At 49.0% G+C, this 72089-nt stretch overlaps 1 protein-coding gene across 1 annotated transcript; it reads right to left on the bottom strand.

Moving 5' to 3' along the window:
- Window positions 1–38390: 38390 nt before the first annotated feature.
- Window positions 38391–71111, bottom strand: LOC147663708 (ATPase GET3). Its single transcript, XM_086950247.1, has 5 exons — window positions 70946–71111; window positions 69247–69397; window positions 67548–67655; window positions 64925–65122; window positions 38391–39940 (listed from the first exon to the last, which is right to left on the bottom strand). The coding sequence occupies exons 1-5, from the start codon at window positions 71107–71109 to the stop codon at window positions 39809–39811; spliced, it is 753 nt and encodes a 250-aa protein (XP_086806373.1). The 5' UTR covers window positions 71110–71111; the 3' UTR covers window positions 38391–39808.
- Window positions 71112–72089: the final 978 nt, after the last annotated feature.

Here is a 72089-nt window from a genome sequence, read left to right as displayed (position 1 = left end):
ATACTATTAGCGAGATTCTCCATCTGGGATGGGGCATCTCTGATCACTCCCCTGTGTGGCTCAGAATGGAATTAGGACACACGGGTGTGGGCAGAGTAGCCTAAATCAACCCATGCTACTTGAAAGACCTGACTACCTGTAAGGAGATTGTCAAGTCTACTGAAAATTACTTTCAGGAAAACGGGGAAACAGTCGATTCCACTCAGACCCTATGGGAGGCGTACAAAACAGTCATTAGGGGTGAAGCACTCTCCATGATTGCCGGGAAGAAGAGGGACAGACAGGCGGAGCTGACTAGGGCAGAGGAGGAGGTTTTGAAATCAAAGGAGGAAATAGCCCGGAGAGTGACCCCTGAAAACCTTCACCTTCAGAAGTTGAGGCAAGACAAATTCAATAGTATTGCCAAAGATAGAGCCAGGGCGCGGAGTAGGGAGGTCCAGGGCAGAGTGTATGAGCTGGGGGACAAGCAGGTAAGCTGATTGCATGGCTAGATAGAAGGGAGTGAGCATCGCAAATGTCCCAGAGATACAGGGAGAAGACTCCAATCCTATTACAGGCCCGCAGGTCATCGCAGATGCATTTGCAGAGCACTACCGCTCGGTATATAATACGACCGGCAGTTACACAGAAGAAGAAAATAGCGAGATGATCAGAGATATTAGGCTTCCCACACTCTCAGAGGAGAATAGGGCCTACCTATATTACCCGTTGACGGACGATGAGGTAGCGCAGGCAATCAGGGGTGTGAGCTCAGGGAAAACCACGGGGCCCAACGGTATTCCCGTTGTATTGTACAAGCTGAAACCCAATAAACTCACCCCCCACATCCGTGCAATGCTGGTCGAGAGCAGAGAACGTGGAATGCTCCCATATGACCAGCGTGTTGCCAATACAGTGGTCATATACAAAGAAGGCAGACCTAGAACGAGCTGCGATTCCTACAGGCCAATCTCGCTTCTCAACGTCGAGCCCAAAGTTCTCGCAAAATTGCTCGCTACGAGACTGATCAAAGTAATTACTACTTTGATCCACCTGGACCAGTCCGGCTTTATGCTACATTGCAATAAAACCCTCAACCTGTGCCGACCACACAGAGTACTGAGTAGAACACCTACCATACTAGAACCGGCGGCCCTGGTTTCATTAGACGCTACCATGGCGTTTACATGGTTGAGTGGTCCTATTTATGAGATAGTAGATTGACAGATATCTGTGCTGGTTGTTAGGAAACATAGATAAGAAAATCAAAAAACTATAGAGATTTATAGTTTGATTCACATTGGAGCATTCAGTTCCCGCTCATAGTTCAGCGCTACATAATATGCATTGCATTATAATATAGTACATACGACACTATTGCTCATTGTGGAAATATAGAAACATCAGAGAGCGTATCCAAACCCGCCCACTCCACCCCCATCTCCACATTCTCAAAAACAGTATTAACCAGACAGTTTCAGCAGTGATATGGCGGGACGCGCTAGGCAGCAACTCGGCATAAATGGCAGACTGCTCTTGGCAATAGACCATATCATTAAGCCAATCCTTAAATTTGGGTGCTCTCCCCCTGCCCCACTTACAGGCTATCTGTCTCTTGGCCATCAATAGTGCAAGGGCTATATATCGGCTGTTAGACGGACCGGGAGGGTCGGCCGAGGCTACGGGGAGAGGTCTCCGGGGAGAGCCGTCTCCAACGACTGTACAGACAAGTAACTTCCCCCCCACAGACGGACACCACACAAGGTTGAAGTTTAACGAGGCTTTATATGCAATTCTTAGGTTACGATGATATGATACAAGGAGGTCTGGACTCAGGGGTCCCCTCGGTTCTGGTCTCTGGATTAGGAAAAGGGGTAGCGGGACAGTCTTGTTACCAATGAGTGGAAAATAGCTCTCAATCCTCGAGCTCGGCGTTCTAGATGATCGGGCCGCGGCGGAGCCAGCCGGTCCCGAGATGGACGAAGGAAAAACGACGGTCCGCGGCGGAGCCTGCAGGTCCCGGTGAAGATGACGGTTACAACGGTCCGCGGCCACGCCAGCAGGTCCCGACGACGATGAAGGAGATGAAGGTTGCGAAGTCTTGTGGCAGCGCCAACAGGCAGGACGATGGTGCACAAGACAGAGCTACGGCAGCGCCAGTAGTCCGTCTAGGATGAGTTCCTCTTTACGTCTCTCGACTCCAAGATACAACTGCCTTCCTGCTCTGGAGCTGCCCCAGTTATAGGGCTGGTGTGCTTTGATGTCCGGACCCTCGCACTTGGAGGTCGGGAGGTCCGGGATGAGGGAGTCCAGACACCCAGCAGGGGGGTGGAGCCAGCGCTCGGGGAGGCGATGGGCGAGCGGCACTTGGTGGGGGAGAGCCATCGACACCTCCTTCTCCCATTGACTTGCCAAGTAGCCCGCTCACCTCCTGGGTGGATGGTGGTGCCGGGATGTCTGAGGCCTGGCCAGGCCCAGGGTTGAGGTCGGCCGGGGGCCAGGTGGCCACGTGGTGGAGTGTCCAAGATGGCGCCCCGGGATGGGCGCGTGGGCTGGCAGTGGATCGGACCCACGAGGTTGACATGCTCGGGGGCAGGGGTCCCTGAGGGGACGGAGGACGTGCAAGGGTGGTGTGTAGTACCTGCGTGACCGGGCTCAGGCCTGGTCGGGCCGGGGGAGAGCGGCCTTTCATGTGGCCTGTCCAACATGCGTCCCCCCCAGCTGAAGGCGGGGAGAGTTACCCATCCTCTTGGGGACTCTCCTCGTCGAGGCGGAAGAACCGGGACAGGCCATCCGCGTTGGCGTGATCTGGCCCAGGTCGGTGTTCGACTGTGAAGTCCATACCTTGTAGGGAGATGGACCAGCGTAGTAACTTTGGGTTTTCCCCCCGCATCTGCATCAGCCACTGCAGGGGTCGGTGGTCGGTCTGTACCCGAAAGTGTGTGCCAAACAGGTAGGGCCGGAGCTTTTTGAGGGCCCATACCACAGCGAAGGCCTCCCTCTCTATGGTGCTCCAGCGCTGTTCCCGTGGTAGGAGTCGCCGGCTAATGAAGGCCACCGGTTGATCAAGGCCGTCGGTGTTCACTTGAGACAGGACTGCCCCAATGCCATGGTCGGAGGCATCCGTCTGAACGACGAACTCCCGGCTGTAGTCGGGGGCCTGGAGCACAGGGGCGGAACACATGGCGGCTTTCAATTGTTCAAAGGCAGCTTGACACTCTGGGGTCCAGTTGACTTTCTTGGGCTGGTTTTTCGACGTGAGTTCTGTGAGGGGCCCCACTATAGTCCCATAGTCTTTCACGAACCTTCGGTAGTAGCCTGTGAGGCCCAGGAAGGCTCGCACCTCGGTCTGGGTGATGGGGGACTGCCAGGACTGGATGGCGGCAATTTTTAGCTGCAGAGGGGCCACCAGGCCGCTTCCCACCTGGTGCCCGAGGTAGGTTACAGACCCTTGCCCAATTTGACATTTGCTGGCCTTGATTGTGAGGCCAGCCCGCTGTAGGGCTTGCAGCACTGCTCGGAGGTGGTGGAGGTGCTCGGACCAATGGTGGCTGTACACAGCGATGTCGTCTAGGTAGGCGGCGCTGAATCCTTCGAGCCCCGCCAGGACCTGATTGACGAGCCGTTGGAACGTCGCTGGGGCGTTCTTCATGCCGAAGGGCATGACTGTGAAATGGTAATGGCCATCGGGTGTGGAAAAGGCAGAACGTTCTTGCGCCCGGGGTGTGAGGCCGATCTGCCAGTAGCCCGCCGTCAGGTCGAAGATACTGAGGTAGCGGGCAGCTCCCATGCGGTCGATCAGTTCATCTGCCCGGGGGATGGGATGTGCGTCCGTTCGGGTGACCGCATTCAAGCCCCGGTAGTCGACGCAGAACCGGAGTTCTGGTGTGGTGCCGGGGGCAGCTGCTTTGGGGACCAGTACTACAGGGCTGGCCCAGGGGCTGTCTGAGGCCTCGATGACCCCGAGTGTGAGCATCTTGGCTACTTCTTCCTGGATGCAGGCCCGTACCCGATCTGGCACGCGGTAGGCCCGGTGGCGGATAGGGGGGCTGTCCCCCGTGTCCACATCGTGCACACACCAGGAAGTGACACCTGGGGTGAGGGAGAACAGGCTGGCGAACTGTGATAGGAGGACTTGACATTCCTGGCGTTGCTCTCTGGTGAGGGCCTCCGAGAGTCGGACCCCCTCCACGGAGCCGTCTTGCTCCCGAGTCCGTAGGAGGTCAGGGAGGGGCTCGGAGTCTTCTTCAGCCCCAGTGTCTGTGGCCATCAGGAGGCTGAGTTCTGTACGCACAAAGTGAGGCTTTAGTCTGTTAGCGTGGAGGACCCGGAGTGGGTTCCGGGAGGATTCCATGTCGATGAGATAGGTGGCAGGACCCTTGCGCTCGATTACTTTGAAGGGCCCCGTCCATTTGTCTTGTAGGGCGCATGGTTCGGTGGGGGACATCACCCATACCTGTTGGCCAGGTTCAAATTCAATGGATGAGGCATTCCGGTCATACCACTTTTTCATGTCCTCTTGACTGGCCTCTAGGTTGGCTTTTGCCAGTTCCCGGAACCGCCGGGTCTGGTTGCGGAGGGTTAAGAGATACCGGAAGACATCTGGAGGGTTCTTTAACGGAGGCAGCTCCCAGCCTTCTTTGACTAGGCTGAGCGGCCCCCGCACTGGGTGTCCATATAGCAGTTCAAATGGGCTGAAGCCCAGGGATTTCTGGGGGACCTCTCGATAAGCGAAGAGGAGGCACGGCAGCAGCACATCCCACTGGCGACGGAGGGGCTCTTCCAACCCCCCGATCATCCCCTTTAGCGTGCGGTTGAACCGCTCAACGAGTCCGTTCCCTTGAGGGTGATAGGGGGTCGTGAATCGGTAGGTGACCCCGCACTGTTGCCAGAGGGATTTCATGTATTTAGAAATAAAGTTCGTGCCTCTGTCGCTGACGACTTCTCGGGGGAAGCCCACACGGGAGAAGATCCCCATCAGAGCCCGGCCGACTACCGGGGCTGTCACAGTCCGCAGAGGGACAGCCTCAGGGTAGCGGGTGGCGTGGTCCACTAGCACCAAGATGAATCGATGGCCTTGTTTTGTGCGCGGGTCCAGGGGCCCCACAATGTCTATTCCGACCCTCTCAAACGGGGTAGTGACCACAGGAAAAGGTTGCAGGGGAGCCTTTAGTTTGCGGCCGCTCTTTCCACTGGCTTGGCACGTGGGGCAAGACCGGCAATGCTGGTGCACATCGTTCCTCATTTTGGGCCAGAAGAAGTGGGTCACTAGGCGACTGTAGGTTTTATCTTGTCCCAGGTGTCCTGCCAGGGGGACATCGTGGGCCAGGTTTAGCAGAAAGTCTCTAAAACGGAGGGGCACCACTAATACTCGGTTGGCCCCCAGCTCGGCGATTCTTTGCTCGCTGTACAGCAGATCATTGTCCCAGTAGACCCAATGAGTTCCGGAGGTATCCCCTGCGCTTTGGGCGAGCGCTTGCTGGCGGAGTCCCTCGAGGGAGGGACAGGTCTTCTGTTCTTGGCGAAATTGTTCTTGCGTGGGCCCCCCCTCTTGAGGCCACTGGTCGAGGTTAGCGAGGTCGGAAGGTTGAGCTGGTTCCGGGGGAATGTCACGGTCGGTGGTTTCGGCTGGGGCGACTGGGGCCGGTGGTGCCGGCCATTCGGGTTCTTCGGGGCGGTGGTTGGCACGGGCGGCCATGGACCGGGTGGTGACGCACGCCCAGTCCGGGACGCCTAACATCCCCAGGTGTTCTCTTCGCTCCACGGCTGCCCACGGAGAGCTTTCAAGGTCATTTCCCAGGAGGCAGTCTACGGGGGCATCGTCTCGGACCGTTACTTTCAACATGCCGGAGACCCCTCCCCATTCGAAAGGGACGCAGGCCATCCGACACAGACTTTCCGAGTTATCGGCTGATCGTACAGGGCAGAGAATGTTCGGTAGATACTGTTCTGGGGTCACCAGGTGACAGCGGACTGCTGTTACACTGGCCCCGGTGTCACGAAGGGCTTCGGCCCGGCGTCCATTGATGCTCACCCATTGGCTGTACTTCTGGGTGTTAGCGGGTAGGGGGACCCGCGGGACCATGTCTTTCCCCCCTAAGCATGCTAGAGCCATGGCGGCTGGCTCCCACTCTTGATGCTCTTGTTCGTATTCTTCCTGCTCCTCGGAGATCTGTTCTTCCCCTAGGGCCGCAGCGGCCACTTGGCGGGGTCTTGGGCTCTGGTACTGCGGGCAATTTGGGTCGTTTGCATAGTGGCCGACCCGTTGGCATCGGTGACACGTGACATTGGCTCTGTACCCCGGTCGCGCCGGGGTGCTGCCCCGGTTGGCCGGGGGGGTGGTGCTGGTAGCGGGGGCGACCGGAGCGTTGTCTCTTCCTCGTCCTTGGCCCCCTCCTCCTCCTCTGGGTCGGTGCTGACCATTGTTGTTCCGGTTCTGTTCGTAGGACCCATTCCGGCCCACTCTGGTGATCTCCCACCGGTCAGCTTCGGCTGCGAGCTGCCGGGGATCCGTTAACTTGCTGTCGAGGAGGTGTTGGCGGAGTTCAATGAAGCAATTGTTCGACAGATGCTCCCATACCATCAGATTGAACAGTTGTTCATAGGTCGTGACATTGCTTCCTCTGATCCAGCCCTCGAAGGCTCGGCTAAAGTAGGTTACATAGTCCACCCAAGTTGTACCCGGGATGCGGGTGCAGTCTCGGAACCTCTGACGGTACATCTCGGGCGTGAGGCCATAGCGGGTGAGGAGTGCCGCTTTCATATGGTCATAGGAGGTCATCTGGTGGTCCGGGAGCTGTAGCAGGGTATCGCGGCCCTCATTGAGGAATCTCCCCCATAGACCGGCTCCCCAGTCGCTTCTATCGATCCGGTGTGCAGTCATAGCGATTTCATAGGCCTTAAACCATTGTTGGATGTTGTCCTCTCGGAAATATTCTCGGACAACATCCTTGGGGATGTGTACCTTTTTCTCTGTGGCCCCTGAGGTGTGGGGTCGCTCGGGCACCCCTACTTCTTTATTCTGTTTGCGTAGGTTAATCTCGGCTAGGTTCCGTTCGTGTTCGTACGCCAGTTTCTTTTCCTCGAGCTCCCTTTGTCTCTGTTTCTCCTCTCTTTCTTCTCGGAGACGCAGGTGCTCTAAGTTGATTTTTTGTTCGGCCAACTTAAGTTCAACGTCCATTTTGAGCCGGGCCATTTCTAGCTCGTGTAGTCGGGTTCTTTCTCTTTCCTGGATCTCGTCTTGCGAGAGACCCGTTCTTTGCCCTTCAGGGGTCGTGGTGGTTTTTTCTGCGGTGCTTTGATCGGGGGTTCCGGCAGCCCCGGTCTCTGCCCAAGATTCTAGGGCATGCTTAAAATCATCTTTGGTGCTTAGTCCGGTGGTAGCGATACCCAGTTCGATGCAGAATTGTTTTAGTTCACGATGGCTGTACTCCTCTAATTTCTCCATTTGGAACTTCTCGGTTGATCCGCTTTCTTTAGTTGTCATTGTGATTTCGTCGTGGGGTGAGCTACTCTCTGTACGTTATGCGGTGATTCGGATCGCGCCGCTGGCCACCAATGTTAGACGGACCGGGAGGGTCGGCCGAGGCTACGGGGAGAGGTCTCCGGGGAGAGCCGTCTCCAACGACTGTACAGACAAGTAACTTCCCCCCCACAGACGGACACCACACAAGGTTGAAGTTTAACGAGGCTTTATATGCAATTCTTAGGTTACGATGATATGATACAAGGAGGTCTGGACTCAGGGGTCCCCTCGGTTCTGGTCTCTGGATTAGGAAAAGGGGTAGCGGGACAGTCTTGTTACCAATGAGTGGAAAATAGCTCTCAATCCTCGAGCTCGGCGTTCTAGATGATCGGGCCGCGGCGGAGCCAGCCGGTCCCGAGATGGACGAAGGAAAAACGACGGTCCGCGGCGGAGCCTGCAGGTCCCGGTGAAGATGACGGTTACAACGGTCCGCGGCCACGCCAGCAGGTCCCGACGACGATGAAGGAGATGAAGGTTGCGAAGTCTTGTGGCAGCGCCAACAGGCAGGACGATGGTGCACAAGACAGAGCTACGGCAGCGCCAGTAGTCCGTCTAGGATGAGTTCCTCTTTACGTCTCTCGACTCCAAGATACAACTGCCTTCCTGCTCTGGAGCTGCCCCAGTTATAGGGCTGGTGTGCTTTGATGTCCGGACCCTCACACTTGGAGGTCGGGAGGTCCGGGATGAGGGAGTCCAGACACCCAGCAGGGGGGTGGAGCCAGCGCTCGGGGAGGCGATGGGCGAGCGGCACTTGGTGGGGGAGAGCCATCGACACCTCCTTCTCCCATTGACTTGCCAAGTAGCCCGCTCACCTCCTGGGTGGATGGTGGTGCCGGGATGTCTGAGGCCTGGCCAGGCCCAGGGTTGAGGTCGGCCGGGGGCCAGGTGGCCACGTGGTGGAGTGTCCAAGATGGCGCCCCGGGATGGGCGCGTGGGCTGGCAGTGGATCGGACCCACGAGGTTGACATGCTCGGGGGCAGGGGTCCCTGAGGGGACGGAGGACGTGCAAGGGTGGTGTGTAGTACCTGCGTGACCGGGCTCAGGCCTGGTCGGGCCGGGGGAGAGCGGCCTTTCATGTGGCCTGTCCAACATGGGCGATGTGCCAAGGGGTACATGTTTGACATAACTCAGCAAAGCCAGCAGTTGCGTGGCTTCTAGATGTGTGGTGGTCATCTGGTGCAAGGCTTCAAAGACGTGTCCCCAATATTCATGTACTCCTGGGCAATTCCAGGCCAGGTGCAAAAAATCAGCCTGTGGCGCATGACACCTATCACATCTATCTGTGTCACGGAGGTGGTGTCTATGCATGCTAACCGGTGTGTGGTATAGCCTGTGTAGATATTTGTAGTGTATAATTCGCAGCCTGCTGCTGGCCGATATTCGCTCAGTCTGCGAGCAGCAGTACTCCCATTGGTCCTCCATCAATTCAAATCCTAAGTCTTCCCCCATAGTGTGAGAGACGGCGGAGCCTCTACTTCTCGCTGTGTGTGGACTGCTCGATAAATCAAGGAAACTAGGTGCTTGGGCGTCGTTTGCTGTAGGAGCAACTGCAGTGGTGCAACCCCCTGTTTAAGGCATATGTACAGAAAGGTATCTAACGGAGTGCGCTGTACACCCTGGAAAACATTCTCAGAATCCCGGAATTGTCCATTCTCGTATAAGTCCCCCTAGGTTCTGAGAGACGTGCGTTCCTGCAATTTATGAAAAAGTGTTTCTTGCAGGAGGGGCATGTTTGGGTGATACGCCAGCGGTAGTAGTGGGGAATAAAGCATGGGGGCCGCCAGGAGGTGCTCAATGAGCCTCCATGCCGTAATCGCGGCATAAACAGTATTCTGTGTGCGCTCCCGGGCATTCAGAGCCGTATATAAGACTCCCTCTATCGGAATTGGATGCGAAAGCCAGTGTTCAGCTGCCAGATGTGGCATGTATTTGGGCTGCCGGATCCAAAAGTATAAATAATGGGCCTGAGCACTAATATAATAGAGCTCGAAGTCTGGAATACCAAACCCACCTGATAAGTAAGGCCTAGTTAGGACAGTCCACTTCAATCTGGCCCTCTTGCCCCCACCATACCAGTCTAATCAATTCCGTTCTGAGGGATTTTAAAAAATGCCAACCTGGATAGTACAGGATGTTTAAAAAAGCAATTGGGGCAGTATCACCATTTTGATCAGTGACGCTCGACCTGCCATCTGTTATGCGGGTCAGCGCCACCCCATAGTTGAGCCTCATGATTTCTTCCTTATTTCTAGTAATGCCACTACCCAAATACCCTAGCTCGTCCTCGCACCATTCCAACGGGTAGTCTAGAGGAAAGCGCACAACTGAGTCTGTCAATGGAAAGAGGCAGGATTTCCCCCAATTTATCTGGACACCCGATAGTAGACCAAATACAGTGAATTCCCGAAGGAGTGTATTAAAATTATTTTGGGGGTCTTTGACATACAAGGTAATATCATCGGCCTACATAGAAACCAATATTTGTCTCATGTTGCACAGCAAGGCCATGTCATTATGGGGCTGACGCAGCCGTGCTGCCAGTGGTCTGTCGCCAAGGCAAATAGCAATGGGGACAGAGGGTACCCATGCCAAGTGCCGATAGTAATCGAGAATCTTTGAGACATGTGCCCATTAATAAGCACCCTAGCTCCCGGTTGATGATACAATAAACGTATCCAAGATAGGAACAGTGGCGGGAACCCCATCCGGAGCATAATCCCAAAGATGTAATTCCATTCAATAGAGTCGAAAGCCTTACTGGCGTCCAGAAAAATCGCTGCTAAGGGCAATTCTGGGGAGACGTTATTCAAAATTGTAAAAAGAGTCCTCAGATTATGGGAATTGGCTCTTCCCGGGACAAACCCGGACTGGTCCGGGATGATCAAGTGCTCTAACAACAGACTTAGCCGAGTAGCAATGAGTTTTGCTAAAATCTTGGCATCACAATTGAGAAGGGAGAGCGGCCTATAAGATCCCCACAGGTGGGCTGGCTTGTCAGGTTTCAAAAGTGAAATAATGAGGGCTTCCCTCATAGATGGAGGTAGGGAAACAACTTCCAAAGGTTCCTCATAGACCTTGCGCAGTATTGGAGCCATTAGATCTACATAGCTCTTATAAAATTCTATCGGAATGCCATCCATTCCAGTGGCTTTCCCGGACTGCATGTCCATTATGGCATCCCGAACCTCGTCTAGTTCAAATGGAGCACAAATGATTTTACTGTGTTTGTCGCTCAGCCAGCCTAGAGTAACATCCCCAAGGTAGGTATCCAAGTCCAAGTCCCGCCCACCGGTAGTGGTATATAGAGTTGTGTAGTGACCAGTGAAATCTTCAAGTATGCTTGCAGTGTCCCAACATCGCGTTCCATCCAGCCTCTCCAATTCTACCACGTAGTTGGAGTAGTGCGGTTTCCTTATTGTGTCCGCTAAAGTTTTGCCCGGACGCTCCCCCTCCTCATACCGGTGGGCTTTCCAATGTTTACCCCTGAACCGCGTCTCTCTATGTGCCTCCTCCGTGTATTCAGTAAGTTTGGTCCTGAATTCCCTCTGTGTATCCCGGTCTGGTGCGAGCATCAATGTTGCCTCTAGTGCCTTGAGTTCCCGTTCCAGTCTGCTGAGTGTATTGGTACTATCTTTGAGCACGCCCATTTCTTTAGATATGCATAACCCTCTCAGTGTGACCTTTAATGCCTCCCAAATAGTCTCAATGCTCTGCACCGTTCCTTTGTTGCGTGTACAAAAATCCTGAATCTCTTCACGCAGCTCCTCATGAAAAAAAGAGCATACGTGTGTTAAGTCGCCAAGCAATGCGCGGGGGTTAAAATCTGCTGAGGAGAGCGTGAGTTTGATGGGTGCGTGGTCGGAATATGTCCTAGCCAAGTGCTGCACTGTATAGACCGCAGGCCCCAGTCCCCGGGGTATAATCCAATAATCTAGTCGCGCCCAGGATGTGGCATGCGCTGTGAAGTGTGTCCCCTCACGTTTTTGGGGATGAATGTGCCTCAACGCATCTAGCAAGTGGTTATCTACGATGATATCTTTTAGTATGATGCTAGCCTTAGTGCGATGATGTGGAGCAGGATGTGACCTATCTAGATTCAGAGCCTAAGTAACATTAAAGTCTCCACCCCATATGATGCGATTTGAGCCTATTTCTCTTATCGCTCCCCATAAGGAGGTAAAAAAATCTGGGGCATCTACATAGGGCCCATAACAACAAACCAAAGTGACGGATTCCAAACCAAGGCGCCCCCAAGCCAAGCAGTACCTCCCCTGATCATGGTTGGACGTCCCAGCCAGATGGAAGGGTACCTGTCTCTTAATTAATATGGCTGTACCTCTGACGTAGCTTGAATATGAGGAGAAAACTCTGTGCACAGCCCATCTAGATGCAAATGTGGCAGCCCTCTGGGGCGTAAAATGAGTTTCCTGCAACATTGCTATATGCGCTTGGTGTCTGTCCAGATAAGCTAATACTTGCCACTTCTTTCTCGGGTCTCCTAGCCCTCTGACGTTCCATGTGACGACATTCAGTTGGGACCCTACGTTGCTAGCCATATGCACACACTACAAAAAGGCAAGTCCACGCCCTGTAGCGCTTTTGTCCCAGACACCGTGTGGGAAACAATGTTGAGCGCGGTTTTGCCCATTGTTCCAATTACCTGCGCGTTTGCCATGTATGCAGCAATCTCTATGTCGTGTTCTTTAACTTCCCCTACAACATCCAACCCCCATTGGCCTCCCTCCCCCTCCTACCCCTCCCACTGAAGCAACCCAAACATGTCAGCATTATGCACCCACCCACCCCACCCACCCCACCCCCGCCCTTCTCTCAACAAGAAAAACAATACACCCCACCAAACATATGCGGCGAGTTAGCCTGGGGAAATTCCCTTTAGGGGCCATCTCTAGGTGGCTACACAGCAACCCTGCGCCCTCAGAGCAATTCGCAGCCGAATCTGCAGCCCTGTTGGGCAAAAGGGTGCCCGGCGAGCTGTTGTTAGACACCTCAGGGTACATACTCAGTGAATACATATATTTACAACTAGAACTGCCCCCCAGCGTTCATGAGACAACTCTCAGGTATAACAGTTCATTACCAGTTCCATGACATACAAGGGATCCATTACTGTGCTTCATCATCCGCTCCTCCATTGGGGATCGCCGGGGGTACTCCACTCCAGCCTCAGCTCTGCCCGATTTTCTAAGTTGCTTGAGGAAGTCTTCCACCTGCTGTGGCTTTCTGAAGAATCTTTGCTTGCCTTGATGCGTAACCCTCAACCGTGCCGGATACAGGAGGGCGTAGTCAATCTGGGCCTTTCGCAACTTGGTCTTGACATCAATAAATGTACGTATTTCCTCTTGGACCATAGGCGTGAAATCTGGATAAATAGAGAAGGAGTTGCCATTGTACGACAGGGTTTGTTTACTACGTGCTGCTCTCAACGCCACGTCTCGGTCTCTGTAATTTAGTAGTCTAGCAATTATGGGTCTCTGAGTATCTCCAGGCTTGGGCCTAAGGCCCTGCGATATGTGAGCGCGCTCAACGTTAAGTTGGTTAGAAAAGGCTTCCGATCCAATCGCTGTTAGTAGTAGTTTCTCCACATAGTCCTCCGTACGTCCAGTGTTGGTCGTTTCCGGTATGCCTAAAATGCGAATGTTATTGCATCTACTGCACGCTTCTAAGTCTTCGTTCTTTGCTGCAATGACCCTCAGCAAGTTGTCCATGCGAGAGAGTTGCGACGTGTGCCTGGCAGCCGTGTCTTCTGAGTCTGAGATACGTTGCTCTGTTTCCTTGAGCCTTTCGTCATGCCCATCCAATTTGTGAGCAATGGCATCAATTCACGACGACATCCTGTCGACCTTGTCCACTATTGTGGCAAACCCCTGGCGGATCTCGCGTAGGATGTCCTGTACCTCAGTGGATTGCCAGAAGTTTCTACCTGAGACCCACCGCTGATAGCCTGCTCCAGCCCTTCCTGCCCTGTGCGAGTGTTCCTCTTAACGGCCTCAAAAGGTAAGTTTCGGCTGTCTCGTGTCGGATTTCCCCATGTTGTCCCTGGGTCTGCAAGGAACGCTGCACCATGGGCTACTGGATTCACACTGAGACTTGTGATTCGGCCCCCCCTTCAGTGGGAACAATGGTACTACGAAACGGAACTGAACTATGGGGCTTCAACATCAACATACAAGCATTCCTCTCTGCAATGCTCTGATGGGACCCCCGGGTCAGCGCTTTGCCGCAGTTTTTAAGAGTGCTCACCTTGTCTCTCTCCACGTCCCAGGTCAGAAAGGAGGCCTTCCCGCAATCCAGATATCGCTGTTCAGGCTTTGTGTTTTGAGATATCAAGGGCTCCACGCAGATAGGGTCACAACTGCGTCAGATGCTTAGCATGGTCGACTAGCGATGTCCCAACAGCCACAATCCCACAGGGGCCTACACTTTTAGATAACTCTCGGATGCCACCCAGCCGACTGTGTTATTCCGCCAATGCCAGGGTGCCCCTGAGTTTGTTCTCCCGGGTACCGCCCAATATAGGACGTCTTGTTCTGCAGCTGCAATTTTCCAATCTGCCCAGGGCAGCATATATATCCCGCCAAGCAGCTTCTAAGTGCCAGTTGCCGTCAATATGTGCCCACCGGGGTGGAGGGGGGAGGAGTAGTAAGTGATTTGGGAACCCCCTTGTCTCTCCACAATGCCAAGGCAGCCTTTGCCTGTATTTAGGGCCGCTACGACTCCCCACTCATTGCTACCGTCCGGTGCTCCCTTTTACCTCCTCTTCAGCGCGGGAACGGAGGCCACAGACGTTGTGCTCCAAAAGGCACTTCCGGTCAATCTTCTGCAGCACTGCTCGGGCGCAGGACACAGCCGATCTGCACGAGTCTCACCCTGCAGCAACCGGAGGGGCAGTCACATCGATTGAGTGCCTTACATACCCCCAAGGAGGTCAATTATTAGGATAAATACAGAATAAAGGCCGCCGGGCGGCGAGAGCCTCACTCGCATGCGGCCATTCGCAAGTGCGCCACCTAGAGCCCCCCCTGAGTGGCCCTATTTATTTGCGGTCCTAAGTAGGTTCGGCCTTGGTCCAGAATTCGTGGGTTGGATCCGTCTCTTATATTCCGACCCAATGGCCCGAGTGGTGGTGAATAACCGAAAATCAGCAGACTTCTGGCTGAGCAGGGGCACTCGTCAGGGTCGCCCCCTGTCTCCGCTTCTCTTTGCATTAGCGCTAGAGCCGCTGGCAGCCTGGGTTAGGCAAGACCGATCTATCAGAGGAATGAGATGGACCCAGGACTGGGAGGGCAAGATATCCCTCTACGCTGACGATATCCTTCTTTACCTCACAGCTCCAAGAGCTTCCTTGATCTGTCTCTTAGATGTGCTAGCTATATTCGGAAGATACTCTGGCTTCTCTATCAATTGGTGCAAGTCGGTAGTCTATGTTCTTAAGGGTGACACACCAGTCATACCACTGAGGTGCCCTATACTGGTCGAGTTGGAGGATTTCCGATATCTCGGAATTTATGTGACGCTGGACCCGGGACGGCGCTTCGCCGGTAATCTAGATCTGCCCTTGCAGAGACTTAAAAGCGATGTCACATACTGGAGGTCCCTTCCTCTTTCCATGTTGGACGGGCAGTCCACTTTAAGATGATGGCCCTTCCTCATTTCTTGTATGTTCTCCAAAATACAATGGACTTGATCCCAACGTCCTACTTCAAGTAAATTGAGAGTCTCCAGAGGACACTTCTCAGGGATGGCAGGCCCCGCATAGCGTTTTTAAAGCTGACTCTCAGCTGGTATGATGGGGGCATCAGTCTTCCCGATCTTAAAAAGTATTATTGGGCATCCCAGCCGGCGGCTATTAATCACGGACATCTGGAAGCCCAGATGATCCCGGAAATGCCATGGATAGGTGGCTGCTCCAGGGGGGAGACTATACCAGGGCTTTGTACGGCAAACCCGGTAGGTTCCCGCTAACTGGTCCTACAGTAAATGCCGTCCAGATTTCGCATACTGTAGATAAATACCTGAAATGGGAAAATAAACTTACACTGGCCACACCGATGTGGAGCTCGGAGAAACTAGGGAGCCTCTGGAAATCCAAGGGTTTTGATAAGTGGGACCTTATAGGGATCTCACGAATCAAGGACGTTTGGGGGGAGGGCACGGTTCTGCAATTTGCATCACTTCAAACACCATACAGGTTGATGGATACTGAATATTACAGCTATCTACAAATCCGACATGCATTACTTACCCAGATCCCTGGCGACACAACGCTCCTAGAGGCCTCCCCCTTGGAGGATAGAGTACTAGAGGGACACATCCCAGAGAAGACCATTTCCCTCATTTATAGAAAACGAATTAATAACATGGACGACCCATTGCAGACTCTGAAGGGAAAATGGAATAGTGAAGGCCTAGAACTAGATGACGAGGACTGGCAAGAAGCAGTCTCATCCCCAAGGGTGGTGGCAGTCCAGGCCAGGTGGAGACTAGTGCAGCTTAAAATACTGCATAGGACCTATGTGACGGGACCCGGAGTGATTTGTATGGGACGTGCAGAAAGCAGAGAGTCTAGGCTGGGTGTGGAGATCTAGGAACATTCATGCACATATTGTGGAACTGTCGCTGGATAGAAGAGTATTGGAGAAATATCCACCACACAATGCGGGCAGTGCTAGGGATTGATATACAGCCAGAGGCACGGAGATGCTTACTAAACGTCTGGGAGCCTACAGATCTTAGCGCATATGCTAAGCAGTGTGCAACATTGGCGTTTATGGTTGCGAAAAGAAACATAGCACAGCTGTGGGGCGCTGGTCAACCGCCCATTTTGGGGAGGTGGAAGGAAGATCTAGACTGGTGCATGTATATGGAAAAGTCAGTTTTTATTGCTAGAGGATGCCCGGGAAGTGGAGGAAGGTATGGGGAGCCTGGAATCAATACAGAGGTGATATCTGTCCTCTACCTAGTCCGCAAGTTGATGATGAGGATCTTGATACATCTTAACCAAATAGTCATGATAATTGTAATGTATTTTGAAATGTATAAAAAGTTACAGAGGAAAGCTAAAGTCGCCTGCTTGTATTCAATGATGTGAATCCGTCAAAATTGTTTAATAAAAAGAAATATTAAAAAAAAGAATTTTCACACGTGGGTGTCATCATGCTCAAATTCTAGTGAGCATACTGTTATGTGGAGCCTATAAAAATATACACATGCGCACAAATTGTACTGTTGTACTAGTGCCCATGTTAACAGACATGTAGGAGAAACAGAAATGCGGGCTTACTAAAGGCAAAATTCTGCCTTGCCCCATGGAGACTGTGGGGGGGGGCGGGGGGGGGGGCGTTGGTTGTAGTCACACACTGTTGGCGTAAAACAAATAACATTGCAATCTGAGTCACGTACCTTCTTTCTGTGCGTGTTGAAAAAGCGGAGCCCACCCGGTTTCAAAATAATACTCACGTCATCAAACCATAGTGCCCGCCTTCCTACCTAGGGAGACGCCGCACGGAGACCCAAGGATCACTCGATGCGTGTACCGGCGGTTTTTAAACCCGACAGGATCTGGGGTACTTCCTGGAATGTGACATGTCACGTGAGGATGTCAGAGGGGCATGGCCACACAATGGTGGACTCGCAGATCGATTCGAAGTTGCACTCTTGAGTCAGGGTCGGATTGGGATCACAATTCGGCCCGGGCACTGACGAAAAAGTGGCCCACATTCAAGAGGCGTGGCCCATATTTAAGGGGCGTGGCCCACATTCAAGGGGCGTGCCCTTTCATGAAACACCATTTGCACAGACAAGGAATGAAAGTGGGAGGATACTGTTCTTGCACACAACACAGGGCCAAGGTGACAATGGCCTACATGCTGAGCAACTAAAAAAAATAGCAAGGCCCCTTTTTGTCACAAAATTATTCCAGCCCTCCAGCACAGGAGCACATGAAAAGCAGCAAAGCCCCTGCTATTACTAACCTACTCAGCCCTCCCCAGACCTTCAGCTCAGGAGCACATGAACAGAGGTAAGGCCCCTGCAGTTAGTAAATTAATCAACTCTCCAGGCCTTGGGAAAATGTCCTGGCAGGGGAGCACAAAACACAGCTTTCTGGGTCATCCAAGGTAGCTTGGGGGGAGGCTGAGGTGAAGCTGGTGCACGGGAAGTGCCTTCCCAGTGTGTTCTGGCAGTTTGAGTATTTACCATTTACTGTAGTATTGCCCTTGTACCTGTGTATGGTACCCTTTTGTAACTTGCACACGTCACTTTTCTCTTGTAACACACTGTTTGTTACCTCTCACTTTTGTTTGCTTTAGATACTTGCACAAGTGCCACCATTCACCATTGCCTACATAACGTTTGTTCTTGTGCTGGAGTGTCTGCCATTAATTGCAGTATTATACCTCTACTTGTATTTTGTACGCTTTTGTAACCTGCACACATATCTCTTTTTCCTCCTGTAATGTATCGTTTGCTCCTCTTGTATTTTGGTTGCTCACTATTGTCACTTTTGATTCATGTAACTTAACGTTTGCTTTTGTAATTTGTCCACTTGTAATTTTCTCCTCATGTATTATTGCTGTTCCTAGTGTGAAGGGCTCTGACACCTTCGGGTAAAGTCCGCGCTATATAAAATCGCATAAATAAATAAATAAAACAAAAAAATTCCAAACATCACCAGGCCCCCACAGCAAGACCCATTCTTCCTCGCCCACTATGCCCTGAATGTGAAGGGCTGTGGGCGAGGTGTTAAGACTAACACCATTTCTGGGCTGCATGGGCGCCAGGGGGCCGAGGTGCAAATGGCTCAAAGGCCTGAGAAACACCTGGCCCCCAGGGAGGCCGATTATTGCAAACAATCTCCCCTCCCCAGCCCAGCCTCAGCTTGATTGCTTGGCAGGGCAGGGGTGAAGGAGAGGCCACAGCTGACAATCGCTGTCCGGCCGCACAGCGAGGCTGCTTTCATTTTCTCAGTCTCTGTCTCCGTGCACTCTGTGGGCCGGTTTTTTTTCTCCCCTTTCCTAGTTCACTCTCTGTGGACTGGAACAGGGGAGAAAAAAACGGCCCACAGAGGGCACTGAGGCACCGGCCCTTCGGCCCATTCCCGAATGCCCGCCTTGCCAATCCGCCCCTGTCTTGAGTGTTTCGAGAATAACGCACTAGTGTTGTGTGAGATAAGATATTGGAATGGCATGGTATCTGTGTAATACCTGTATACATACCACGTTATAAGTTTGGAAATAAGACAAGGTTGAGAGGAATGAATTAGCCATTGCACAGGAATTACACGAGCTGTGTGTGATGTTTCTTGTTGTTTCCCAGATTGCATTACCTTTCACAGAAGGCTGAAAGGTGGGCATTCTGTAAGTACACGGCATGGTTCTTTTATGGCCCATAGACGGGTGCACCTTAGCGCGTGCATACCCCTCGGGTCTTTGCAGAGGTTCTGAAGAAAACCTAATATTATTCCCTAGAGTTTGAAACATGTAGACCACCACTTCACATTTTTGGATACTTTAGGTCATTTTAACCTGTATAGGTATCACAATCTTTTTTTAATCTTGTCTTATTACTCCGTATTAAAGTTTAGGGAGTAATAAAGACATTTTTAACTCACCATCTCACTAACTTGCACTAACGTTGCTCAAAAACACCTGCTCCGCTGTAATCAGGCATCGAAGCACACCCAAGTTGCATTCGGCTGTTCCGGTGGGACCCCATTGATGAAGCACGTCACCAACCAGGTTGGTGAGTGGTCTTCTTAAAAAGGAATCATTTTTCCTTTTTGTTCTGCTTTCCTTTTTATCTCGAGTTTTCTCTTCGGGGTGCGCTCCTTCATCTGTTTATTACACTTAATTAGGGGACTGGGAGTGTTACCTATTGTAAAAACCATTTCTCCTTGATTGTTGTGTAGAGTATTATAAACTCAGCAAGGAGGGACCAATTTTTTTTAAAAACGTTACGTATGTGTTGGCGTCCATTGCTATATGTAGTAACGAACCTGCTTATTTGTTTTGTCTTTCTTCTCTTTTCCCCCATGTAAGATTCAATCCCGGTTAAGTGTGGAATATTGGTTCTGGATCGCTATGAACTTACTTTCATGGTAACCACTTGACGCCATGCGTTTCGTGATTTCTTTAGCACTAACTTCATATTCACTAAGTTTGCTGTAATTTCTTCTCGCTCTTCTGTATTCTCCTGTTAGAATGTTCGACAGTGTGTCACGGGTGGCAAGCTGGACGCATGAAGTGGGAGTTTGCTGCGGGTTGTTTCCGGTGGATCTTGGTTTCCAGTGTATTTCCTGCCACGCAAAGAGTAAGGTAAAAAAATTCTATTGAATTTTGCAAGATAGTATGGGTTACTTGGATGCCCCATTTGTTAGGTGAGAGCCCTTCTTTAAGTTGTTGAAGGAGTGATTTGCTTCCTTGCCAGATCGGGAGAATGTCATCAATATATCTCCCCCAGAGCACGATGTGTTCGGTCAGATGTTCCTGGTTATTATTCCAAAGCCAGTATTTTTCCACCACCCCCATTAGGAGAAAGGCATATAGTGGAACAAATCGCGCTCCCTTCACGGTCCCTTGTAATTGTAGGAAATGGTCCCTTCTGAATAAGAAAAAGTTGTTCTTTAGGCAAATTTCCAACATTACTAACACCGTTTGATTGCTCTCAAAGTAGTATGCAGCTCTTGTTGCCAGTTACTTTTTAACAGCCTCTAGGCCATCTGAATGCTTGATTGACATATACAGACTCACTACGTCAATTGTTTCTAGTAGATAATCACTTCTTCGTTTAATGTCCTGTAGTTTGGCTAGGATATCCCAAGTGTCTCTAATGTATGTGGGCAATGCTTTCATGAAAGGTTAGAGTTCGTCATCAGTTAATTTATCTACGTCAGAACAGACTGAGTTGATACCAGCAATTATTGGTCTTCCCTTCGTGAATTCCCTGATTTATGGATTTTAAGAAGTAGGTAAATTGTAGGTGTGGTTGGTTGATCTTTCCAAAGAAACTGTTTATCTTGCCATATGATCAGACCATTATCATACTATTTCTGGATAAGAGTTTGTAATTGACTCTGTACTTCCTTCGTAGGATTTTTAGATAATCTTTTGTAGCAATCGGTGTCATTAAGTTGTCGATAAGCTTTGTGGAGGTGATCCTCCTTTTTTTGTATGACTACGTTGCCACCCATATCGGCTTCTTTGATGACCAGTTCTTTGTCATGTCTTAGTTCTTGTAATGCATGTTTTTGTGTGTATGTGATGTTTACAGGTAGGTATTTTTTCGTACATTGATATTTCACATGTTCCTTAGTTATGTCAATCATACCGATCAGCTGTTCAGTCATTATCACACCGGGGGACTGCACATGACTTTCTGCTCCTTCTATTGCATCTAAAGTCACTGTGATGATGATGTGGAGACTCAAATACATCAAACTTTCCCAGATGTCCTCCACAGATAGCAACAACTCCAAGGATATCTGTTGCAAAGTCAGGCTGTGACAAAGGCACCCCCATTTTTTGCTGACTGGTATTGGTGGTGACTGACTCTGACTGTCCCTGGGCTCTGCCTAACCAGTGTGTTTTTTAGAATGTTTTATGACAAATGTCCAAATAAACCTGTTTTATACCTACCTAACCAGGCTTAGGGGCAGTGTTATGGTGCAAACACACACATACATGAGGGTTCACTATATATTTGGGTACACTTATAATTGGTGTGGCAGAGGAGTAAAACTAACTTAAGTCCCTAGTATATAATAGAGCATGGCAGTTTAGAGTCCAGAAGACCTTTCTGCACTTGCATGTGTGCACTGTTGAGATCCTGGGGTCCTTTTGAAAGCACTGTGTTGCAGCACTCCTTTTAAATGTAAATTGAGCCCAAACTCGACTTTGGTGGTAGGAACACTTAAAAAGTGATAAACTACAATATTTTGGCATATTAGGTATCCCCAGCATCTCCCCTGGGTGGGGAGGTTGGGTACTTATAAGGAGGGTCCTTATAAAAGAGGACTTATATGCCCTGTGGATAGAAAAAATGTACATGTAACTTCCCTCATTGTGGTAAAGTGCTTCTCAAAATCGGCTTTACTGCTAGGATCACTGTGGACTGAGGATCTTCAGTATTTTTGCATATCCAGGACCTCTACAGTCTCTCCTAGGTGTCGTGGGGGTCCTACAACTATAAGCAGGGGCTTTATAAAAGATCTGCTATGTGCCCTGATGATGGAGCAATTTCACATTGTAGTTTCTCCATTGTAGATGCGTAACCCCAATGGAATACATTGCAATAGTTTAGGAACTCATTACTATTGGTAGGAATTCAAGAAAATATCATTCAAGGACTTAGGAGAATGGTATTGATAAATCCATGCAATATGCTAGTGTTGACTGTATCCTGAAATATACTGAAAAGAAGCTATAAGACTTTTTTGTCTGTAAGCCAAAATTCAGCCTTCCTGTAGCTTCCCTCGATTGGTCAGAGATAAGAGGATTAGCCAGGCTGCTTTGATGAAGTGATAAGTGGCTATCCAAGTGAGAGTCTATTTTTTGGAAGAGAGCTCTACTACACAGGAATGCCAGAGCAGAGGGAAAGGGAGCTTCAAAGGGGGATAGGACATGCAGAGAATACCAGGCCCATCTATCCCCCAGCCCTCTGACCCAGCTAGATTGCAGGCCAGATGGTAGGGAAAGGAGAGCTAAGGAAATGAGCCAGACTGGAGGTTGGTTTAGCTTGTTCGCTCCTCTGCTGCAAGATCAGCCATATTGGATTTTAGAGAAATAGTGCTTTCTGGGACTAGATTATGCCACACTTCGGAGGAAGTGGTCATGCATGGAGGTGTTGTCCTGTACCTCATTGGACAGGAGTGGTCTTCAGCTTGACCCCAGAAACCACTGAATACATATGTGAGAGGTGCAGAGCATTTCACATCTGCTGCTTTGAACTATGAGAAGAAGTCTTACCAAGCTAAAAACTAGGTTTGCACCATAGGGTCCTGCATTATGACTGACTGCTTCAGCTGCATTATCTGGGACTACAGCCCTTTGAATGTACCTTGCTTCAAGAGGAATAAGGAGCGGACTCCCTGGAAGCTACAGGTTAACAGAGCTCACCTGGGCCATCACCACCAAGAATCCCCAGCCTGGAGTGCGTCTAGTGGATATGTAAAGGGTTTTGTCAACGTGGGTTGTGGGAATTGAAGTCCCAAACTTTTAAGGACAATCTTGGAGATTCCAAACCCTTGGATTATGTTTTGGATACTTTAGGACGCGCAAAGGAACTTCAGAAAGAAGTTTGGAGCAACTTTAGAAAAAAGCTCCAGGAGGGGACTGACTCAAACGCGAGAGCCAAGCCGGCAATCTTCAACCGCGAGCCAGCATAGCCTGCTGGTTCGTCCTGCTGAAAAGCTTTGGAGGTACAACTTCCAGAGTTTGACCGGGAGCTTCTTGGAAAGCAACCTGGCGAACCCACAACGGACCCAGCCTGGTGAAGAGCATTGAAGGAATCTCGCAGAAACAGCTCCAGAAAAGTTTCTACGTCCGAAGGTAAAATCTCGACTGAGGTCTACCGCAAGTGTATCCGAGCAGTGCTCCATCGCGGTCGGCCTGAAACTTTAACTTTGTCCCGGTCAAGTGCGACCAGATGTCCCAATGTGACGTTATTGTTTCCAAGTGCTAAATCTTTAAAAATTCATATCTCCGGTACACTGCTTTGGAGTTTTGTCATTTTGATGTCCTTTTAAAGATACAAATATTTCCTATTTTTAAAATTGGTGTGGGATTTTTATGAAGTGTTCTGTCTTAATAATTTACTAAATTGGTGTTTTTAAATGCTGTATATTACTTTAAATAGGTTTGTTATTTGCTTTGTTTACTCGAGGATTCAGCTTTCCAAAAATAGATTAAGGACTTGATTACGATGGAGGTCGGAATGCTCGACGAAAGAATGGAACCGACATGTAGTCGGGCGGTTCCACCTGCCAAATTACGATGCGACCACAGTGTAGGCAGTCAGAAAAATGCCTTTTTTTTCCATTGCCGCATGTGCTGAGACCCAAAAAAGGACAGCAGCACAAGCTAAAATAGAAAATGGCAGTTTGCAAACATCCATGCATCGTATGCAGGCACCATGTGGTGACTGCACAAAGTGCATGGATGCTTGGGGGGACCACATGCCCCCTTGTCCCCATAGCGGAGGCCCACCAGGGATCGGTGCTCTGCTAGGGGCCCCAAAAGTTCATTTCCGCCTGCCTTTGCATGGCAGTCGGACCGCCATGTAAAAGCAGAGGGAAACTAACATTGTAATCCCTACAGCGTTGCCTCTGCAGGCACTGCCACCATTGTAGGGATTATGTTCCAACCAACGCATCGATGGGCTCCTTGAGCCTGTCTGAGGCGTAGGTTGGTTCCTCCAACTGCGGCACTCCGACCGACTGCATCATAATGCCGCAGTCAGACTGCTATCTTGGCTGTCGGGCGGACAGCTACAGACAGCCTGTCAGTGGCAGTCCGCCTGACATCCTAATTGGACCCTAAGTCCGAACATAGAAATCTTTAATGGGTGAAGGCACTAAAAGAATGCAACTGGTAAGAGGGCTTCCCTGGGTGAGCTCTCCTCGGACAGTCTGCTGCCTTGCCCCCCTGCAGGATTTTGACTTACATTTTTAGGTCTCGTTGAAAGCATTGCTTTAGCAATGCTTGTTGGCAAGATTATAGTAAAGGGTTTTCAAAAGTCTACCCAGACGAATGAGCTACAGTTCATGTGAGCAAGGCGCGTGCACAGAGCCACATGGCACATCGCACACCCACACCATTTGTCTGAGCCTCGGCATCAGACTTCAAAGGTATCCGCTCCCCCCTCCCCCCACCGTTTCTGACTTTGCATCCCACTTCCTGCTTGTTATCATTCTCTTTTTCACGCTTTCTCACACTTACATAAATGTCCTCTCTTGCACAGACATTCACACATACTGTATCTAAATCAGACAAACATATACACCGCTCCTGCACTGACCACAAACAGTATCCCATTCCACAGAACACATTCTCGCGTCTACATAGGAAGACGCGAGGACAAGTTTGCCTTGTTATTTGACAGCATGCTACACTCAAACTCGTTTGTATACCACAAACCTGCGATGCTTCTATCCCGCCTTGCTCTGCTGGTGGGTGGGCTCGAGTCTGAACCACCACGAGGGAGAGAGGCAACAGAACTCGCCTAGGCGAGCGCCTGTTCCAGTGGCAGATGGACTCAGATTCTTTTCACTGTAGTATGCATGCTTCAGTCTTCACAGCCGTAATGCTTTGATTGAAGGCTGCCTGAGATTTATTGCAAGCTTCTTTCACAGAACTGTCCAGACAATAGAGGGAGTTGCCTGCACTGCTCCCAGAGATTGTGACCATAACTTCCCACCATTGCACAGGCGGTATGTATATGTGCTGGTTGTAAACAGGGGCGAATTGGCCATTTGACACAGGGCATTTCCTGGAGTCTGGAGCCATCAGAGACCGGGTTTGGCAGTTGAGGGCCGCTGTCTTCAGCGCCCCAGTGTTTATGGCAGCAGCACAGCAGGTAAAAACAAGCATTTGCACATTTACGACAGTTTAAGGTATTGGCATTGTAAATGACAATGCCTCTTATTAACATTTTAAAAACCAACACATAAATAAAAAGTATTGTCAATTGCAACATCAATAGCTCAAACTCGTTTTCATATAAATCTGCAGCGCTTCCCAGCTGTTCCCGGCTCTCCCCCTCACCGGGACCATGACGTCCCCCCTCCCCGGCCCCCTCAAAGCCACCCCTCTTTTCCCCAATGATGCAAGCTTTCGCCCCCACGGCCTCCTTTCTGCAGTGGAGGCCCCACGGATCATGGCTTCGTCGATTCTGAACGGGGCACACTCAGCAGCAGCAGGGACAGATTCAGCACAGATATGGGATATATACAGGATATCACTGTGCACACAACAGAGCACCTCTCCGTGCACCATTATACAACCCCATGCACAACTTTATCTTTCACCTCATACTGTCAATTGTTTTACCCACCCACACACCCTCCCTCAAGTCCACACCCTCCCTCAAGTCCACTCCCTCCTAAAGTCCACTCCCTCCTCACTAGTGTCCTCCACCAGTGCAAAGGGTTCACTGGAGTAAAGCATGTCTGCTTTGTAATGAGCTGGCTCCGTGTAAGTACAACTTGCCTCAAGGTCAATTTAAGAAAGGGTGGATATCAAGTGGTGATTTTTTTAAATGTGGACACGTGACATACCGATCATGCTTTACTAAAGGCCTCATGAGACCTCAGCACCAACGCCTTTAAAGTTGATAATTCACCCAGCATGCTTCTAGCATCAGCAGTATCCAGAGTTTCCCATCTGGACCGACACATGCGTCCTCATTTTCTCACAATAGGTGCAAAATGCACAGTTGTTGGGAGAGTTGTGTGGCGCTTCTCGTGGGCTTTTGTCAATTAATAGGCGTTGGCTCCTCCATCCAGACAGCACCCTCCTCTATTAGCACTGAGTAATGCCTAATTAAAAGCTTTTTGAGGTCGAGCTATTTATAGCTCTGAACTATTGCAGTTGAAACAACCCTCTTGAACAAGCAGATTTCTCTCAATGCATGTTGTCTACTGAAGCGTGAAGCTTCGCCAGGCGCGCGCTTGGCCTCTCGCACACCATTTGTCTCTCACACCACCAGACATCAAAGGCTGCTGCTCCCTCGCCCACCTACCCCCCACAGCAATGCCCATATGCTCGCGCCTCCTGTCTCTCCCCCCTCTCTCTCACGCTCTCTTCCTCCCTCCTCTCATTTACTCTCCCTCACACACTTGCTTATGCTTACTCTCCCTCCTTCCCCCCTCCCATATCCTATCCCTCCAAGCCCGTGGCCTCTTATTAATGCCCACTTATCTTCCCTTGGCCTGCTGCTTCTTAATCGAGTGCGCTTAATTTACCTCAGCACCCCTCAGCGCCGCAGCACCACTCAGCGCCGCAGCATCACTCAGCGCCCTTCAATGCCTCAGCGCCCTTCAATGCCACAGCGCCCCTCAATGCCACAGCACCCCTCAATGCCACAGCACCCCTCAGTGCCACAGCACCCCTCAGTGCCACAGTACCCCTCAGCGCTACAGCATCACTCAGCGCACAGCACCCCTCAGCACCCCATGCCATAGCATCACTCAGCACCCCACAACGCCACAGCATCACTCAATGCCACAGCATCACCCAGCACCACTCAACGCCACAGCACCACTGAATGCCACCACAGCATCACACAGCATTCAGCACCACTCAACGCCACAGCACCACTGAATGCCACAGCATCACTCAGCACCACTCAACACCACAGCACCACTGAATGCCACAGCATTCAGCATCACTCAGCACCACTGAAGGCCACAGCATCACTCAGAACCACTGAAGGCCTCAGCACCACTGAAGGCCACAGCATCACTCAGCACCACTAAAGGCCACAGCATCACTCAGCACCACTGAAGGCCACAGCATCACTCAGCACCACTGAAGGCCACAGCATCACTCAGCACCACTAAAGGCCTCAGCATCACTCAGCACCACTGAAGGCCACAGCATCACTCAGCACCACTGAAGGCCACAGCATCACTCAGCACAACTGAACGCCATAGCATCACTCAGCACAACTGAACGCCACAGCATCACTCAGCACAACTGAACGCCACAGCATCACTCAGCACAACTGAACGCCACAGCATCACTCAGCACAACTGAACGCCACAGCATCACTCTGTGCAACCATTCAACAACTGGTTCTAATATGTTCTCTCAATGTTTCAAGATTTATTACAAATGTCACAAAAAGATGTTAATATTTCACTTCTGTTCTTGGATTTTCATCACAATAAATTACACTGACCATAATCTTCCCAAAAGTTATTTGCAAAAGTTTAAGATATTGCCATCATAAATTACAATAACTTTTATTTAAGTATTAATTTTTTTTTTTAAAAAGCCATTGTTATTTGTAATATTAATACATCTAAGTCATGTAAATACGACACATATTGCAGGTGTCACGTTTGCGAAAGTTAAAACTATTGGTATTGTAAATGACAAAGCTATTAATTTCGCTATTTTCAAAACCAACACATAAATAAAATATTTGTCATTTACAATACCAATACCTCAAACTTTCCGAATGCGAGATCTATTGCATTGCAAATGCTTGTTTAGATGAAGTCCTAAGTTACAGCTTCTGACTGTCAAACCTCAATGGTGTTTCTGACTATACTCCATCGCCGTCAGCCTGAAATCACGGCCAAGTCTTGATTTACCATGACAAGTTGTCCCGTATTGGTGCTTAGTGCTATTTGGTGCTATTTTTACTTTAAAAATACATAACTCCAGTTCCCCGCAGTAATTCGTCATTTTATTTATTACTTTTCTAATTCAGTTTGTAATTTTTATTGCATGCTGTTTTAGTTTATTACTATTTTGGAACTGCATAAATACTTTACATATTGCCCTAAATTAAGACTGTCTGCTCTGTGCCATAGCTCCCAGGGGTAGAGCTCAGGTTACCATAGTGACTTTAAGGGTTCACCCTGACTTGGGCTGGGAATATTTCTTGAGGTCGATACTCACCCTCCCCAATTACGACATTTGATTAAATTTCACTACACTTTCCAAAAACGTCCTTCCTGGAAAGTTTTGGGGCACTCTGTCATGTACGGGCTGCGAAAACAGGAGGGGTTGCAGGGGGGAGGGTTCCAAAGCACTTTTGTACTATGCAGTTTACTAAACAAATTTTACACCATAATACAGAAAAAAAAGTTGAACATAATTACATAACATTTAGCAGAAAGCTATATCTCTATCCAGAGGCGCGATTTTTATGATTAGGTGTAAATCAATAAGGCTGTTTTTGAGAAATTAAGACAAAAAAGAAATATACATCTTGACAGTTGGTCCTGCTGAAGTCCAGCTGAACAGCAAATTAATAAAATAGAGTAATCCCATTAGCAAGAGTTTTTTTTCCCCATCAGTCTATTTAGTCCCTTAGTGCAGAGGAATCGAATTAGCTGTGTGTAACATTAAGAAACAAGTTGTGGTTAATATTACAAGACCCGAGAAAGAGTACAAGTGAAAGGGTAGAGGCACCCTGACTCCCTAGGCTTTGTAGGGGGATGGGGTCCCAGAAGAACCACTGTGGGCCCAAAATCAAAAAAACGTTTTTTGGCGTGCTGCTCCTGTAGTACTCTATTAAGAACTTTAGACAGTTCATGTGGGCGTCCCGCAGGGCCCAGCACAACCCATGTGGTCCCAAGAGACCGAATAACATTTAAAAAAGGAAAATGTGATGATTAGGAGGGTCTGTGGCCGCTTGTTTGCTCATGGGTGTTGACTTCCAAGGGTGGTGGGTGTCGGCTCGGACCGCAGCCCAGACCCTGCTGCCTAACCCATTTGCACAAAGGCCATGCATGGCCAGAGTGGCTACAGATGTATGGTTATAAGATTTTACTTTGTTTAAAACATTTTTAAAAACATTGAAATTCACTTACAACAACAAAAGTTAAAATGGGGTTATACGTAAGGTAGTAAGATTTTATCTTATGTTAAAAAGTTTCGAAATTCACTGTAAAAAAGCAAAGGTTAAAGTGGAGGTATACGTAGCAGGTTAATACCTTTCTCTGGAGACAGACTACGTTGCAGTAGCTCTACCCATCTAAATTCACTGAGTCTCTGTGAAGAAAACAATTGCTTTAAGTCCTTATATCTAGTTCAATAGGTCTTTTATGGTACCACCCTTGCATTTCTGACCCCTTTAAGCTCTATTACCGTTCACGTCAGCTGAGTGAGATCAGTGACTGGTTTCTCTAATGCATCTGTACTCACACAATTTTTCCCACGGGCCAAAAATGTTGGTCTGTGGTGTGACGAGGGCCTCATTGATGCCATCAAGGTGTCGGGGGAAGGAGGTGTGCCAGTGTTGGGGACTGTAAGGTGGGTGTAGGGAAGTTAAGCATGCACATCTAGTGGCTGAATTGCATAATGTAAACCACAAAACCCGGGATCAATCCCGGCTTACCACCTTTGTTTGATTCTAGGCAATTGTTTTATTTCACTTTCCCTCCTTTTTAGGTCTCGCTGAGCCAGCGCATGCGCTGACTTGCGAGACATTTAGTGTACGGGTTTCCAAAGTGCTGCCACAGGCTTTTGGTGGACTAAAGCTTGCGTGCATGTGAGCGTGCGCGTGAACGCGCGCAGCCACCATCTGTCTTTCACAACACAACTCCTGCTTCTCTTGATCGCGATCACTTTCACGGGCCACGCGTCCGTGTCACTTTCACGGCCACGCGGCCAATGCTTGTTCAGTGTGGTTTATGACGGATTCACTTTTTGCAGTAACTTTCGGGCTGCAACAGCAGTCCAATCAGGCTCAATATTAAAAGCATGTGATGTGGCAAAGTGAACCACTGTGGACGCGGTGGCAGACTGCAATATTTTGCAGCAATTTTAGGTCTCCGCCCCCCCCCCCCCCCCCCCCCCTTAGACAACGCTCGTCCAGGTGTCCCTCCACTGCTCATTTTCTAGGTGCTACCTTTTTTCTTTGTTTAAGCACGCTACTAGGGTAGGTCTTTTTCATCCAGCTCCCACGTGTACCCCCCAATGCTACTTCCACCGCCCTCATCAGTGTTTCTTGCCCGCACCCTCCTTCCTTTGTCAGTGTTTTTTGCCTACATCCTTCCTCGTGCGTGTTTCTTTCCCACCCACACCCGTCCTCGCGCATGTAGGTGGTTGCACGCGCGACACCTGCCATGCCCCCAACCGCTCTCTGGTGTGCGTGCTTACTTGGCGCGCGTGCTGGCTGTCCCCTCCCATGACCTTAAATTGAACTATGTGCTTTTGTATCATCAGTGCAGTGCGCTCCAGCTAAAAGTTAGAGGCCTGGCGTCTCCGGTGCCCCTTTCTCCCAAGTTATCAGGCACTTGAAAGAATCGGGCTGAGAAGGTTGTGCATTAACATCTGTGTACATTAAATATGTGTAATACTGTATCCAGGCACAAGATGTCATCCTGGCAACAGAAATGTATTGCTTTTAGTATTATGTGCATTTCTCTGTTTTTACAGAATGGCAAAGAAGTACAAGATGAAACTTGTGTACAAAAAGACATTTCAAGAATTCTATGAAGAAAGGATTGTAGACAGAGCACAGAAATCTGTTGGAGCGCATAGTCACGTGCTAGCGGAACAAATGTCAGCATAACACAACACCCTTCAACTAAACAAGACTATACTCCATATATTGCAAAACACAACATGCAAATCCATAGCACACCATACCACTCACCTCAAATCAAATCAACACCAAATGTGTGTATTGTGTGTGTGTATTGGCATTTATATAGCGCACTACTTACCCGTAGGGTCCCAAGGCGCTTCGACCACTGCGAAACCCTTCCTGGCTTCCCTGAGAGATGGTCCCTTAATGGGTATCTCCAGGGTGAGACCAGGCATCCCCGGCGGTCTGGTGGGGCCGTTAGTGAAGATGAGGCAAGCTAATGCCCAGAGTTGCCGAGTGTGATCGCTGATCAGAGTGGGCACCGAGGCGAGAGAATTATCGAGTCCGCTGACCCTGGTCCAGAAAACTGCCGCGCCGGGAATCAAACCCTGGTCCCGGGCCGTCCTCTGCTCTCGGGTCTGCCGCCTCTAACCAGTGAGCCACACTACACACACACGACTCAATAAGGAGATCTACACCAATTTATATCAAGCATTGGCATAGCCAATAGGTCTCGCCTTTGGGACCTTATAAGTGTTGAGCCCTGCAACAGTTAATGTTGTTGCACAAAGGATATTGTGCTGCATAACTAAATACTTATAAGGTCCCAAAAGCGAGACCTATTGGTTATGCCAATGCTTGTTCTTCGTTATCACTTATAACAGGACCTGGAAATACTTGACTTCATGATGTGCGCTGTATGAAACTTTCCCCTTTGTATGATTTAATAAACTATAATGTTGTCGATGTATAATAGAAACCCAGGCCACGCAAAGAGTGAACATAACAAGTAACTTGCCTTAGTTCACTATTGCGATTGTTGTCAGTGTGGATTGAAAGAAGCATAAATCTTTCTTAAATTCATGATTGAAAAATATCACTTTTAAAAAAAAATACTCCTCAATGCACTAATATAATCTGATGAACTAAGGTGAACTGCATATTATTGAAATACACATTTTTGAATTTTAAAGAAGCGTCATTATATTTTCATAGGTTTGTTGCAAGATGCCTTTAAAAATTAAAGTGTTCCTAAAGTTAATTGGTGCAGGAAACCTTAGTAGCTTCCCTTCTACAACTTCAACGGACCTGAAGACAAATGCTTGCCCGTTTATATTTAACATCTTTATAATTTTAGGGATGATTTGAGTAAACAGCAGCCCAGTGCTGCTGTTGACCAGGAAGCCGCATCTAAAAGCCATGGGTGCCGCATGGCGCCCACCGGACCATACTTTTTGAGTATCACTGTTTTAATGGTTCCTCATTTTAAATGGCACCAATGCAGAACAGATCTTTTCATGTGCAAGTATGCCTCAGAGTTTAACTAAGTCATCAGCATTTTCATCTATGCTTAAAGCCTGGCTGTTTGACGAGCCTTGATGTTCTCCACTCTTTTGCAGTGCTTGTTCTGCTGTTTGACCATTTAGTCTATGAGCACAAAGAGACCCTTTTTTGATCTCTCTTGAGGCAGCACACCTGAGATCAATTGCATCTTAAAACCGATCTAAGAAAGGGCTTAAAGCTCACCCATTACTCACCATTGGTTGGCATCTTTTCACTCTTACTTCTTTTGTCTTCATAGGCTAGCAGCAGATGGGTTGGTTTCATTTTGCCTCCGGTCCCTCTCCAGATGGCTTTGAGTTTCACTTATTTAGACTCAAGACACATGAACAGGAAGATTTTGGTTTCATTTTTTTTTTAAATCAACAAACAAGCTTCGAGTGGGCACATATCACAGGAATCATTCCACACAATGCCCCTCTATTCAACTCTTGCCCACTCAACTACAATATATTGCACTCCACGCTACAACAGTCTACTCCACACTATGCCACTCCACTCTAAGAAATACTCCACTGATTCCATGCTACTCTACGACACTCTACTCCATGCCACTCCACGATACTTGACTCTATGCAACCCACACCACATCACTCTATGCCACTGAACTCTACTCCACACAACAACACTATACCCCACTCCCCAAAACTAACTTTTAGCCATGCTGAACAGCAGCCACGCTGGTGTACAACTTGGATAAAACACATGGCAAAGCTAATAGCTCTCGAATAGGCAAGACTTACTGACTTTGCCAATGCTTATTAGGATATTTGTTTAGCACCTCACACATTCTCTAAATAGATAACTAACGAACTGGTCAGATGCACTTAGTAGTTAATTTGCAAATCAAAATTTTACCCGTAAGCAATTGGTTGGTACTTGTTGTAGATCCACATGCTGTGTAGGATCCTGCTATTTAGTATTGTATTTGGAATAAGATATGTTGTTTAATTGAAAAGTTGTTTTCAGTCTCGAGAATGATTCATAATCACGTGCCCAAAAACCACAATGCATCACTGCACAGAATTTGTCGGATCATGAATTGCTGTAAATTGGTTTACTGACTTGGGAGGAAGCTCAGCTAAAAAACAAAAATAAGGCCCAGATTATATGTCCAAACAAGAACGCCTTGGAGAAGAGTTCTTTTGTCCTTTTAGTTACTGGTTACAAAGAGGTCTGTTCTGGAAACTTTACTGCAGAGGAAGGTCTTTCTCATTAAAAAATAATGTGATTCAGACTTTGTTATAATGACCTGATTTTTCGAACTGATGCATGTAGATGTTGTACAATAACACCAGGTCTTGCACTCAGATTGGTAGAGTTGAAAGTCCACATTTGATCTTCTGCTTCTTGTTGGTTAGGAACAATTGAATCTAGTCTAGGGCTGTCAGCATTATATCCATCTATTGCTGGATCTTCTTCATTGAGGTGTCATTAGCTGCAGTATTCTAGGGTGCCAACAGGACATGTGGAGAAATACGACTACATTGTGGTCTTCATCGGGGCAGAAGGTTTTCATATATTTACTACTGTTTTCTCCAAGGCATGGGTACTTGCAAACATTTTCCCAGGGGCCAACAAGTTTGGTCTGTGATGAGACCGAGGGCCACACTGATGCCAGCAATGTGGCAGTGGGAGGCTAGGGGGGGTTGGCGGTAAGGTGGGCGTAGGGAAGTGGACCATATACATCTAGTGACTGAATTGCACAATGTGAAACCAGAAAACCTATGATTTATCCCAGCTTCCTCACTTAACCAAATTGTGTGATCCCAGTCAGTTTTTTATGTAACTTTACCTTGTTTTTCTTCCTTATCACATATAGGAGGACCTGGAAATACATGAATTCAGGATGTGCAATGTACAAAACCTTCTCCTGTGTTTGATTTAATAAACTATAATGCTGTTAGTGTATAAAAGGGACCCAGCCCACCCAAAGAGTGCACATAATACCCGACTTACGTCTTAGTTCATAATTGGCATTGATGTCAGGGTGGGGGGGAAAATCAATGTTTCTCAACTCATGTTTGAAAGCTATCACTTTTAAAAAATACTTCTCAATGCACTGATAATCTGATGTACTAAGGTGAAACAGATCTGCATGTTAATGACATACACTTTTTGAATTCTGAAGAGATTTTATCATATTTTTACACTTTTGCAGCAAGATGTCTTTAAAAATGAAGGTGCTCCTAAAGTTAATGGGTGCAGGACACCAAAGTTACTTCCTTTCTTTACCTTTAATAAACCGTTAAACAAACGCTTGCCTATTTAAATTTTTTTAATAATAGTTCTGATTCAAGTAACGAGCAGACCAGTGATGCTGTTGACCAGGGGCCCGCATGTGAAGGTCAGGAGAGCCGCATGCGGCCCCCAGGCCGAGTATCACTGCCTAAAGATCCCAAATCTGACTGGCAGCCATGGCCCCAGAAGGACCTGAAATTAAAGAACAAAGATTGAAATTACATTCACGATCTTCTCTTGAATTCCCTTTCCAATATTTAATTTGAATAAGATGGGTTGAATTCGATGTATAACTGACTAAAATATCGGGGTCAACTGGGTTTCTTCCGGAGAAGAGTTAACACTTGCTTTATGCATGTGGACATCTCTGCTTACAGAGGAATTGTTGAGAATGTTTGTGATTTCTGGCCTCAATGCATTCAAAATTAACCGGATATTACACTTGCTTGTGAATTAGATTCTTCTTCTGTCAAGGGAAAGAAATAGGAGTTGGTCCTTCACCTCTTTCTCAGAGGCGCGGAGGAAAGAGAAACCCCTTTGGAGGTCACATTCTCTGTCCCAAGTGGAACAGGTTCAATCAATGAGAGAATTGTAAAGTGAGCTACTCACCCGTGAGAGTCTCAAGGCACCGGTTACAGAGAAGATGCTTACAGGAGAGCAGCACCAGGAAGAAAAAGCCTAAAGGCACACAAACCTTTAAGATGCTAGATCCAGGTTCTAGGACATTTCCTACACAAGGCTGACATTTTGGATCTGGGTAAGACAAAAGCTGCAGCCAACAGAACTGGAACAAAGCTGGCAGGACCGGAGTAGGAGGGAGTACCCAACAGCAGGAACAAGCCAGAGCAGTTGCAACACACTGACCGCAACTAAAGGCTCTTCTTTTCTGAGCGCCAGACAGAAAAGGGCTGGTCTCTGACCGGGAACTACCTGAAAGGAAGAGGCTGGTCTCTGAATAGGACATACTGGGATACTGTCATGTTTGGTGGCCACCTAATAATGGAGTTCCACTGAGGGGGATTTGAACTGAATTTTCCAGCTTACAGAAGTGGCATTTACTGGTCCGAAAGGAGTGTGATATCATTTTTTTCTGAAGTTTGGGTTCCTTCAACCATTTTCTCTCCCTTACTTCTCATTTCTCAATCTTGCTCTTTCGGGCTCCTGCTTTCTGTCCCTTCCATCCAATTCCTCTCCTTTTAGGTGTCCACTACTCTTCTTATTCGTCACCCATCCCCCCTTGAATTATTGAGGCTTATTGCTGACCAGTATTGTTCTGCAGCAGTACTCCCTCTTCTGCTATAACATACGCCTCACCCCTCTCTCTGATTCAGCCTTCAACTTTGCTTCTATCCTCCGTATATTGGTTTTCTTCTTCATTCATCCTTTTCCGACCTGCTCAATTCCTTCCTCTCCTGTTTTCCTCCTCTCACGTTCCCTTCCTTCACCCCTCCTTCTCTTTCCATCACTTTCTCTCCATGCAGCAGCCCCTTATTCTGAGCTCTTTGCCCTAAACCCAACTCCCACTAAAGAAAGGACTCCTGTGGTGCTGGTTACCAGTTAAAGCATTACCCGGAGAAGGAATGAGGTGAGCAGGCATCAGAGACCAGGGCACAGGTATCAATCTCTGATCTACAGGCTCTTGCAGGACACTCATTCACAGCCATCAAGGGAACGTTACTTGGAGTCTAACATTGTTCACCCACGTTACCACCATTATTGTTGTAACTTGTGTATTGCACTTCCACACCTCTCATGAGACGCTGCATCTGTTGCCAGCTTGACAAATCAGTAGCTTCTCACAATTGGTGTGCATGGTTGGTTCAGTACTTGTTTGAAGTGTAGCCTAAGAGCTGCACATTGTGTCGTACATGAAGTTTATTGCCTCCATTGGCCGCACTTAGGTTTCAGGTAAAGCAGAGCAATTTGCATACACTTACTACACTTATTTACTACGTCATACCACTTAATACATGTTCCTTCAGCCAGACCAATGTATTATGGGAATTTCGAGGAGGACAGCATTTCATTCTCTGAAAACTCTTCCAACTTTGACGCTCTGAGAGCTAATGCTCTCAACAACTTTTGTGCTTGATGTAAAGTGTCTTTGGGCACCGACTAAACCATCGTAGATACATCAATAACTTTCCTGTACACAAAAGGAAAACCCTTATAGCTTTATGGACTCTTTTGAAAGGTGAGGGGTGGCAGTCTAGCATGCCCTCGGATACTTCGGGGAGCTTGTAAACTCTGAGACCTTATGAGAGACTAATCAAAGTAAAGATGCTTCCAACATATCTGCCTTTCCCAAGGTAGGCAGAAGGCAAATGAAGTCATTGGGGGCATATATTAGTACACACAAAGCAATCTCTTGCTCAGGACTGCATGTCTGGCTTTACAGAGTCATAGGTGCGGCCCAGTGTAACCAAAACAGCGGCTTATCTACCCAGAGGCTTGTATGAATGGTCCCTTCTATTTATTCGCATTCGCAGTGACACTGGTGTAAGTTGTAGGAGGTCTCTAAAGTATAACAGATAATTGCCAAATGTCCTAGATCACTATACAAGAAACGAAAGTGACCGGATGACTTCATCCAAGTACTGTCCATTCTTATCCACCAACCAGAATGCCCAGACATGTCCAAAATTGGGATCTGGTCTTCGAGGCAGATGTGTTGATGTCCAAAAGCTACCTTATTTCCCTCTAACTAAGAAATTCCTTCTCGCTACTGTCCTTTGAAGGGACCTCATGTGCAGACACATGATTGGCAGGTCTAACTCACCAATCAAGTGGTGGAGTCTCCAGCCATGTGATGAGGATTAAAAGGCACCGCAAATGGCCAATTAAGTGCCAATGAGTTGGCCTCATCTTAAGTGATTTTCAGATCAGTTAATTTGTAGTCTGGCTTTAGCCAAGATCTTCTGAATGTAAATAATGCATATATACTTATATGGATTTCAGGCAGTCGTCTTCACTTATTGGTCTGTTGTCCCAGTCAATATTTTTCTTCTGCTCATTATAGTAGACAGCCTGGGCAATGGGTCTGCCAACTTCATTGACTAGCCACCATAATCGTGAACGACCACATTCATCCCTTGCGCAATGTGCATATCCGCAAAACAAAGTAGTCCCCTTCAACATCAAGGACTGCTGTGGAAAGGAATGCTTTTTAATTTTTAGCCAATGCCCGTTTTATTTTTTACTGACAAGGGCACAGCAGCTCCCTCGCACTGCAACTGAGGTAAAAGCACCTCTTCATAAGCATGCACATAATTATTTAGAAATTTTAAAAAATCTGAATATAGCCACTGATGCATGCTACAGACACAAGCATGAATGACGATCGTTTTACTTGAAGAAAAATCAAAGATTACTGCCTGTGCTTGAGCATGTGTGCACACATGGGACAATTTTCGTAACACTTTTTGCAAATCAAATTTTACAATACCCATTACAAAGAAAAACGAGCATCGTCTAAGCCAATACTAGCTTTGCAAAGCCTGTTTTTTTCTTGCGGCCTGATTGGATCAGGTCTCAATGTTTAGCACCCTACCATAGCCTGTCCATCAGCTGCTAGTGTGCCACTCCTACTCGTGCAACATGTCATCGCCATCAGGTGTGACATTGTGTTACTTTTGTAGATTGTTTGCTGTGATGTTGCTTCTATGGCGGTGTGCTGTAACTTTGTTAAAACAATTAATGCAGCATTTACCCAACTCTCAGGTTGTTTGTGTTGGGAACACAGAAGTATCCATCCACACACCGATGATCTGAGGTTGCAGTTCAGGCACCCATCTTTTTTTCAGGGGTGACAGAGATCAATGTATGGTAAACGCAAACCTGGTAGGTTGGAACAAGATGGCCGCTTAAGGTGTGTTTCACCCAATAACTGATAACAGATCTTTCATGCGCTAAGTGACCAAATCCCCATCTCAACAGGACACCCCTTTCGATTGCTGTTCTTCAAACCCCTACCACCAATTCTTTCTCCCACATCCCCAGCAGAAAGACACACACAAAGATCAAGTTTTACAAGCATGACAAATTTTACAAAGTGTTTTTTTTTTCAACTAGGTTTTCAGACCCAAATTACAGTATGAAACAACATCTTCCTGTATTTTTATACCAAACCCCGTCCCACCAGCTCTCTTAAGGCCCCTCCCAAGCTCTCACCAAATCCCTGCTTTAAGTGACCCTTCCCATGCACTTCTCGAATAGCCATCCACGTTCTGAAGGTAAAATATTAAGCAGCTTTCAAGACTTATGAGGGTGAGTTTGACCGGACAAAGAGATGAGGCATGGCTTTCCTTGGTTCAGCGGTAGAACCTTGCACCAACATCAGAGGGACAAATTCAAGCCTTTGGCAGAGTATTAACACAAATAACAACACTTGAACTGATAAGCAGTCACCTTTGCTCCAAGCTGGTAATAGTTTTGCAAAGTACTCGTTTGTTGAACAGGTATTTCTATGGAACATATAGAAACTAGACCCTCAACAACTGTGCAAGGAGCACTGCAACTTTATCAGCGCTGACCCACAGGCATCGAAGAACTTTAGAAAAACTCCTGTCAACACCCCAGGATACTGTTGTGTTAGATTTTCAAGGTTATTTATTTTTAAATCTATATCATACTCAGCCACAAAAAAAAACGTGATTTTTCTGTATCTGGCCAGGATTCCAGGAAGGGGAGTATGAGAATGTATCTACAGCACTGTACAATGCACCTCTTAACCAAGACATGAAAATTCCTCCTCAGCGCCAGAGATATGATCTTGATGGGGAAAAAAAGAAACAAAAAAAGCACCATCTCCACTGGCGTTGAAAAAATGGAGCGATAAAAAAAAAAAAAACATGTACTCCAGCTCGGACACCCTTGCCCCCATCCCAAATAAATACTCTAACTTCATAACATAATCCAGGCACTGCATCCCCTTCTTCATCATCACAAAATCAACAGAAGGTTTTAGACAGAAGGCAGGAGAGGACAGGCTTTTACGGTGGTTAGGAGGTTTATCGAATGGCAGTAGGACAGGGACATAACTGCCTGTCCCTCATGTAGTGGGATTTGCCCAAACCAGATTGCCCCTTTCATTGGTACCGTTCTGTTGAGAAATTACCCAAACACGTCTCAGCCCACAGTCAGATAAGGGGGAAATGACTTTGGGAACCGACAATGATCTGCCCAGAGCTCCTTCATAGGTGAGGCAACAACACCTTGGTGGTTTAGCTGGACAGTCTTGCCCTTTAATTTAATCCAACACAACATATTTGACCTTAAAAGGAAGCTCTCACCCCCACATTTCTAGAAGAATGTGCCCAATGTCTACACAAAACGAAGACATCCCTTTGCTCCTGGGCAGATCATCATGCATTGGGACAGTGAATACTGAGGTCCTCCCACCCCCACCCTTGCAGAAAGATGGTCTGCCCCTTTCTGGTCCCTCTATTTTCCAGACGGTGGTTGGTACGGCTCCAGAAGGAGGCTGGAGAACGTGTTCACCTTTTCTGCACCCCGAACCTCGTGGGGAAGAAGGGGCAGCTTCACGATGTGAAAGTCTTCGTAGAGATCCTCCATCTATGGGGGAGAAATCAGAGAGGACAAGATGTGAGTGGCAGCAAAGACAGCATCTTCCCAACACCCCCTCCAATCACAACAATCTCTCAATTTTGTCAACTAGATGTCATCACCAGAAGGTAAGCACCGTTTGGGTAATACTTTTTTTCTGTTCACAGCCACCAGCATACCACCAATCCTCGCATGTCTTTCCCCTCCCGCACATCTACTATGAGAATGTCTGGGCAGGTGTTTCCGTAGAGCACACACCACCAGATTCATAAAGTTTAAACTTTAGAGATAAGGTAGTCCCCGTTCTCTTGAGTGGCTTGGAGATCACAGATCTATTTTTAAGTGGATTTTGGCAGGGAGATACAGCTGGAGCAGTTCTTTCAAGGCAGAGGAGATAAGCACCAACTTTCATTGGTTGGTGAGTGTAGTTGAACTGCTGTGTGAAAAAGTGCTTTGGTTGGTGTTAATGAGGAATCTGGGAAACCAGTCAGTAATCCATTGACTGCCTTTTTGTGATATGAGATTCCGAACAGTGTACCAGAAGTTCGCAAGAGAGAGAAAAGGCTTGATTTTATGGCATGACACGGAGGCCATATTATGCAAATCTCCTTTATTACCACTCCTCAGTAGCAACAATGAAGAATATAGAGCTTCAATGAACATTCTGAGTAAGAATAAAGTTCCTTAGAAACCATCTCTCATCCTTCTTTGTTGCTGCTGCTCAGAAAGATAAGTAACTCTTCCTTATCCTATGACTTGCTTAATATTTTTCCCCCCTTTTTTTTAAATTATATATATTTACCTTATAATGGGTACTACTACATTGGAAATATCTCCCTATTAACTCTGCTGCATGTTCTACTAATTCTTATATGTTTTGAATTTATGCTTTTGATATAAGCTTGAATATCTATGTCTATTACGCTTTATCTCTCCTGGTAATCTCTCTTTCTTCACCCTTCACTATGCCCCCTTCCGGTTCTATTTCGGACCGGTTTCAACCTTTGTTGCCGCTTTTTAACCCCTGTTATCGTTTAAATACATGCGCGCGCCGCACTCCGCACGAAGATCGGAGTTAGGCAAGCTCACCTCCGTGATTCCCCCAACTCTCCTTCCACTCGCAGGCACTTCTCCGTCTCCGCTCGCAGGCATCTTGAACGAAATCGCAACCGTCCTACATTTTTCACTGATCTTCCGGCCCCCTCGCTAACGTTACTCGAGAGGGGCCGGATTAGAGAAGTTGCCCTTAGCAACGGCAGACGCACGCGTGAAGCGTGCGTGACGGCCATTTTAGGACATTGGGCAATTCCTATTCTTTTCTATTAGACACCCATTTTAAAACGTTGGATTAGCTTACTGTCTCGATTAAATGACAGTTTGTCCCCACACAGAACGTGCCTTTCCAAGAATCAACAGCGTTTTTTACTACAACAGATCCTATTACCGATCTACCTGATATTTAACTTTCATTCCACCACAATCGATACTACTCTCAGGGTAAGCATGTCGGAGCCCATCTCTAATATCGAGGGTCAATTAGAAAAGCTGGTCAATAAGGCCTTTGAAAAGGTCCTCGACTCAATTGACGATAATATTAATAAAAGGCTTGAGGCCTTACATTCCCCCCTTCCCTCTACGAGTGGTACTCAGTCAGGAGCAACTAAGGCTCCCAAAAAAAGGGCAATAGGAGGTTTAGATCGTAAAGACTCAAAAAAACATACGGCCACCTCCGCCCCTTCACGCCCTTGTGGTGGTGATAAGAATGGTGCCTTGGGCACCCCATGTGGGCAAAATTAAGGCCCAGAGCCCCCTATTAATATGGATACCGAGGATGTTTCAGATCCTGAAATAGACCATGTATTTCTGTCCATCCAGTCGAGATGGGGTCCGTTCAAAACAGATCTATTTGCAGACCGTATAAACACCCATCTGAAACAATTCTTCAGTTGGAGGCCGGATCCTCAAGCCACGAAAGTAGATGCCTTCCTACAAGACTGGACAAACCTAGCACCTTATGCTTTTCCCCCTTTTTCAATGCTCCCTCGTCTTCTTCTTCACGCTCGAAGTTAAAAACAGAGCATGGTCGTGATAGCCCCTCTCTGGAGATCCCAAGCATGGTTTCCTATCATCCTGGAAATGAGCATAGATTTTCTAATTTTAATTCCTTCCTTCACGGAAATCCTTCTAGATCCAGAAGGTCACACACATCCCCTTGTAGAGCGGGGCCTTCTAATTCTGACGGCATGGAAGATTTCAGGAGACAGTGGAATGTCCCTGGACTTTCGTCAAATGCTTTCAGACTCATTTCAGAGTCTTGGGCATCCGGAACAAGGAAAGCTTATAGACTGGCATGGAACAAATGGGTTCGCTGGTGCTTTCAACGATGTTACAATCCCGTTTCAACTGATCTAGTCAATGTTATCAACTATCTTTCGGATCTTTTTACTTCGGGTCTTTCTTACAGAACTGTTAACGTTTATAGGTCCGCAATTTCAGCCGGTCATTCTTTAATTAACGGAACATCAGTTGGACAAAATCTTCTTACTAAAAAGATAATGAGAAGCATGAGAGTTATAAACCCTCCTGGCCCTAAATTTACCACGCTGTGGGACGTCACTCTTGTTCTGAGGACTTTAGCGTCATTGGGAGATAACTCTTCTCTATCTCTTAAACGCATCTCTTTTAAAATTACTGTCTTATTGTGTCTGGTGTCTTTTCGTAGAACTTCTGACGTTAAGCCTTTAGACATTTCAAGTAGGGCTTTTCAACCAGAAGGAGTTTGTTTCTTCCTTAAGAAAAGAACAAAGACCATGTCTTCTTCAATTTTCTATCCCATTTTCCCTGCGAATGATAGACTCTGTGTGGTCAAATGTTTAAAGGAGTATGAAAAAAGAACTAAACATCTTAGAATGAATGAATCACAACTACTGATTTCTTATAGATCTCCTCATAAGGGAGTCTCTTCCCCAACTTTAGCCAGGTGGGTTAAGAATGTCATGCATAAAAGTGGCGTTGATATTTCTATTTTTCATGCTCATTCTTTAAGAGGTGCTTCAGCCTCTAAAGCTTTCTGCTTAGGAGGAGGTTTACAAGGCATCCTTAGGGCTGCAGATTGGTCAAATGATATTATGTTTAGAGCATGTTATTTCAAACCAATACCTAATGTGATTGATAATGTTCTTAATGCACTTTAAACTTGCATAATATGGCCTCCGTGTCATGCCATAAAATTTAGATTTTTCACAGCCTGCTGGGCAGAAAATCTGGATTTTATTAAGGACACGGAGGCTAATATTATCCCACCTCTTTCTTCATACCCTCCCATTTGTATGAATTTACGATGTTTACCTTTTTTCTTTCAGAATAACCTGATTCTGGACTTTAACTATGGAATTTTGGATCTTAAAGTTTTGGATCCTCAAGTTTATCTCACGTTGATCTTTCTTCGCAGTTTTTGAACAAAGAAGGATGAGAGATGGTTTCTAAGGCACTTCATTCTTACTCAGAATGTTCATTGAAGCTCTATATTCTTCATTGTTGCTACTGAGCTGTGGTAATAAAGGAGATTTGCATAATATTAGCCTCCGTGTCCTTAATAAAATCCAGATTTTCTGCCCAGCAGGCTGTGAAAAATCTAAATTTTACACAATAGTGTAACCCAAAACATCACTGTTTGCAAAGTGATGGCATAATGTAGGTAAAAATAAGCATGTTTTGAAAGGGCACGAAACGGAGTGGGGGGAAATAAATAGGTTGGATTATGCAATAGCATACAGGGGTTTCGGCTGGGGCTCTCAGTTCTTCCATTGATATTAAGGTCAAGAATAAGTCTTGACATAAGCAGTCCAACATGGTCAAACTGGCACATCAAAATAATATCACAGCATTAAAACTATGAAAATACAGAAACTCAGAAAGAAGAAAGCTGAAGTTAAAACACACAATAACCTAGCTCCCAGTCAAGCTGGACTGGGTCTCCTCAAGGTTGAAGGTGCCAGTGTGACTGCGGTTAAGGGTTATTGCTGCCTGGTTTTGGAAGCTGTTACACAGTGTAAGATAGCCCCAACTTGGTGATAGTCATGAACTTTACCAGTGTGTGATATCTATGCCTTTCACTGCATCAGCTTTGGGTGCACAAAACAGCATCATCCTATGTGGTCCTTTGGAACCCAGTAGCCCCAGCGCTGTAACTTTCAACTTGGAGGCTTAGTGGTGGAGTAAGGCTCTTTCTGCACCATCATAGTCATTAAAACTGAGCCTCTCAGCAGTGCACCAATATGATCTGAGCATCACTTTTCCCATAGAACAAGTAAAACTACTGAGCATCCTTAGAAGAATGGGCAAGGTCATTCACAATAGCTTCTTTCACTTCCTGCCTTGAGATTAGTGCAACTTGCGGGACAATACTGGGTGCTCGGGGTACAGGAAAAGGGTTTGTGCACAGAAAGGTCATCAATGAAGGAAGGCCTAGGCAATTTTCTGTGTTCTTCCCCCATTGGCTTCCTACGTATGCTATTGCACTGATATGTCCTGTCTGTGAATGTACCAGGCTCTTTGGCTTGATTGTGCGTCCTCACTCCCCAACTGATAACTGCCAAGCAGTTTCAGTCACCTTGTCTGTAAATACACACACTTCTTGTGCTTTACAGATGTGAGTTTCTCAGCAATAGGGAAAGGGCCAGATCAGTACTACAAGAGATATACAATAATTTCCCCTGTAACCGTGCTTGTAGTACTGTATATTCACATGCTCTTCATAATAAAGATAGATAGATATACACACATGTATACTCCTGCAATCTAGTGTTGTGTCAGGACATGTGCAACTTGGTTTCTTCTACGTTCTTTTCACATTATAAGCCCTGCTGTGCCTCCACCCTTGGTCAACAATGCACCAGGACCAAGACTCCACATTGTTTTCCTCTCAGCAGCTGAGTAGGGTGATTGAAGTGCAGTGACAAAGACAGTGTGAACTGTGCTTTGCAGAACCTGATGAAGTTGAAAGGAGAAACATATATGATCCTAGATGGCTTCTGAGGTGGAGGGTGGGCTCTTTCGAGTCTACAGCACTACATTTTACACAGTAATATTTTCCATTTGTAGCAAGTGTGGCTGTTGAGACACATGCTCTGCACATATTATAAAGTAGTTTCTCCCCAAGGCAGTAGCTAGTGAGCAGATGATGCAGATGTTTGGAACAACGTTCTCAATGTAGTATGCCTAACTAAAGCCTACTTGTAGACTTAAATGTCCACACAGTAGTTTTTGGGGTTGACCAAGTGGCAGCTTTATAGAGGTCTGCTAAAGGGAGGATTCCCAAAAAGGCCATAGTGGTGCTTTTCTTATGTGTGGCATGAGCTTTTGTGGGCACAGGCAGTGTGCCCTTGGCTTTGGCATACCAGGTGTGATTATCATTGGCAAGCCACTCGCCAATACAAGCTTTTGACATGGGGTGTCCAATGTGAGGCCTTCCAAGGCCCAAAAAAGTTTTTTGCAGATAGACATTGTTTTGTCAATATCATACAAGTGGCCTCTTGCAATCTAATGTGTAATGCCCTCTAAGCTACAGAGTCTGGGTGCAGGAAGAAGGTGAGCAGTTCAATAGTTTTATTGACATTAATGTAGAGACCGCCTTAAGTAGGAATTTGGGGTTAGTTATAAGGACTAGCCTATGCTTATGAACATGGATAAAGGATTCCTCTATGGCCAATGCCTGTAACCCACTGTCTGTTGTAAAGAGGTGATGGCCCTCAAAGCGCAGAACAAAGTCACAGTAATGTAGTGGTTAAAGGGGGACCCAATAGTCGTATGAGAACCACATTTAAGTCCCAAACTGGGGCATTCTGGGAGATAAGGCTCTCGAGGCACTGTATGAAGGCTTTAACAGTAGGGATTACAGATGAGCAAATAAGAGACCAATTTGTGTTGATGTGTGCGAATGACAAAGTCAGGGAAGATCTGTGGTTGAAAGGAGATCCTAAACTCAGTGAGGTGGTGCTAGTGGCAAAACAAATTGAACATTCCCAGGCATGTGTTGTGGAATTATTTAAAATTCTACTACAAAAACCAAGCCGCAAGTGGTAAATGCTGTTCATTCCAAACCAGTTGTGGTATCCTAAAATAGATACTTGCAAAAAACAAAGGAGCGTGTTTTATAACTGGTAATGTGGGGCATTGGGCCAACAGCAATGATTGCTCTGCTCTCAGGTGTGAATGAGTTATTTGTGTGTTGGGGAGGGGGGGGGGGAGGTTATTATGCGAAGTTTTGCAAGAGTGGATCGAGCTTTAAAACTGCAGATATGGATAAAGGAAAACCAAATTAAGTAAATGTGGTGAATGAACCTTTCTTGTTGCAAGTTTCTGAGACTGTCAATGGAGTGAGTGGAGACGATGAGCATCCTACTGATGTAGTTTGGGTGAATGATGATGATGTTCAAATGATGATAGATTCAGGTGCGCATTTGACATTAATATCGGATGTGATGTTTTGAAAAATACTGTATAGACAAAGTTGAGTTGTTCAAACCGAATGTTAAACCTTTCTCTTATGGGGTAAACCTATTGAGTTGATTGGCTACTTTAAGGGGCATTTCAGTTTGAAAGGGAAATTAACCGGATGGTAAGGTTATGTTCCTGTTGTTGATGACACCATGTTGTATTTTGCCTCAAGTAAGCTTGAAGAAAGCTCTGAGCACTGGACAGATGGTCAAGAGCTACAGGTATTTAATATGTCACCCCTGATGTGGTGGAGTCCAGGAGGCCTAAGTAGTCATGTGGTTAAGGTAACCCTGCTACCCTGTGAACGAGGTGTCTGTGGTAATGGCCAACTGTAGAAGTGGTTTGTGAAAAAGTCTACTGAGTAAATGTTTTTCTGTGTCCACCAGAGAAGATTCCACTCAGTTCTGGACTTGACCAACACAAGATGCTCCTAGTGAACCTCCACTTGTGAACATGGTCTCACAAAGTATTGTTGTGGTGGACGCATGTGATGCTTGGTGTGTGGCACTAAGCAGTCATTTCCAATAACCTTATTACCTTTCTTACAGTAAGAGAACATCTACTCTGAAAAACAGGCAGCAACCTTTGGAATGCATTACCCTCACTGGGTTAAGGTATGTTTTCCCTGTGACAACGTTCAGGGTTGACGCCAAGATGGGTTGGATGCGCTGGGGATGAAGGTGGAATTATGATGCATGTGTATTAACGGAAAAACAAAAACTGAAAAACCACAATGAGGAATTCTGAATCCTGGAAACCCACATTTTAAGACGACAGTTTTATTGAAACCCAAATGAATCAAAAATTAAAGGAAAAATGCTAAAGATAATTTAAGTGCAACATTTGAGTGGAGTTTAGGGGTAGTGAAGGTTTTTGGGGTTCAGAGATTGGTGATGTTTAAGAGTGATTAAGGTTTTTAAGGGACAGAGATGGGTGGCATTTAGGGATGTTGAGTATTTTAGGGATCAGGAGGAATGGGTGGATTTTAACGGCATAGGGTTTTTTGAGTTCACAGATATGGAGAGGTTAGAGTGAGGAGCTTATAGGGTTCAGGGATGGGTTGTGTGTAGGGCTAGTGAGGTTTTTTTAGGGTCAGTAATGGGTAGAGTTTAGGAGTGGTGAAGGGTTTATAGGGTTCAGTGGTGGGCGAGCTTAGGGATGGTGAGGAGATTTTAGGGGTCAGGGATGGGTAGTGACAGGTTTTAAGCATTCATGGATGGGTAGAGATTACATGCAGAAGGGCGTTTTTAGGGTTCAGAAATAGCTGGAGTGTAGGGAGTAGTGAATGTTTTAGGGTTCAGGGATGGGTGGTGTTTAGCGGTTGAAAGACCTTTCAGGGTTGAGGAACCAAAAGTAGCCCGGGCAAAAATGCTCAAACCAAGCCTGTACCCTTCATCTTCTCAAGCAACCTCTCTTCCTATCAATCCATTCTCCCGGTCAGTCTCTCCTCTCCCTCATTGATCACTTTATCTACCTTCCCCCTCCCTCCCTATCTCCCTCTCTTGAACCCTATGCCAGCTGTAATTAACCTTAGAGAGCTGGGTGAAAGGGTAAAAAGGCACCAGGAGTGGCCAGTGAGCTTTCACAACCAGCCTCCACTGTTAGGCATGGTGAGGGGTATTTAGGGGCCAGGGATGCCTAGTGTTTAGGCATTGTACCGTGGTCAGAAATAGTCAATGTTTCGAGGTGTAAGGTGTTAGCAAATTAAAATAATCCAAAGTAATTGTTTGACAATGTAAAAAGATATACATCCAAAAAGTAAAGAACTGAAATAAATACCTCAGTCAAAAAATGTTCTGAAAGTAAGATCTGCAAGCACAGTATTTACATCTAAAAAAAATAAGCATGCAAAAGCCAATAAGTAAAATACAAAAAAGTGAAGACATTCTATGAATTGGCATCTAAGTAATGGGAAATACAATCCATCCTGCAAATATCCATGAAACCGTTTAGGTGAAATGATTTCTCAATAATTGTTTTCCATGAAATTGTTTTTCTATAAGAATCACGTACAACCAACATTTCTGGGCACTGATAGTGAACCCTAGCCTTGTGGCACAAGAATACCACCGAGTGTTTCCTATGGATAGCTCTCTACTGACACTCTTGGTCAGCCAATTGTCTAACTAATAAAAGATGTGAGTAGAGTTTTTGTGCAGATGAGCTACCACCACTGCCAAAGACTTTGTGAACACCATTGGAAATGTAGTAACTTCGAACAGGCAGAACATTGAATTGGTGGTGTTGTCCATTTACCACAAACTGCAGATACTGGTGGTGGGTTGGACTTATGGAATTAGATGTGTGTCTTAAGCCGAACACCAATAGGAAGTAAAATTGACAGAAGCAGGATGACATCCTGTAGGGTAATAATATGGAAGGACTCCAACAGGATGCATTGATTTTACAGGCTGAGGTTTAAGACTGGATGTAGGGACCCATCCTTCTTGGGAATGAAAAAGTAAAAGGATTACACCTTCGCCATGTTTGTATTGGAGGCACCAGCTCGATGGCACCCATGGCTGAGAGCACCTGCATTTTATCCTTGAGCAGCTGGGGCTGGTCACCGCTGAGGAGGTGGTGCAGTGGTGGTGTGGAACCCTAAAAAAAACCCTGTTGGGGGGGCGGAGCTTGCCGGCGTCCATGAAAGACGTGCGAGCGCTGAGCTCCTCGCCTGAGCCCCTTTAATATCCGACAAATCTATCCTTTTGGCGCCCAGCCAGTCCTGAAATCGGTGGTGGACTCTCCCACTACCCCCCCGGCCTGGTGGGGGGCCTTTCCCCGGTTGAAATCGGTGGTGGTTTTGCTCCGTTGTTCGATAGAGGGCACGGCGGCGGACCAGGCCGTAATCCGCGGTCTATCTTGGGGAGCTGCCCGAGCTGCGTCACGTTACGTGCGGCCACTGGTGCTGTAGTGAAGTCGGTCCTCCCACTTGGTCGCTGCGCTACGATTCCTGCTGGGTGTTCTCGGATGGTGCGCCTGGAGGCGGCTGTGGTGGACCTGTCCACGGTTGTACATTTCATGGAGGAAGACTGCTGATGCTTTGAGGTGCACTGGCAGGGTGCGGGAGGCCCTTGGTGGATTGCTGTCTCCTCGCGACGATTTTTGCCGGCTGCTGCCTGCCATTGGGACGCCTTGGAGACCGCTGTGGTGCAGTAACTTGGCCGTGAGTTGGAGTGTGGGGGCCCAGTTTGCTGGACTTGGGTGGGGCCGGACCCCGTGGGATCACCTAGTGGAGCGCTTCTTTGGCTCCTGGGCCTACTTGTGTTTCGGCGCCCGCGACCGCCATTTTGACTGCATTTCTTGCTGCGCAACAACTCGCCCTCCGGAGCTTGCTTCTCCAGCGTCCCCTCCTCGCCCCGCCAACACTACCTGGCGACGTTTTTGCTTGCAGTGGGTCGCACTGCTGACTGTCCACCAGGAACACTATGGGGAAGGGTGATAAGAACCAGCCAAAACTGTCGTTTGACCAGCGGAAGGCGAAAGGTGCAGAGGGGCCGTCTACGGATGCCCCACCGCGGCCCACGGCTGCTGATAGTTCTTTATGTGCGGACATCCGTGAAATGCTGGGTGCCATGGAGAAAGGCTTGCAAGATAGCATGGCGGCGATTGGCACAAAAATAGATGCCCTGTCCTTCAGGATGGACCGTATGTCCGAGAGGGTGGACAAACACGCCGAGCGCCTGGATATGGCAGAACGGCAGTTAACGGAGGCTGAGGAGGCCCAAACAGAGTGGGATAAGGATCGCAGACAATTCAGTCGCCTACTCCAAGTCATACAGGACAAGACAGAGGACTTGGAAGCACGCTCCCGGCGCTCCAACGTCCGCATTACCGGAGTGGCGGAATCTACCAACACGGGCAAGATGGAGTTGTTTGTGGAGAAGTTGCTCCAGACACTGTTGGGGGAGGAGGTCTTCTCCCCTATGTTCATCGTCGAGAGGGCACATCGCACCCTGGGGCCGAAGCCGCAGCCTGGACTTCCACCACGGCCGATTATTGCCAAGCTGTTAAACTATAGGGACCGCGACTTGGCGCTCCGGCTGGCAAGGGAGAAGGGAAATCTGCAATTCGAGGGTGTTGGACAGGCCCCATGAAGGGCCGCTCTCCCCCGGCCCAACCAGGCCCGAGTCCGGGCCCGCAAGTACCACACACCACCATTGCACGTCCTCTATCCCCTCAGAGACCCCTGCCCTCGAGCATGTCAACCTCGTGGGCCCGATCCACTGCCGGCACTCGCGCCCATCCTGGGGCGCCATCTTGGACACTCCACCACGAGGCCGCCTGGCCCCCGATCGACCTCAACCCTGGGCCTGGCCAGGCCTCAGACATCCCGGCACCACCATCCACCCAGGAGGTGAGCGGGCTACTTGGCAAGTCAATGGGAGAAAGAGGTGTCGATGGCTCTCCCCCGCCAAGTGCCGCTCGCCCATCGCCTCCCTGGGCGCCGGCTCCACCCCCCTGCTGGGTGTCTGGACTCACTCATCCCGGACCTCCCGACCTCCAAGTGCGAGGGTCCGGACATCAAAGCACACCAGCCCTATAACTGGGGCAGCCCCAGAGCAGGAAGGCAGTTGTATCTTGGAGTCGAGAGACGTAAAGAGGAACTCATCCTTGACGGACTACTGGCGCTGCCGTAGCTCTGTCTTGTGCACCATCGTCCTGCCTGTTGGCGCTGCCACAGCCTTCGCAACCTTCATATCCTTCATCGTCGTCGGGACCTGCTGGCGTGGCCGCGGACCGTTGTAACCGTCATCTTCACCGGGACCTGCAGGCTCCGCCGCGGACCGTCGTTTTCCTTCATCCATCTCGGGACCTGCCTGGCTCCGCCGCGGCCCGATCATCTAGAACGCCGAGCTCGAGGATTGAGAGCTATTTTCCACTCATTGGTAACAAAGACTGTCCCGCTACCCCTTTCCTAAGCCAGAGACTAGAACCGAGGGGACCCCTGAGTCCAGACCTCCTTGTATCCTATCATCGTAACCTAAGAATTGCATATAAAGTCTCGTTAACCTTCAACCTTGTGTGGTGTCCGTCTGTGGGGGGGAAGTTACTTGTCTGTACAGTCGTTGGAGACGGCTCTCCCTGGAGACCTCTCCCCGTAATCTCGGCCGACCCTCCCGGTCCGTCTAACATTGGTGGCAGCGGTGGGATCCGAATCACCGCATAACGTACAGAGAGTAGCTCACCCCACGACGAAATCACAATGACAACCAAAGAAAGCGGATCAACCGAGAAGTTCCAAATGGAGAAACTGGAGGAATACAGCCATCGTGAATTAAAACAATTCTGCATCGAACTGGGTATCGCTACCACCGGACTAAGCACCAAAGACGATTTTAAGCATGCCCTAGAATCTTGGGCAGAGACCGGGGCTGCCGGAACCCCCGATCAAAGCACCGCAGAAAAAACCACCACGGCCCCTGAAGGGCAAAGAACGGGTCTCTCGCAAGACGAGATCCAAGAAAGAGAAAGAACCCGACTACACGAGCTAGAAATGGCCCGACTCAAGATGGACGTTGAACTCAAGTTGGCCGAACAAAAAAAATCAACTTAGAGCACCTGCGTCTCCGAGAAGAAAGAGAGGAGAAACAGAGACAAAGGGAGCTCGAGGAAAAGAAACTGGCGTACGAACACGAACGGAACCTAGCCGAGATCAACCTGCGCAAGCAGAATAAAGAAGCAGGGGTGCCCGAGCGACCCCACACCTCAGGGACCACAGACAAAAAGGTACACATCCCCAAGGATGTTGTCCGAGAATATTTCCGAGAGGACGACATCCAGCAATGGTTTAAGGCCTATGAAATCGCTATGACTGCACACCGGATCGATAGAAGCGATTGGGGAGCCGGTCTATGGGGGAAATTCCTCAATGAGGGCCGCGATACCCTGCTACAGCTCCCGGACCACCAGATGACCTCCTATGACCATATGAAAGCGGCACTCCTCACCCGCTATGGCCTCACACCCGAGATGTACCGTCAGAGGTTCCGAGACTGCACCCGCATCCCGGGTACAACTTGGGTGGACTATGTAACGTACTTTAGCCGAGCTTTCGAGGGCTGGATCAGAGGAAGCAACGTCACGACCTACGAACAACTGTTCAATCTGATGGTATGGGAGCATCTGTCGAACAATTGCTTCATTGAGCTCCGCCAGCACCTCCTCGACAGTAAGTTAACGGATCCCCGGCAGCTCGCGGCCGAAGCTGACCGGTGGGAGATCACCAGAGTGGGCCGGAATGGGTCCTACGAACAGAACCGGAACAACAATGGTCAGCACCGACCAAGAGGAGGAGGAGGGGGCCAAGGGCGAGGAAGAGACAACGCTCCGGTCGCCCCCGCTACCAGCACCACCCCCCCGGCCAACCGGGGCGGCACCCCAGCGCGACCGGGGTACAGAGCCAATGTCACGTGTCACCGATGCCAACGAGTAGGCCACTATGCAAACGACCCAAACTGCCCGCAGTACCAGAGCCCAAGACCCCGCCAAGTGGCCGCTGCGGCCCTAGGGGAAGAACAGATCTCCGAGGAGCAGGAAGAATACGAACAAGAGCATCAAGAGTGGGAGCCAGCCGCCATGGCTCTAGCATGCTTAGGGGGGAAAGACATGGTCCCGCGGGTCCCCCTACCCGCTAACACCCAGAAGTACAGCCAATGGGTGAGCATCAATGGACGCCGGGCCGAAGCCCTTCGTGACACCGGGGCCAGTGTAACAGCCGTCCGCTGTCACCTGGTGACCCCAGAACAGTATCTACCGAACATTCTCTGCCCTGTACGATCAGCCGATAACTCGGAAAGTCTGTGTCGGATGGCCTGCGTCCCTTTCGAATGGGGAGGGGTCTCCGGCATGTTGAAAGTAACGGTCCGAGACGATGCCCCCGTAGACTGCCTCCTTGGAAATGACCTTGAAAGCTCTCCGTGGGCAGCCGTGGAGCGAAGAGAACACCTGGGGATGTTAGGCGTCCCGGACTGGGCGTGCGTCACCACCCGGTCCATGGCCGCCCGTGCCAACCACCGCCCAGAAGAACCCGAATGGCCGGCGCCACCGCCTCCGGTCGCCCCAGCCGAAACCACCGACCATGACATCCCCCCCGAACCAGCTCAACCTTCCGACCTCGCTAACCTCGACCAGTGGCCTCAAGAGGGGGGGCCCACGCAAGAACAATTTCGCCAAGAACAGAAGACCTGTCCCTCCCTCGAGGGACTCCGCCAGCAAGCGCTTGCCCAAAGCGCAGGGGATACCTCCGGAACTCATTGGGTCTACTGGGACAATGATCTGCTGTACAGCGAGCAAAGAATCGCCGAGCTGGGGGCCAACCGAGTATTAGTGGTACCCCTCCGTTTTAGAGACTTTCTGCTAAACCTGGCCCACGATGTCCCCCTAGCAGGACACCTGGGACAAGATAAAACCTACAGTCGCCTAGTGACCCACTTCTTCTGGCCCAAAATGAGGAACGATGTGCACCAGCATTGCCGATCTTGCCCCACGTGCCAAGCCAGTGGGAAGAGCGGCCGCAAACTAAAGGCCCCCCTGCAACCTTTTCCTGTGGTCACTACCCCATTTGAGAGGGTCGGAATAGACATTGTGGGGCCCTTGGACCCGCGCACAAAACAAGGCCATCGATTCATCTTGGTGCTAGTGGACCACGCCACCCGCTACCCTGAGGCTGTTCCTCTGCGGACTGTGACAGCCCCGGTAGTCGGCCGGGCTCTGATGGGGATCTTCTCCCGTGTGGGCTTCCCCCGAGAAGTCGTCAGCGACAGAGGCACGAACTTTATTTCTAAATACATGAAATCCCTCTGGCAACAGTGCGGGGTCACCTACCGATTCACGACCCCCTATCACCATCAAGGGAACGGACTTGTTGAGCGGTTCAACCGCACGCTAAAGGGGATGATCGGGGGGTTGGAAGAGCCCCTCCGTCGCCAGTGGGATGTGCTGCTGCCGTGCCTCCTCTTCGCCTACCGAGAGGTCCCTCAGAAATCCCTGGGCTTCAGCCCATTTGAACTGCTATATGGGCACCCAGTGCGAGGGCCACTCAGCCTAGTCAAAGAAGGCTGGGAGATGCCTCCGTTAAAGAACCCTCCAGATGTCTTCCGGTACCTCCTAACCCTCCGCAACCAGACCCGGCGGTTCAGGGAACTGGCAAAAGCCAACCTAGAGGCCAGTCAAGAGGACATAAAAAAATGGTATGACCAGAATGCCTCATCCATTGAATTCGAACCTGGCCAACAGGTATGGGTGATGTCCCCCACTGAGCCATGCGCCCTGCAAGACAAATGGACGGGGCCCTTCAAAGTAGTCGAGCGCAAGGGCCCTGCCACCTATCTCATCGACATGGAATCCTCCCGGAACCCTCTCCGGGTCCTCCACGCTAACAGACTAAAGCCCCACTTTGTGCGAACAGAGCTCAGCCTCCTGATGGCCACAGACAATGGGGCTGAAGAAGACTCCGAGCCTCTCCCTGACCTCCTACGGACTCAGGAGCAAGATGGCTCCGTGGATGGGGTCCGACTCTCGGAGGCCCTCACCAGAGAACAACGCCAAGAGTGTCAAGCCCTTCTATCACAGTTCGCCAGCCTGTTCTCCCTCACCCCCGGTGTCACTCCCTGGTGTGTGCACGATGTGGACACGGGGGACAGTCCCCCTATCCGCCACCGGGCCTACCGCGTGCCAGATCGGGTACGGGCCTGCATCCAGGAAGAGGTGGCCAAGATGCTCACACTCGGGGTCATCGAGCCCTCAGACAGTCCCTGGGCCAGCCCTGTAGTACTGGTCCCCAAAGCAGCTGCACCCGGCACCACACCAGAACTCCGGTTCTGCGTCGACTACCGGGGCTTGAATGCGGTCACCAGAACAGACGCGCATCCCATACCCCGGGCAGATGAACTAATCGACCGCATGGGAGCTGCCCGCTATCTCAGTATCTTCGATCTGACGGCGGGCTACTGGCAAATCGGCCTCACACCCCGGGCGCAGGAACGTTCTGCCTTTTCCACCCCCGATGGCCATTACCATTTCACCGTCATGCCCTTCGGCATGAAGAATGCCCCGGCAACATTCCAACGGCTCGTCAATCAGGTCCTGGCGGGGCTCGAAGGATTCAGCGCCGCCTACCTAGACGACATCGCTGTATACAGCCACCATTGGCCCGAGCACCTCCACCACCTCCGAGCAGTGCTGCAAGCCCTTCAGCGAGCTGGCCTCACGATCAAGGCCAGCAAGTGTCAAATTGGGCAAGGGTCTGTAACCTACCTCGGGCACCAGGTGGGAAGCGGCCTGGTGGCCCCTCTGCAGCTAAAAATTGCCGCCATCCAGTCTTGGCAGCCCCCCATCACTCAGACCGAGGTACGAGCCTTCCTGGGCCTCACAGGATATTATCGAAGGTTCGTGAAGGACTACGGTACCATAGTAGGGCCCCTCACAGAACTCACGTCAAAAAACCAGCCCAAGAACGTCAACTGGACCCCAGAGTGCCAAACTGCATTTGAACAACTAAAAGCCGCCATGTGTTCTGCCCCTGTGCTCCAGGCCCCCGACTACAGCCGGGAGTTCGTTGTCCAGACGGATGCCTCCGACCATGGCCTTGGGGTAGTCCTGTCCCAAGTAAACACCGAAGGCCTTGATCAACCGGTGGCCTTTATCAGCCGGCGACTCCTACCACGGGAACAACGCTGGAGCACCATAGAGAGGGAGGCCTTCGCGGTGGTATGGGCCCTCAAGAAACTCCGGCCCTACCTTTTTGGCACCCACTTTCGGGTGCAGACTGACCACCGACCCCTGCAGTGGCTGATGCAGATGCGGGGGGAAAACCCGAAGTTATTACGCTGGTCCATCTCCCTGCAGGGTATGGACTTCACAGTTGAACACCGTCCTGGGCCAGATCACGCCAACGCGGATGGCCTGTCCCGCTTCTTCCGCCTCGACGAGGAGAGTCCCCAAGAGGATGGGTGACTCTCCCCGCCTTCAGCTGGGGGGGACGCATGTTGGACAGGCCCCATGAAGGGCCGCTCTCCCCCGGCCCAACCAGGCCCGAGTCCGGGCCCGCAAGTACCACACACCACCATTGCACGTCCTCTATCCCCTCAGAGACCCCTGCCCTCGAGCATGTCAACCTCGTGGGCCCGATCCACTGCCGGCACTCGCGCCCATCCTGGGGCGCCATCTTGGACACTCCACCACGAGGCCGCCTGGCCCCCGATCGACCTCAACCCTGGGCCTGGCCAGGCCTCAGACATCCCGGCACCACCATCCACCCAGGAGGTGAGCGGGCTACTTGGCAAGTCAATGGGAGAAAGAGGTGTCGATGGCTCTCCCCCGCCAAGTGCCGCTCGCCCATCGCCTCCCTGGGCGCCGGCTCCACCCCCCTGCTGGGTGTCTGGACTCACTCATCCCGGACCTCCCGACCTCCAAGTGCGAGGGTCCGGACATCAAAGCACACCAGCCCTATAACTGGGGCAGCCCCAGAGCAGGAAGGCAGTTGTATCTTGGAGTCGAGAGACGTAAAGAGGAACTCATCCTTGACGGACTACTGGCGCTGCCGTAGCTCTGTCTTGTGCACCATCGTCCTGCCTGTTGGCGCTGCCACAGCCTTCGCAACCTTCATATCCTTCATCGTCGTCGGGACCTGCTGGCGTGGCCGCGGACCGTTGTAACCGTCATCTTCACCGGGACCTGCAGGCTCCGCCGCGGACCGTCGTTTTCCTTCATCCATCTCGGGACCTGCCTGGCTCCGCCGCGGCCCGATCATCTAGAACGCCGAGCTCGAGGATTGAGAGCTATTTTCCACTCATTGGTAACAAAGACTGTCCCGCTACCCCTTTCCTAAGCCAGAGACTAGAACCGAGGGGACCCCTGAGTCCAGACCTCCTTGTATCCTATCATCGTAACCTAAGAATTGCATATAAAGTCTCGTTAACCTTCAACCTTGTGTGGTGTCCGTCTGTGGGGGGGAAGTTACTTGTCTGTACAGTCGTTGGAGACGGCTCTCCCTGGAGACCTCTCCCCGTAATCTCGGCCGACCCTCCCGGTCCGTCTAACAGAGGGCATGAACATCTCCCTCTACCCGGACTTCACGGCAAGAGTCCAGGAGGAGAGGAAGCGCTTTGCCCCGTATAAGAAACAGATGAGAGATATGGGGCTGGACTATGCCATGTTGTACCCGGCGAGGCACAGAATTAACAAGCAGGGGCACTCGCACTTTTTCACGGACCCGGCGGATCTGAAGAAATCGTTGAAGGAGTGGGCCAAGGAACAACGCAACAGCCCGAGGGGTCAGCAGGACAACGCGGAGGAGGCCGCTTCTATGGACGGCCAGGGGTGATCTGCCTTGTGATCTTTCCGCCAGCTGAGTTAGACTTCATCTTAACCAAACTGCGGGTCCTAAGAACCTATTTGCCTGATAACGTGGGGTGTGCTTTACTGTTTGCGGACTGTACCGTGGCTGTGGCACTGACGGGACCTGCAGCCAGGTGATACCTTTGGGGGGGCTCTCCTCCGACTGGGGGACATGTTCTTTGATGTTTCTCCTTTTTTTGGGCTGGTGAGGGCGCCGGAAGTTACTGGGGGGCGGGATGGTGGAGCCACTGTGTTCTGTGGTCCTTGTCCTGATTAACTTGCTGTCTGGCTGGGAACCTCTGACCCTGCGCTTTCGGCTTTTGGCTCCTCGGTGGGCCTGTGGGTTTGTAGTGTGTTTCTTTGGGGAGGGCTGATGATGGGTGGTGGTGTGTTCTGTCTGACCGGGTTGGGGTTGGTCGGCTGTGGGTGGATGGGCGCTTGCTCTGAATTTCTTGTGTTGAGCGGGCTTTGTGGGTTGTTCGGGGACTGTTGGGGGAGGGAATTGTTTGGGCCAGCTACTGGATTGTGTCTGCTATACCAACTGTGCTACTCTGATTTGCTTACTACCCTGCAATGGCGAATGTTGAGTCCCTAGGGCCGGATGGTGGCCCCCAACTCTCTCAGACTGCTGTCCTGGAATGTGAGAGGGCTGAATGATTTTCGAAAACTTAGGAAAGTGTTGGCCTATTTGCAGCGGCACAGGGTGGATCTCGCCTTGCTGCAGGAAACTCACCTTCCTCTGTCCAGTCCTATATTGCAATCTAGGGGTCTTGGGAGTGCTTGTGTTGCTGCAGGGTTCACCACACATGCTAGAGGTGTGCTTATGTGGGCTAATCCCAAATCTCAGTTGTCAATGCAACGGGTCGCTGTGGACCCGGAGGGTCGGTATGCAGTTGCCCGGTGTGTGGGTAAAGGCCATGACTTGATGGTTGTGAACGTGTACGGCCCCAACTATGATACTCCAGCTTTCTATGCCTCGCTGGCGGATGTCTGTCGGCAGTTCGAGGGGTCTAAGCTGCTATGGGGGGGGGGGAGACTTCAATTTTGTGTTGAACCCGGTATTGGATAGATCGGCGGGTGCCCCTAGGGCTCCGGCGGCTTCGGCATTGCTTATGCAGGCGGAGCTAGTGAAAGTTGATCTGCTGGATGTATGGCGCCATAGGCATCCGGGGAAGGGTGGTTTTACTCACTACTCGGCCTATCACAATATCCACACTAGGATTGACTACTGGTTTATTTCCCGATCCCTCCTCGACCCGGTGAAGGGGTGTGCTGTGTTGCCTCGCACGCTATCTGACCACTCGCCACTGCTCTTGCTGCTAGATGCCCCAGCTAGGAGGATACCTCAGTTCACTTGGAGGTTCCCCCCGTATTCACTTCTAGATGAGGCTTTTAGAGGGGAACTGGCTGAGGACATAGACACATATTTTTCAACTAATGTGGGGTGGGTGGATAGTGTCCAGGTGCTCTGGGATGCCTTTAAGGTGTATATCCGAGGGATGACGATGGCCAAACACTCAGGGGTGCTCAAAGCTATCAGGCAGCGGTTGAAACATCTGGAGACTCAGTTGTCTGCCTTGGAACGGCAGACGGGAGGTGATGGGACTGCGGACATGCTCGATAGGCTGCAGCCACTCCTGGCGGAATTCCATGAGGAGGCGGACAGGGAGGTGAGGCATATGGGTAAATACGCAACAGCGCGCACGTATGGGGAGCGGGACCGCCCTGGCTCCCTGCTAGCCAAACTAATGCGCAACAGCAGGCCGCCACTAGTGATTGAGGAGTTGTTAACGGCCAATGGGGATGTGGTGACTGGGGAACAGGATATTTTGTCGGAATTCCATACTTATTACACAGAGCTGTACACATCGAAATCGAGCCACCTTGATGAAGAGATAGACGATTACTTGAGCTACATTCAGATGCCCTTTTTGGCTGACTGGCAGAGGGAATTTTTAATGGCTCCAATCCGGAAAGAGGAGATCACAGAGGCGCTAGAGGGGATGAGGTCGGGCAGCGCTCCTGGGTCGGACGGCCTGACGGTGGCCTTTTATAAGGCTTTTCAAGATAAGCTGGTACCCTATCTGATGCTTCTTTTTGACGACATTTGCCAACAGGGTAGCATGTCGAAGTCTATGAGGGAGGCGCTTCTCATCACCATCCCGAAACCGGGCAAACCCCCCAATGAATGTGGCTCGTATAGGCCGCTTTCGCTGATTAATGTAGACGCTAAGTTGTACGCGAAGGTCTTGGCGACTCGGCTGGCTCTCCTGGTCCCGGGCTTGGTTGCCCCAGAGCAGGTTGGGTTTGTCCCTGCACGGAATCTGACTTACAACATTCGCACGGTGCTGGGCACTATCCAGCATGTCTGGCAGGAAAGCAAGGCAGTGGCTATCTTCCTGGATATGGAAAAGGCCTTTGACTCGGTGGAGTGGTCCTTTATGCTCAGAGTCCTTCGTAAGTATGGGCTCGGTGAACCCTTCCTTCAGAGGATAGGAGCACTATACTACAAGCCTACTGCGCGGCTGAAGATAGGGAATTCGGTCACTGCCCCGATTGAGATTAGCAGAGGCACGCGGCAGGGCTGTCCCCTCTCCCCACTTCTGTATGCATTGGTGGCGGAGCCCCTAGCCTGCGCTATACGAGAGTACCACGGGTTCGAGGGGATCAACTTTCCTTCTTACCAGATTGGCATCTCGACATACGCAGACGACACTTTGTTGTATGTCCGGGACCCGGAGGTGAATCTGTCGGCGGTCTTGCGGGAGGTGGTGCGATTCGGGGCCCTCTCGGGCCTTCGGGTTAATTGGAATAAATCTGTGGCGTTGCCCTTGACTCTGGTGACAATCCCATTCGACTCGGAATACCCGCTGCAGTGGACTACGGACTCCATACGTTATTTGGGGATCCGTATACACACCGACCCTGAGATCCTGATACGAGAGAACTATGGGGTCGCCTACTCCAAGCTAGTGGATGACGTTGAGGTATGGTGCAGGCTCCCGCTATCCCTACTGGGTAGGATTGCAATCATGAAGATGGTGGTTCTCCCCAGATTCCTCTTTCTCTTCGCTAACATACCAGTCGTGCTCTCCAAGGCATTTTTTCGTCAGCTCACTCAGACGCTTATTAGGCTTGCGTGGGGGGGGCAAACAGCCAAGGGTTCAATGGCAGACACTCCTGCTTCCTTATGAACGCGGGGGTCTGGGGGCTCCCGACCTCGAAAGATATTACAGGATTGCGCAAGGGGCTCATCTCCACACCTGGATACATGGGGACCCTGGCATCCCGCATGTGAAACTGGAGCGCCTCTTTGCGGACCCAACTCCGCTCCCGGCCACAATATGTTGTCCTGTCGATCGTAGGGTCGGCAATTTGGACTCCATTGCCGCCACTAACCACGCGTGGCATGCGCTGGTCCGCTCTCGTGAAAGTGAGCTGTTGTACTCTCCCCTTCTGCGAGTGGAATGGGCGGTGTGGTTAGCCCCGCTGACGGAGAAGGGTGTCCTCAGGGCATTACGGGACTTAGGTATAGACAAGATGGTCGACCTCTTTCTGAATGGCATAGTGAAGACGTCGCAGCAGGCCCTCCAGTCCCACTCTGGGGCGACGCTATTGCACAGCTTCCAATACCATCGGGTCCGTAGAGCGTTGCAGGAATTACTGGGCCCGGACTTGGCGGAGCTGCAGGAAGTGCCTGAGCTTACGTACGTCATTGAGAACCCCTCTCCCCGTAAATTGGTGACTACTCTTAAGAAACTTGGAGATAGGCACCGGCAGTGTCCGCCTTCCAAGGCCAGATTGGCCTGGCAGAGTGATCTGCAGTCGCCGATCTCGGATGAGATGTGGCTATATTGCTGTACGAACACTAGGAAGATTTCACTCAACAGCCGACACCGCCTGATTCACTTTAAATACCTACAGCGGGTCTATTATACACCGGACAGGTTACATAGATACGGTCTGCGGGAGTCAGCGGAGTGTGAGCGTTGTCATTACCCCACGGCTGATTTCCTACATATGTCCTGGACCTGTCCTAGTATCCATAAGTTTTGGCGGGAGGTGTTTGCGGAACTCAGCTCCATGCTGGGAGTGGAGGTCCTGCCTTGCCCGGCGCTGGCGTTGCTAGGTTTTTCTAAACCGTTACCTGTGGCTATGCGACGACTGACTGACATGGCTTTGCTGCTAGCCAAGCGCCTGATTGCGTTGTGCTGGATGAGGGGGCCGGTTCCTACTAAGAAGCGCTGGGAGTCGGACTTGTTGTATTGCTGCACACAGTCTGAAGTGTACAATGAACTGCTTCCCCCGAAGAGTCGGCCAAAAAATTTTTGGGGGTTGTATAGGGAATGCCAATGCGCTAGGGGGGATAGTGAGTCAGACCCTGATGGGGAGGAGTTGGATGAACTGCAGGAGGGCGGGGTGGCGATGGCGGAGATTAATATGATGTGTGGTTGACTGTTCCCTTGCTGGGGGGTGGTTGACAGGTCCCATTCTGATTTCAACTGAGAAGCGGTGTGTATGAGTCATTGGGAGGGCTGGGCTGGGAGAGTGCATTTAATGATTCGGCTTGCTCGCTACATCATCCCATTGGGCCCTCGGGTCCGTAGCTGTGGGTTTCACGTTCGTCTCTGGATGAGGTAGTTCATACAGGTGGGTGGGTGGACACGGGCATAGGTAGGCTGGCAAGTTTGTAGTGTGGGTTTTTGTTTGTTTTTCTTTTCTCTCGATGTGGGTTTGTTGCACCTATTTCTTTCCCCCCCTTCTAGGAGAGTTTATCTCCATGATACCGAGGCTTCGTTTAGCACCTGCGAACTGACTGTATTACTTTAGCACATCGATCTATGATCAGGAGTATCGGCACCTGTATTGAATATACTATCCTTTTGATACCAGTCGTGACCTGATTTCAAGATCCGATTCTATTCGCTCTTTCTTTCCCACGAGTTCGCCGCCAGGCCTCCGGGATGCTGGCATTACGGCTGTGTATATGATCTATGCTCAGGGATCTGGGTGCTACCTATTGTTGCCGCCGGCCTCCGGGTTATAGGCGATGAGTGCTGTGTGCAAACTTTGAAGGTGTAATAAAGTACAAATTTAACAACAAAAAAAAAACCCTGTTGAACCACTGACAGCAGCCATTTATCTCCGGAAATGCCCTCCCACCTCATTCCGTCGACAAGTGTTGTGTGGTAATGGGAATCGGATAGAGTCACTATTTGGAGGCAGGGGCACCACAATTGGAGACACCTCTCTAGTTGCCCCTGGATATATCTTGGCCAAATGTCTTGGAAGGCTGTGTGTCCCGGAAGGATTACTGTTGCTTTTGGTAGCCTGCACCTCGGTAGATAATGGTGGCACGCCCATCTGATCTACTGCTTATGAAAAGTAGAGTTGGTTGTAGAGAACAGAAGGGCACCCATTGCTTAAGCTGTTTCTGTCTCCTACTAAATCTTTTCTACCATCTCATCAGCCTAATAGCCGAAAATATACCCCCATCAAAGGTCACATTAATTGTACATCTGGCCAGTGGTCAGAAATCCTGAATCAAGCATGCTGCTGCACGACTAAACTGGTCTTTATTCCCCGGGAGGTGGTATCCACAGCATCCAATGCGTACCTTATATTTGTACTGGAAGATACCTTGCCCTCAACTAAAAGTTCCTGGGCTCTTTGCCTGTGGACCTCCGGGAGGTGTTAGATGAGCAACTCCATTTTCTACCAATGTTGGAGGTCATATGGGAAAGCAAGCTGACAGAGCTGGCGTTTCACAACCGCCACACGCTTCCCTGCAGCATCATGACTCTTGCGTTCCTTCTGGGGTGGAGGTGGAGCATCCACGCTGTGTGAACTATGAGAGGTTTTGGAGGAACCTGGCCTTGTATGTGTACTGGATCATCATTGGCTAAAATGCACTTTCTACACCACCCATGGAGTACCCACCATAGCTTGCACTGGTTCTTTAAAGTTGTGGCAGATTTTTCCATGCCTTTAAGCATAGCTCAGCATCGAAGTTGGATCTAGGGATCGAGCGATGTCCACTGGAAGAGCTGGACTAGAAGGTTGGAGCCTTTTGAGTATGGGTTTGGGGCTCGATGCCCATCTCTCCCTTAGGAATAGCTTCCTGTCTCAGCTTGTAGATGCTTGGGGGGTGGGGAGGGGGGCATGTCGAACTGGCTGGGATCAACCCTTTTGTGTCTCAGGAGGAAACGGGGTCCTGGATGCGTTTCTGTTCTTCAGTCCCCAGGGCCTTATGGCTGGACGCTCTACTAACTTCTGCTTGGATTCTGAGGCCTCAGAGGATAAAACCTCCAAGCTTTACCTGTCTTGCACAAGTGGTAAGCCCGATTGGCCAAGTTCTCCCTCTGCGCCAAAAATGTTGTCCTGCTTGAAGAAATTTTGGTTTTCAGACAACTATTGTTGCTGTATCCTGTGATGCCCCTAGTGCTTCTCCATACAGTACCAAAGGGCCTTCTTGGACAAGGATGCCTTGCAGGCAGAGCAGGAGGCTGTGTTGTGCTTGTGTGACAAGCACAGTTTACACAACCAGTGTTGTTCTTAACAGGGGTACTTAGAATTGCACCTACCTAGGGCTAGACAGCACCCCCCGCCCCCACTTAATCTCTGGAAAGTGACTTGAAGTTCCTTGGTGTCGCATTGATGCAGGTTACAGCTGTGGGTTTCAGGTTCCAGTCTGGCGAAAAATCCTGAGTTGCGGTGCATCAAAAAACGTTAAGTTGCCTAACAGAAATATTTGCAGCTGCTGCAGAAGAAGTCACCAACAGTTTTCCGGTCACTGAAGCCAAACTTCCAATAGATGGCAGCAAAGATCCCCTTGGAAAATACTTTGTCCCGGAGCTGGCATGCGAATGTCCTAACCCGATAGCAAAAGAAAATATTAGGAGTCTTTTGCCTGGTACATTGTGGACCAAAGCTGGAGTCGCAACAGATCTTGTAACTCGAAAACAACTTCAAAGAAATATGATCTCAGCTCTGTAGGGCAGGAGTATACAGAGCCCATGTATCTATAGCCACACATGATACAAACCTTCTGCTTCTAGTCTTAGCCTGTGTATGTCTGACCAGATATTATGTATACATGCCTAGTTTATAATTCTTTGTGATCTTATAACACCCAAGCCCGCTGCTTATGCTCACCTGGTCCAGATACTTGGATTGGATCTTGTGCCGAGCCTCACACATGCGACACGGCCGATCTGTTTCGGGGAAGACCAGCTGGTTCACGATGATGTTGTGTGTGTCTATCTTGCATTTGGCAAGCTCTTGGATTAGTCGCTCCGTCTCATACAGGGACAGGAACTCGGCAATGCACACACAAATGAAGGTGGTCTGCTCCTGTCGGAGAAGAGGGAGATAAATCAATGTAGGAGGATAATGCACACAGAATGAAGATCTGCTACTTATGGATGAAATAAAAACAATAACTAATGGGGGTGGGTGGATAGGGAGCAGATTAATTACAGTGGGTGAGCACATGGATGAAGGAAGTTTTTACTAGCTGCAGAGCCTTAAGGACAGTAACTTCAAGAGGGAGTCAACTGAAAGGGGTGGCGCTTTCCAAAGGAGTGTAAGCAGAAACAATTCCCAACAGGTGTCATATAAAGACAGTTTCAATAATGTATGCAATGTGCATTACAAAAAAGGAAGAAACAAGGAGTCACTTGAATTTTTTGAAAAAAGGCAGTATTATTCACCAAGAAGCAAACGGGAATGGTCTTTCACATGACAATACAGTTAGAACAGCACTGCACAGAGCAGATCATGTGGCTCCAGCATTAACTGCTCGAAGCACCACACCAGAAGAGCCCCAATTGCCTTCCGCCGCCCTGATTCATTCAGGCGCAGCAAGTCCTGCCCGCTGATCTGATACAATCAACGATCACTTACACGACACACCCATCTCAACGAGGTTTATGGGTTATCTCCTGTTGCTCTTACACGCTTTCCAAAGGAGGGCAGAGTCAGCAATTAATATAGGGAGGATGGACAGTAGAAGAAGATACAAGCATTTTCTCGAAGTGACGCAAGAGCATGTGGGGGCAGATAAAGCTACAGAGAAGGCTCAGTTCTTCACAGCATCTACAAGCAATGTAAGTAGCCGAGTGCAAAAGCATTCACTTGCGGATAAACACAAAGCCCACTTAACCATGACAAACAAAGGGCAACTGAAAACTAACTCAAAATAAAACAATTCCATTGAAATGTCTAAACTGTGAAGAAAGTGGACGCCTTCACTTGCAAGGTTGTTACCAGATGACTCAGTGCGATACAGTGGGTGATGTGTTTCAGACCAAGGGCCAGGTGTGGTATTAGGGGTGGGAGGGAACAGGATGGCAGGGTAGCCAAAACAAAATTATCAGTGTATGCAAATTGGCTCCTGCATGGATATGGGTTGGCAGTTTCACTTTGGAGGGGGGAGGGTCAATGCTTAATACACCCCCCGCAAGACCAGTGTGCACCTTTCAAGTGACATGCTCAAATATTGTCCAGGTCCAGAGGTCAATAAAACGAGAATCCCTGGTAATATATGATCACAATCCTTGGAGACCACGAGATTCTACAACCCTATACAAATATAATAACACCATTCTGTTGCAGAAACTTGACAAAGTAGCGTGTTCTGCTCAAGAAAGGATACATGTTCATGCACTGAATGATGGTCAACAAGTATTGGTAATCATCCACTGTATCCCCTGTAACTCCCTCATCATTTTGTTTCATGTCCTCCATTAAAGTCTGGACAACCTCATTTTCCTTGTGATAATCTAGACTAGGTAGAGTTTACTTGCATGTATTAGTAAAACAAATTAACTTCACCAGACACACTAAGGTTTCAATAATATTGCGTTTTTAAATGTATCATCATTCTTCACTTCTTCCCTTCTGAAATGCTGCCTTTCTATTGTGTAATGTAATGGTAATCAATCATTGGAAGGATGAAAGGCTGAGTCGCCCTGGGATTCAGACTAGTGATCTGTAGATCACTGTATATCTCGATGTCTGAGGTATACCTCGCTGAGCCATCCTACTCAAACGACAGCAGGTGGCTCTGAAACAGAGCTGTAGTAGGGTCAGCTAACAGCCAGGAATGTGTGACAGACTCTTCTCCAGTGCTACTAGCTTTTCAGGCTGCTGTACCTGGGAGTGTTAAAGTTTGAATAGGAGGAGACACAGTCTTGTTATGAAGCTGTTAGACCAGAACTCTAAAATTAGAGCGTCCGTGCTTGAGTAAGTTGCGAAATCCTTTGCAATTGCCTTTGGCCTCTGTTCTCTTCTACATCTAAAAAAACTATGAGCTCTCAGAAGTGAGTGAAGACCAGTAATAATCACCTACAAACAAAATAAAATGAACATTGTCCAGCCTGGCATGCTTATACCAAGGATGCCCAATGGGGGAGTAGGCTGGATCCATGCCACCTTTTCAGTATGACTATTATGTATATTATTTCCAGCCAGGTTCCTTGTATATAAAGCTATTTTATGTGGATATAATGAGACTCTGACCTAGATTTGGCTCTCATGGAACTATGCTGGATTCTTACGGCCTAGGTAATTCAGGTTGGAGTAGCACACTATACGTTGACTCAGTGGACCATTCATTTATTTAAACAAACTGATCAGGACGAGGTGGGCGAATGGTTAAGGCGATGGACTGCTAACTGGTTAACAAAAAAGTGACCAGTCCAGCAAGGCTAGTTTGACTTTTCCTATTTTTGCAGAGTGATTCAGCAATATAAGAAGATTAGTAGAAAATGCTTACCGGATCTTTGAACTGCTCACTGACTGAGCGGATGACAGGTAAAGTCTCTTCCAGCTTGGATGCCAGCTGATCTGCATTCATATCCCCCAGACCCAGCATGTTACACATCTGGGGAAACAGAACCGCCATAAATAGGAATTACATTTATTTTTGGGTTTCATTGGAGACGCACAACTTTGTTAGGCACATAGGGAAGAAACTGTCAACATTGGGGCAGAGTGTACTAAACTAAAACAAGAGTGAAACAAACAGTGGAAACGCAAGCACTATACAAATCCACACAGATTTTATTAAAGTATTGACACCTTAAGCTTTGGTAGCCACTAGGTTTCACTGGGGCGTCACTGCGATTTTGAGTCCAGGCCCTAGTGTCACCACTGTGCCCGTCTGTCCCTCAAGACCAGGGCTACTGGAATAATGTGATTTTTGGGGCGTGGAGATTTTTGCATAACTGTAGATTTTCCGCATTTGCCACATAATCCAAGTACTAATGAGGTGCCACCAAAGCCCACGGAGTGTTACTACGTTTAAAAATGAAGAAAATTTGAAGCAATACTATTACAAAATGTGCTGCATTATGCCGCATAATTTGCGTTTTCTCGCCGCATAATGTGTCCATCTCCTGCCGCATAATTCCAGTGGCCCTGCTCAACACATCAGCCAATAATGACTGTGCCTGAACACGGTTGCCAGCGCTCCTCTCGGGGACTTCATCCAGAGCCACGGAGTGTCCCTGCTGTAAGAGTTGCAGTTCCTAAGACCTCCGGCAATGCAATTCTTTAGCTAGCTGCCGAGTGTCAAAAATGCAAAAGTTACCCGTAAACTATCAAGAATTCCCAGAACATGCTCCAATTGAGGAAAGAGCTGATGACCCACCTTTTAAAAAAACATGGTCAATGGGGGCACAGGGTTAACATTGTTCAAAAGTCACCGGTGTTAAGAGCATGTTGTGAAACATAAATGACAATAACGCTGGTGGTAATTAATTACCACGACATCACGATGAGCTGCTCCCTGAACCCAGCAATCTCACCAGTCGCTTAACTGTACCTTTGCTTTCACTAAGAGTGCACTCACTGCCTGGCGTTTATGTTTGTCGTAGACAAATACCACATATCTACACATACTCAACAGAGGCCATTTGCTTCTCCAGGGCCTCAGGCGAGGCTATCACGTGACTGGCCACGGGTCGCTACTACTCCTCCAAATACATACAGCCTCGATCGACGATCAAGGCTCTATTTTGCCTGGGGCTTCACCCAAGCCTCAGCTCTAGAGAGGCTGCGCGGTGTCTGCCTGCCTCCCCGAGCCCGGGCCGCCACCACTGGCAGGCCTGCGCCTCTCCCTCTAAAACCAAAGCGTGACTTGTCACTAGGAGTGACCACAGCACTGTCCGCCTGCACCCTCGAGACCGCAGTCAATGGCATACTGGGAGCGTGCACCGTGCCAGGCTGTCCCTGCTGGGCCACACCCCAGCTGGGCAATGCAGTCCTCCCCGGCGCCGCCGCCGTGGGTGAGAGGCCGGCACTGGGTGTAGTAGATTCAGGGCCACGTCCTCTCCCAGCGGGGCCTCACCTGATACATCGCTGAATGTTTATTGCCGGTCAGAAGGCGGCACATGCGCAGTATTTACATGCCACAGCCTATGCTCACGAGGACAGTGAACACACATTCTGGACGGGGACAACAGTCACCATACCTGCGATATGAAGGGGCTGATCTGGTTTTTTATCTGCATGAGCCGGCCCAGCCCCCGCTCCACGATGGTGGGGAAGTTCAGCAGCCGAAGAGTGTGTCCCGTGGGGGCCGTGTCAAACACCACCACCGAGAAGTTCATTCCCTTCACCAGCCTGCAGGAAACACACCCAGGAACAGTTAGGGACGAGTCTGATTCCTAATCTCAGCCACAGCCAACCGTCCAGTGGAAGAGCAAGAAGTGACAGAGTCCTGCTGCACGAGATCCTGGCAACATACATTCACTCATTCAGTCCTCAAATAGCACACCACGTTCAGGTTGGCATGTCCACATGCCGAACAATACTACCACTTAGACAACCACGTGTGCCACGGAAACCTTATAACCTGGTATGAGCCCAGACTTCCCGAAACACTCGACTTTGCTGAGAGTTAGAAAGATCACTTGTGGTTGTCGTGTCCTTGATGTAGCATCCAAGCAGTGGGCAGCGCATGTCATAATACAAGACAAAGGACACACCCTTCCCGGACACGACAACCACAAAGGAATCCCACACCGCCATATTCTCAAGCATTTGGTGAAATATCGGTTTATACCTCCCTCCCTCTCGGATATGAAGACCCAGAATCCCCAGTCACAAGCAAATACATGTTTAATACAACACACTAAAGTGTTTACACTTGTCACATCATTCGTTGACAGAGATCAGGACCAAAGACACACCCCCTTAGACCCTCTCAAGCTGCTTTCGAATAAAGCTCAATATTAACTCCAAAACTGAAATACATTAACACTAGATACAAATAGCTGATACCAACAAAACTAAATAAATCAGTGTAATGACTGTACCAATTGCAACTTGCACGAGAGAGACAAAAATATAAATACGAGGCTCATATTGCATCTGTTGCTAAACTTGTATGGATCAAGAGAAGCATGGAATGGCGAAATAGGGCTGGGCTATTTTCGTTAGCAGCTGCTAAGTTTTTCATTAGACCTCTTCTTTTCGTTTTTTTATTACGCAATACATTGACCTTCATTTCCATGATCCCTAGCCCATAATCAGTGTAAAATATAATAATTAAGAAAGGCAAATCATTGTTTACTCACTCTGATGTTTACTGTTGTAGATGTAGTCAAAAGAGAAGCACCACTCATCTGCCGACAACCTGAAGTTCAACTTGGGACATCGAAGACGGCTTCACTACTCTTACCTGACCGAACAGAGACATTCACAACCCCGCACCCAACAGTCTAGCCCTATACACAACAGGCAGTCAAGGAAAGGTTCATCTGTACGTAACATCTCTTCTGTTTTTCCTGCATGGCAGTCACTTTCATAATCAGACTCTCTAACCCCTCCTCTCAAACAAGTGGTCTGCTACACTTTCATGGCCACTTTATGGTTCATTCCATCATCAAAGGAGGGGAAAGAGGTTCTGGACTACCTTAATCCCTCCCCACAGTGTCTCTGAAAGTATCACTGATGCCATGGAGGGCTTGCTTGTGGTCTCCTGCCCTCGTGCTCATGAACCGGTTAGCTCCACACTTCAGGCCATACAAAGGACAATGATGCATGGGTATGTGCACCTGGGCTTCTATACCTCAGTTTATGACAAACCCTGGCATCTGCCCCTCCTTGTACTGCCCCTCACCTGGGCATGGCCCACCAGTACTTGCCAACCTACAAAAACATACAGACCTCATGACTTCCGCGTAGCTCATTGCTTCGTCAATGCCAGGGAAGGCACTCATGGCCTCCTGCATCATCTTCTTGCCCATACTCAGCATGTTGTCTTCCTCAAAGAACTCATCCGGAAGCTCGGCCACCCCCAGGCTGGGGTCTATCTCCTGCGATGTGTTCATGGGGAGAGAAAATGACGGTCAGAGTTTGCATATGTCCGTGGCTTCGCTGTTTTAGCTGTCAGCAACTCAATTAGTCATAGCAACTCTTAAAACAACATGGACACTTCCTGGGACTGCAAGGGTTGATGCACTGTCACCCAGAGCACTGTGCCAACAATGGTTTGGAAACCAATATGAATATATGACCACTTCGCACAAGAAATGGTAGTTTCAAGCAAAGTCAATAATGTTATTTTTATTTTACGCTCATGTTGGCTTCAGAGATAGTCACAAACAAGCATTTACAATGCAACAGTCTCGCCTTTGCAAAAGTTAGAGCTATTGGCATTGTAAATGACAATCTTTATTTATGTGTTGGTTTTCAAAACAGATAATTAAATGGCATTATCATTTACAATGCTACTAGCTTATTCTATCACACTTGTATATGCTTAGGGGGCCTGCCTCACCGGTGTCATTGGTCAGTGCGGTTTACTTCTCCTTCCTTATTGTGGATTTGACTAATTTCCCTCACTATAGCAGTTTGCGCAATTTAAATTAGTTGGTGCTGTCATTACCATACTTCTGATTACAACTACCGCACGTGCTTCTAACAAAAAACTATACAATCTACTGAGAACTATAAAATCTCATATAGGAAAGGCTGGTTAAATGAAAAGGCAGAGGAAAAAATGTTGAGCCCTGTTTTAAGGTAATCTGTTGTACTCAGATTTGCAATCTAGCTAGTACACCACTCAGATTCTTAGCGGGCATTTACACATTTCAAACATTGTTATTTTATAAACTCTCAGATTATACATTATGAACTCAGGAGTACCAGTCACAGGTTACAACAATTACTTCTACTCAGTGCAGTTACAAAAATAATCTGCTGGCCTACTGAACGAGATCGAGAGGGGGAGAAGGAAACAAGGGCAGCGGGAGAGACACCCCTGGAGGTCAGAAGGGGGGCTAGAGAGAGGGGGAGATGGATACAAGGG

Source organism: Lissotriton vulgaris, unplaced genomic scaffold, assembly GCF_964263255.1.
Source record: "Lissotriton vulgaris unplaced genomic scaffold, aLisVul1.2 SCAFFOLD_638, whole genome shotgun sequence".
NCBI lineage: Eukaryota > Metazoa > Chordata > Amphibia > Caudata > Salamandridae > Lissotriton > Lissotriton vulgaris.
This window is presented reverse-complemented; position numbering and strand designations above follow the sequence as displayed.

Coding starts and splice junctions, on each gene's coding strand:
- LOC147663708 (XM_086950247.1), bottom strand. CDS start 71,109: ATGAACACATCGCAGGAGATAGACCCCAGCCTGGGGGTGGCCGAGCTT. Junction 65,123..67,547: donor GTGAGCAGTTCAAAGATCCG/GTAAGCATTTTC, acceptor CTTCTCCGACAG/GAGCAGACCACCTTCATTTG. Junction 39,941..64,924: donor AATCCAAGTATCTGGACCAG/GTGAGCATAAGC, acceptor TCTCCCCCATAG/ATGGAGGATCTCTACGAAGA.